At 32.4% G+C, this 72089-nt stretch overlaps 2 long non-coding RNA genes across 2 annotated transcripts; one reads left to right on the forward strand and one right to left on the reverse strand.

Annotated features, from left to right (window-relative positions):
* Positions 1-2661: 2661 nt before the first annotated feature.
* On the reverse strand, positions 2662-7436 carry LOC143069447 (uncharacterized). The gene is made up of 4 exons (XR_012976400.1): positions 6992-7436; positions 5532-6130; positions 3484-3639; positions 2662-2913 (listed from the first exon to the last, which is right to left on the reverse strand). It is a non-coding gene; the product is annotated as an uncharacterized LOC143069447 (long non-coding RNA).
* Positions 7437-22532: 15096 nt separating this feature from the next.
* Positions 22533-25452, forward strand: LOC143066647 (uncharacterized). The gene is made up of 5 exons (XR_012975716.1): positions 22533-22691; positions 23781-23859; positions 24304-24416; positions 24908-25004; positions 25315-25452. It is a non-coding gene; the product is annotated as an uncharacterized LOC143066647 (long non-coding RNA).
* Positions 25453-72089: the final 46637 nt, after the last annotated feature.

The raw sequence follows: 72089 nt of genomic DNA on the forward strand, positions 1-72089 counted from the left end.
ACTCAAACGATTTTGTTCACCTTCGAGTGTTGGTTTCAACAGGTAAATGTTAATTTCATTGTGTTGTATATTTCTCCGCAAGCATGATGTGAAGCCTTTTAAAAGGGTATTTCCCCTAATATCTAAATCAAATAAACAACCTTAACGCATTAAACAACAATTGAAAATGTTTATTTTAGATTGCAGTATAAAGACAATAATAGTGCATTGACTTGAAATATCAACGATATAAGGTTTCGGCCCAAAACGGGGAAATAACTCGGCACAGGCTCGCATTTCCCCGTTTCTAAGTCTTATCCTTATATCGTTGATATGCGAAGCCAAAACACTATTATTAACACGTTAAAAATAAAAAAGGGAAAATAAATAATTCCCATTTTGGCCCGGTTTTGATATTAACTTTTTACATGAAGAATATGTACATTAATTTGTACAAGGACATTAAATACAAAAATAATCATAAATTCGTTAGATTCTTCTCATTTTATTTGGAAGAGAGTTTTGATACTCAAAGATAGTTACTTCAATTTGTATAAAACAGATTTTTTTCCACCTTAAATCGTATGTTTACTTCTATAACAGTCTAATCTAAAGAGTATTGACACTCTTTGTTGTATGGTGTTCTTTTATTTCTTGACTTCAAGAGCACGGCCTAGTACTATAAGTACCATGTATAATACCACAAAGTACTACTACTCTAGTTATAGCTCTTTTTCCTAAAGAGTATCAATACTGCTCACATTTTTAAAAAAATAGCAATACTCGAAAAAGCGTTACCTACCTCCAACGTTAGAAAACTCCTGTGATTATTTTTCTAGAACCATTTTTTAGCATCTAGACTAGAATTTTTTTTTTTTGACAGAGTATCGATACTCTTTGTAACTGTTTTCTAATTTAAGAGATTCGAAATTCTTCAAAACAGGTTTCTACAATGAGCATAATTAGAGTATTGATACTTTTGGAAATAGATTTCTAACTTGAGAGAATCAATATGCTTTTAAAAGATTTTCTACCTTGAGAGTATCGATACTCTTTTAAACAGTTATCCACCTCGAGAGTATCGATACTCTTTGAAATAGGTTTTATACCATGAATATATTGAGAGTATCGTTTTATGCCATGAATATATTGAGAGTATCGATACTCTTTGAAATAGGTTTTATACCATAAGTATATTGAGAGTATCGATACTCTTTGAAAAATGGTATTTACCTCGAGAGTATCGATACTCTTTTAAACAGCTTTCTACTTTGGATATCCATACACTTTTAAAAGGTTTCTACCATGAGCATATTCAGAGTATCGATACTCTTTTAACACATAGTATGATGAGAGTATCGATACTCTTTTTAAACATGTTTCTACCTTGGGTATTATGAGAGTATCGATATTATTTTATCTATTTTACGTTTTAAATAAAAACATGGAAAGATTTTGAAAAAAATAAGGACTAGTATAAGACTATCCGAGATATTTATTGCTGCCTTCGGTCCATAGATACGAATGGAGTACACTAAAAAGTCGCAAAAGTTGAACTTTGAACATTAAATCTTTTAAAGCATGACAGCGTATAGCATCATGATGGATTGAGTAAAGTTCCCGAGAAAAAATGCAACCAAAATGTAACGGCGTGAGACGGACAGCAACACATTCAAATGTATTGCTTCTTTCTATGTGGTAAAAACAAGAATATAAATGAAGTTCATAATTTTTATATACTAAGTAACATGAACCCCATCAAAAACAGGAGGTGTCTCACGTGCTCCGGAAGGATAAGCAGATTTATTCCACATGTGGCACCTGTCGTGTTGCTCCGGTTAAAAGGGTCTCAATGACTATCAAAACAATAGAATATATATTATTATGTAAACATTGACTGGAGAGAGTTCTATTTCGATTCTTTGAACATCATTCAAAAAGAGTCGAGCATTGATGCGTGTAAAAGTACTACCTTATTAATTGAGAATAATACAACTTTAGACAAGATCGCTATTTTAGTGTCTAGGATTTTCAACTTTTTTAATAGAGTCCCCGTTTAGTGATCATCATCTCCAATAAGGAATAATTTAATTTTGGGTGTAAAGCGTCATCTGATTGGCTGACGTTATTTTGTTATGAACTCATAAACATAATTTAGTCATGTGCCCGTGACGTCATCAACGTTTTTTCATGGTTTTCTACGGTTTAAAATGGAAATTATAAGAAATAACGCGCGTTATTCAGTATTCACCACATTTTTTATGTCTCAAATATATTATAACTAGATCAACTATGCCACACGCTCCAATATTTAACCTTTATTCTGTATGATTCCACGTTTTATGCATGCAAAATATTAGGAAAAAAACAAATAAATTCATTGTTGTATATAAGTACATATTTTATTGCTTGATCATTATGAACGCTATTTTGAAATAAAGATTAAATATTATATCTTGTATTTTGTGTGTAAACATTACAATGTATAAACTTTTAATCATGTTTGCTTTGATATTAATAAGTTAATCTGATAGAATTAGTGTGTATAATTTAACGGAGACCTATCAAATAACATGATAAAAACAAAAACAAACCTAACGAAGAGAAGAGAAATAAAATATTATACATCATTATACAATATTGTATCTGTTTGACAACTGCACGCTAGAAATAATTGCCGATAGTAATCGTCGATCTCGGCCGTCAATCCAAGTACGATTGATGCCAGATTTTGATATTCTACTTTTAAGATGTGTTTTCAACAATATTTTCTGCAATGTTTTATGAATAAAAAAAAGTTTCACAACACTTATGTTCGAAGATGGATAATAAAGTTCCTCAAGACTGATTTCCATATCTGGATTAAAAGGTCCACCAATACTGATTCCTTTAGATCGTGTGTACGTGCCCTCACCCTCAATTATTGACATTAATCTGAAAAAATAAATGTTATTTTTTGGACAAAATGTTATCAAAATATTTGCAGATGTTGCGTCCTGCAATGACTTGCATTGTATAATACTGTCTGAGAAACTGAAAACTGCTTCACAGTAAAACTGTCTTACATTGAATCTTTATCTGTATATATCAATTTGAATAAAAAAATAATAGAACGGTGCATAATTACAATGCCTTAAGCATTGTTAAGGAACATGAAATTTAAACCCGATCATATACCCGATATACATGCAACTTTTTTACTATCACAACCACTCTTTCAGAGGTCTGTTGAAAGGTAAACTTTCTGGTCTATCTACTATAGTTTTCTAGAGTTGCTTTAAATTTTTCGAACTATACATGTCGTGCTTACTCATATAGCATATACCTATTGTATATTGTTTAAAGATTTTCTCGCCCTCAGTATGCACGTAATAATTGCCACTGGACATTAAGAATGCCTCACTATACATACAGATTTACGTGTTATTCTGATGGAAACTGTGTCAATTACAATCCACAAATAAACTTAGTGTATGTCAACATCTGTTACAAATTAATATTTACCTTTGAAGCCTCCCACAATAACTTCATCAAGATGTACAACGTCAGATTGGAATCATGTTTATACTGATAAATAACAGTGAAAACAAATTTTTGATGTGTGCCATGGTTAATGGCACCAGTTACGTGTGTTTTCATTGGAATGGTTGAAGCAAGGTCCTGCAAAATAAAAACATGTTTACATGCTTTTCTATCTGACCTAAGACAATTCAAATTCAGCTCAAATATAAAAATACAATACATGATTGTTTTCCTTCAATCATTTTTTACCATGACGAGTTTTAAAAAAATATCTTTGTTGAAAAATCATCTTAAAATAACATACAATTTTGTCTTATTTTGATATCCTGTCCTTTAATGTCGTGATTTTATAATATAAACTACAATAACTATGAGTATATAAGGCAGCAACCATTTGATTTTCTGGGGGGGGGGGGGGGGGGGGCTATGGTTTTTTTTGGAAAAAAAAGTTTGTTTCCAGTTTTTGGAGAAAAAAATAATTTGTTTTTGATTCTGAGAAAAAAAAATTGTTTGTTTCACCCTCAGCTGCCACTATATGTAATGATAAAATTGAAAAGAAAAAATTGTTTTCGACTTGTCGCGAAAAAAATAGATTGTTTTATATATGTTAAATATGTCCAGAAAAAAAACCCCCCCCCCCCCCCCCCCCCCCCCCCGAAAATCAAATGGTTGCTGCCTAAATAACACATTCAGATGATCTTTTGTTTTGTTAAAATTACTACAACTTATAATAATACAAAAAAATTCCAACCCTTGCATTATTACTAGTATAAAAAGTCCATGGTTACAGAACTGACTAGTAATTTACGTCCCCAGACTAATTATAAATAATAATTTTCCTAGGAATTCAAGTTCATCGTATTCCTAGATAAAAACGTCCATGTCCTTTTTTTATCATAAAAATATTTATGAATCAAATCATTTACATATGAACAATGGAACTTCAAATGTTCTATAATTATTTAAGAGATGTGCATTTTGATTTTTAATCAAATTCATATTCCCAGTCTAATTTTCCTAGAAAATCATGTCCATGTCATTAGGAATATAGTCCCTAGTGTAAACAGTGTATAACTTGCATGTTTTATTTGATACACTTTCCCAATGAAGTTCTTGCTATTAAATGCATGAAATATTAAGTAGGGGTATGTTATTACATGTCAAACAAATTTTGGTGCTGAATCTTTATGTTAAGTAGTGAATTGGTCCAGTTCTAAAAGGTCAAATTTTATCACGTCTGAAGCTGTCAAACTGAATTTTACACCCCCTTAACACAGAATTGTCAATATTTTGAGTTAGAGCTGGTAGAAGTTTCTATAATTTTGATATTATTTGTCTCACTGGTAGTACACTACACTGTAAAAATCTTTTTGAGAAAGAGCAGGTGCGATTTTTTTAATTTGAATTTATTGTCTAAAAGAAATGCACTACGAAATAACTGTGGTCTCGGGCCATTATTATTCCTAGGTAAAAATGTCCATGCCCTTTTTTTTAAAAGGGTTTGAAAAGTGTTGTGTTTTATCATTGTTTAAGAGTTTTGCATCAACTTTTATTGCCTCATCCTTGTAAAAAGATTTGTCTGAAATAAATGTGTTTTTTTTTTATATAAAATGCACACTGTTTAAAAATATTACAGAAACAATTAACCACTAAAAACGTTTCTATATTTATATAAACATATATTGTCTCTAAGCTAGAAATGTTTGTACTTTCGTCTTTTGGAAAAATTGTACGGAGACAAACTACACAATTAAAGACTTATTCTCGGAAGACCTTTTGCATATAAAAGCTTATTCCATCGAAAAAAAGAACACATGATTAAAATTATAAGAATTTTGTCAAAAACATGGACAGTTGAGAATAAAGATATATACAACATGTATAAGTACATGATTATTCATAAATTTTGTTCGTGTCATTTATTTCTCAAAAACATACGTGTCCTTATAATGACTGCATGGGCTGCTTTTTAGAATAAAATTATGAAAATGAATTAATCTCAATCAAAATGTATCATAAACAAAACTTACTGATCTGATTTTAACATGACTATAAAACTTCCTCCAAATGGCGTAAAAAGATGTTGTAGACATAAAATTATTGAAATCCATTATCTGTTCGTTTCTATATGCTATATAGATTTCTTTCTTCCGCATTCCAAAAGGCAACCAGACTTCTTGTTGATGAGGTGGCCTTTCTCCACGTTGAGCAATGTATTCTCCCAACCAATGGATATCTGCTTGCTTTTGTTCACTGAAAGACTGGCCCGCTTGCGAGTTTCTTGTTAGGCTACTATTCTGCCATTTTGTCCTGTATCTGTAAAAGCTACTCTATGTTATACCATGCCCTTGTAACCATGCTTGTTGACAAACCACATTTATACGAAAAGTAAACCTTTGATTACATGTACTTTCAGATGGTGGTTGAAAGTCTTCAAATTTTCCAGAAAACCACTGTTCCCTTTCTTCCGTGTCTAGAGTTCAATATAATGTTCTCAATTTCTTTATAACTTTTCTTTCATAGAATTGTTTAGAAGTACATTTTCTTTCGCATCCACACTTTTTCGTAGCTTTCTTTAATGCCAAAGAACCTACTTTTTTCATTATCATAGTCGTTGTGTTGGTTTTATCTGAAATGGTAAAATGAACCTTTGTTTATAGTTTTTTTTTTTTAAAGAACTCATACTAGAAACCATTATTATTTTGAAAATTGATTTGACTTTTGTATAACATTAGTTGCGAATGAAATACTTTTAGTGGTCTATAACCGGCAATAATAAATTGAAATATTACACATGTTTGTTCTTTTTTTATATGATGCTTACATGTGTTTGAAGAATATACAGCCGTTAAATATAAAAAGGAAGAGGTGGTATGATTGTCAATGAGACAACTCTCCACAAGAGACCAAATGACACAGAAATTAACAACTGTAGGACTATACCGTTCGACCTTCAACTATGAGCAAAGCCCATGTTATTCGTTAACAAAAACATTTAAGGGATTGACAGCAAGGGGAAAATGTAGAAATGGTTCATAAAAAAATTGTACTCCATAAACAATTTAAAGATAAAAAGAATTGTTTTTATTAACTAAAACATTCAAAATAAACTATTTTTTCTTTTACATTAATATATATATTGAGTTAATTAATTATTGTCTTCATTTGTTTTTGTTGTTGTTATGCTGTAAAGTTTATATGGCAGTAAAACTTTCAATTTGAATTTGAATTTGAAAATTAATTTTAGATTTATGTCAATTATTTATAAAATACAAGAAGTAATAACGACGTATCAAATAGTTTGTTATTGAAACTGATAGATATACCGGATTGATTCTTTTATAACTTGAATCTAGTTAATCAGTTGTTAAACCAGAAAAAAGTTACTTCTCGTACTATTTAACGATTGAACAAGATAATAAAACAAACTGTATTTGTAATATAACCGTATAACACCAAGAAATTGGTTTTAATCAATAATGCAACGAACCTCTACGTCCCTTTGAAACTGGTTTACTATTTTTGAAATTAGGATGTTCATATTCCAAATAATCAAAAGGTTCCGACTGTGTGGAAGATCCACTTGTTGGCAGTGTTGAGCTAATGATGGACAAAGTATCTGTACTATTAGAATCCGAATTCCGTTCAAAAAGATCTTCTTCGCACAAAACAGGTGCTCTTACGGGTGGCGGTGGTTCATCATCAATAAAATCATAAACTGCTGGAAACCTTGTGGATGTGCCTTCTCTCCACATTATCTTGTATAAGTGATAATTCTTCAGTACTGTTTTCGCAAATACTTGATGTTTCTAAGTCACTCTCCTGAAAATTTCTTCTATGAAATGAACCCACACTGTTTGCCATAGTTTGTTCACTAGATTGCACAAAGACCGATCTTTCTTCAATCGAACACTCGTGTTCAGTAACATCCAAGGTTTCACTACTTTTAGAATTATAAGACACTTCAAAACTTGAAATTTCTGTTATGCTTGAATCGTTTACAGTATTTTCCATGGTAATCTTAATTGCGTAAACCCCTGAGGGTTTACGCAGTATATATTGGACGAGTGATGTAGTCTTTCGGAACACCGGATGTTAGTCGGAACACTTCTGGTCTTTCTATGACCACCTTTCAAATACATGCGCAATAGCTATGACCACCTTTCAAATGCATGCGCAATAGCTTACAAATCTGTTGAATATGCATTAGCATCTTAAGTTGCTATAGAGATATTTTACGTATGATCTGAAATTTATTATGATATAATATTTTCTTGCACAAGATTACAAGCTGCTAATATTAATTAACCTACATGCGTAGTATTTTAATTAGTCAAACGATGTAACCAGCTGTGTTTAGATATGAGATAAGATTTCATGTAAACAATGCGCTTTATATTCTGAACGAGAATACTTAAAAATAAAATCTTTAGAAAGAGTTTTAGTAGCATTTTATTTTAGATTTTACGTTTAGTGAAGATGTACATGTTGTAAAAAGCAAGCTATTTATTTTTTTATACTGAAATTAAAGGGAAGTCTTTCTTGCATATGATTAAATTACAGTTATTTTTTTTGGTTAAATATTGCAACTTTAATAAAAAAAAAATGGTTATTAAAAATAAAATTAAATAGATATTGAATATGAAAAAATTAAATATTTTGAACGAGAACAATTAAAAATAATATCTTTAAAAAAAGTATTAGCACTTTTTGAAATTTTACGTCTAGGATAGACCAAGGACATGGAAATATAATCATTAATACGTGCCTCAAATAGGTGTAAAAACGAGGATTTTAAAAAAAATCGTTTATTGAAAATAACGTTAAAATTAATTATGAAAGTTATGTCCGTATTTATTTTCATTAATATTGCAAATTTAAAGTTATTTTCTTTGTTTAAATATTGCAACATTTTTTACTTTTTTTTAATAACCTCTGAATCCTTTTCGTCATTAAAATGCGACTGATAAGTATAGATATTCAATATGAAGGGGGAAAAAATAACCGTGACTGAAATCTAAATCTAAAATTTATTTTTAAAAAATACACATTTGACCATGTAGATGTAAGAAATGATACTTCAAGCAATGAAACAACGAATTAAATGTGCCACTTTAATTACGACTGATAACCTAAAAATGAATCATGCATGCATTTTTAGCAGACTTAACCAGGTCGGCGATAAGATATCGAATATAAAAAAAAAGATATCGGGTTTGGTGTCAATGAGACAACTATCTGCAAGAAACCAAAATAACACAGAAATACAAACTATGGGTCACCGTACGGCCTTCAACAACAGGCAAAGCACGTACCGCATAGTCGGCTATAAAAGGCCCCGAAATGACAATGTAAAACAATCAGTCAAAAAAGAAAATTAACAAAGTCCGTATCATCGTATGCGTAACTTAGTTGCTCACCAGAGGAACTTTACGCAAGCGTTTAAACACGCGTTCCATAAGTTTGAAGTACGTCGAAATGCAAAGGTATACGCTTGGTGAACGCTTTTACTTCAGGAAAATTTTAATGGAACATAAAAAAATCATTCAGCTCAAGCGTTTGTCAAACGTATATACATGTACCTGTAAACTGCACGCACATAATATACACGCTACACGAGCGTTGAAAACGCTACAGATAAGTTTTAGACACGTTAAGGGCACATTGCATACAAAAATACTCGTCGCCTTAAAGCTTTCATTTAGGAAAAGAAGTCCGATACGGGTGAAACTTCATCAAACCTACAGAAGATATTACACCCTCTCTAACCATGCAACATGGGACTAGACAACATAGAAGTACAGGAACTACTCACATTAGTTTGAGCTGTACAATATCTACAAAAATATCCCGCCTGCCTAAAAGGTGCATATAGGATCGACCATAGTCTAGCACTAATGATACAAATACCAACCAGAGTTACAATGACGTGGTAGTAAGTCTTTAAAGGCCACCGAGCGGCCTCCAAAAATGTAAAAAAAACCTACTATTTAGTCGGCTATTAAATGCCCCGACCATTAAGATTTAAAAACAAAAATCAAACAAAACTAAACAGCCTTATTGATAACAAAATAATTTACGAAAACAACTTGACCGACATGAATTATGAACAACAACCACTGTACTACATGTTTCTGGCTTTAGAATGGACATTGGCACATAAACAATGTGGTGGCCATAAACCCAACCCTCCCAAATGAACCAAACCTTATGGACAACACATCGCAAGAAAAAACTGTAAAATATCAGTTGCAATTCGCGTCCCTAAAATGATGGGTACGGTGCACAATAATCACTTACATAAAAACAATAGACACAAATCACTGAAATAATCGCACTTACCGAAAGCTATTTCAAAGCTAGTGAACATGTAGACGAACCAGTGGACATAGACGGACTGGTAAACATGTAAACAGACGGGCGAATGTGACAGACTTATTGACAAACATTCACATATAGACAGACCTGCAGTTGGGAATGTAGGAAGACCAGGAGAAACGCTAAGGTACGCTTTACGCACACCCAATACACGCTTTAAGCTCGTTGTGCACACGATACAGATATGATTGACAGGTTGAATGCATCAAAATTACTAGCGTTTTGGTAGCGTGCATGATTTTTTTTACCTCGGCCGACGTACGTCGGATCTATACGTTGATGTGTGAAGCCGGTATTACATTATTTAAACCACTAAACAGGCAATGTCAGTTTCTAATTCTTATGCACAACAAAAGTAATATAAGACAATACATCTTTATTAAACAATTATCTAATATATATATAATGCCAAACAAGCATTTGGGTTTACGATTGCATTTCTTTTTTTAAAGAAAGCAACTTGTTTTTTAATTTTAGTTTGAGTAATAAAGAACCACCATTTTGAAAGTATACCTCATTGAGGAAACACAGTACCTTAGTCACATGACCCTTGTATCATCCATGTTCGTGTTACATTAGAAGTCACATTATACTTCACAAAACTGCTTCATAAACTTGTCATAAGATATTCATCAATTTTACGTATAAAGAAAAGATTATGATAAGCAGCAGATTGCCTTTTATCTGATAAAATCACCAACAAACACAGTTGTTTGCACAAGAAGATTATTCAATGGAACATAATACTATTTGCATTCAAAACACTTAATTATATGCATGTATTAACGTCTATGTATTATTCACATGATCTCAAATATTATGCAGAACCAAAAATTCTTGATTCTCGGGGGGGGGGGGGGGGGGGGGGGGAGGGGGTCCACTTACTATGTGATGAGTGGCATGGGTGAGCCACTGGAATAAGTCACTATTTCATGCTCTGTGATACACATGAATATTTTGAATTAAAAAAAATCGTGTCTGAAAATCATTTGACGAACTGATTTGGAACCAAACTTCAAGGGCAAGGAAACAATAAATTCAGAATCTTCTTTTAGAAACATAAATACAATTAAGATTACAAATTTATTAACTCTATTGCTTCCGACATTTATATTGAAAACACCATTTCTAGATCTCGAGATTGTTTTAATTTTTAGTATAGATACTTACTTATTATCCATGCGGTCGTTTTGTGGAACGAGAGCTTTAAATTTAATAGTATCTAGTACCGAGATGTTATATAAATATTTCAATGAAGGATCACAAATACCATGAAATACCGCCTTTTAAAAAATCAACTTGATGAACGTTGCAAAGTCACCACCAACTGTTAATGCTGGTTCAAACAAATTACTTAATAATCCTATTATACTTATTGATAGACACATAATGTACAAATCAGATTTACAGGGTACCGTAGTGTGATAAAGAAATGAAATAGCATAACACGAACTTTAACTAAACACGTAAAATTTAATTAGATGTGTGATTTCAAAATAACGAAAGAAATGTCAACGTAAAACTGGGATGTGTTCATTTCTAATACCAAACAATTCTATATTTATTTTTTTTTATGTTTGATTATCCCAATTTTTTAAATGTTTTGAAATTTGGAAATTTTTTCCAACTTGAAATCATTATAATGTTCAAATTCTAAAATTCTTTTAAAATTAAATAGTTCAGTTATTTGTTTTAGCTTTGATCATTTCGCTTTTTGAGAGCTTGATTTTTTGGGGTAGTTTTTGATAAAAAAATTCATAAAAAGACTAAAAAGATGAATTTTAATCATGATATAAGTAGCTCTTGCTTGATTTATTGCAGGCTATGAATATAAGATAATTTCAACTGAATTTTAATTTTTTTTTACATGTAGGTGTTGTGCTGTTACACCACTGTTCATTATTAAGGCGAGGGTTCATTACCTGCCAACAAGTAAAATTCCGCAACATTCTGTATGTGCCTGTTCAAAGTCAATGATAGCTGCCATACTAAAGTTTTTTTTTAACTTTACCAATTATACATTCTCACTTTATGTATTTTACAGTCACGTTGTTTATTTCTGTATATCATACTTGTATTTCATTCATTGTATCGTACATGAATCAAGGTTGAAAGGTTTTGCCTTTGTCATTTCGAGGCCTTTTGAAGCTGACTATGTGGTATAGGTTTTAGATCATTGTTGAAGGATATACGGTAACCTATATTTTTACCTTTGGTGTCATTAGTTCAGGTTGGCAATAGTAGCACATCTTCGTATTTTCATATTTAAATTCATAACGATCCAAATTGTCTTCATTAGAATATCACGAAGATTATACTAGACATATGATTGAGGTGTCCATTACATAAAATACGCATTTAAAAAAACAGAGGGTTCGTTTCCGATTAACTCCCTTTTAAACATATATTTGACACAAAAGACGTGTCATTTTCGTTTAGGAGAAGTGGATATACATGCTAATGTGATAAAGAGATGTATTGGGAAACAAGTTATTACATTTGGTTAATGAGGTCAGATAATTTTGGTATGTGATAACGAGCCATCCTGTCTCCCGGAATGACAAGTGTAAAACAATTCAAATAATAATGTCCCCCCATAATATCAACGGCCTAAAAATGAAAGTAAAACAAATAATTTATTCACTGAATTGCAGGCTTCTGACTTGGAACAGGCACATACATGCCGAATATGGCGGGGTTAAACATGTTCTCTTGCCGATTATTAATCTGAAATACAGAAATAAAACTGCCAAAATAGCAAAACTCTATATAATATTAATCGCTATTTTGCCGAATTTAGACAAAGAGTTCTTAAAACTTATAAATCAATTCTAGCTGTAGAATTTATAAATCAATTTTAGCCGTAGAATTTATAAATCAATTTTAGCCGTAGAATTTGAAATCAATTCTAACCATAGAACTGTTATTTGGTCAGTTCTAGCTAGAACTGTCTTAAACTGTTCTAGGGTAGAACTGTCAGGATCAGTTCTAGGTAGAACTGTCCAAATCAGTTCTAGGTAGAACTAACCAAATCATTTCTAGGTTATAACTGTTCTAGAAGTATTTGGTCAGTTCTAGCTAGAACTGTCTAAAACTGTTCTATGGTAAAACTGTCCAAATCTGTTCTAGGTAGAACTGACCAAATCAGTTCTAGGTTAGAACTGTGTTAGCTAGAACTGACTAAAAGATGTCAGGCTGACAGTTCTACGTACTGTCCTAGAACAGTTCTCCTGACAGATTCTGACAGATTTAATAAAGGGTTAGAAGTTATCTCCACTGTATATTATGTAGAGAACGGTTGACATAAGTTGTACATATTAAATCAAATTGAAAATTTCAAAATTTGTCAAACGTCTAAGCAAGATCCTTTGAATTGAAACATTTATTAAGACAGCAATCAAATATGTTGTATAGGATGTGTCCAAGCTCAGCCGTTTTCATCCTAATTTGTACCGATTATCCCGTTCTCTATCCGATTCTAATCCTATAGTATGTGTATCGTTTCAATGGTCAACAATTACAAAATCTGTCTCGACAACGTCTCGATTCTGTCGAATACGACCCGATGTGTCTGATATTAAACAGGAGCTATAATCGGCCCTTCATGAACGACACATGATAACCACTCCATAATAGGACCACGATCCTGCTACAACCTCAGAAATTATGAAAATTTGGAAGCCGTAGAACGATTGCGGTGGTTTTGCATATGGTGAGATCGTATTGAGGACGTACCAATTAATTCTTCATGATTGTGGAATCAACGACAAACTTTGAACATGCTCAAAACATTCGAAGTTCAGTTATGACCAACATTAGTTGTAGCATATGTCGTCGCTGGCCTTCCAAAATGTCGTATATGATTTTTTAGGATAAAAATACTTTGTGACACCAATGGTCAGGGCGGGAGGAAATCTTTGGTATTACAAAAAAGCATGAAGTTAGATCAATCAAAACATTTTAAATAAGACATATTACAAAATTACCAATGTCAGTTGTTTGTAAAGTTTGCTTCCAAAATGTTGTATGAAAACTTGAAAATCGTTGTATAATGGCTTTGAGAATGAAATAATTGTACATTTTTTTTATTTCTGTGAACATAATCTAAGTTCTCTGAGAATCCAAAAATGTCAAAGTTTTTTTTTATTTCACTGCTCATGAAAAAAAAAATGTTTAAGTTCAAATACAACAGTGGAATCATGCTATTTGTCAAAAATTTTTAAAGCCTGTTTGTGAGATATTTTTTTCTTGAAAAAATCAATTTACAACATTTTGGAACCCCAGCGACGATATGTAGGACTCTAAACCGCGATGGTGACGCTGAAGTGCGATGGTTTGAATCTGGAGTTCGTTTATGATTACGCTGAAGTGCGATGGTGGCATTGTGACGGCTATAGTGTTGATAGCTACGCGGAAGTGCGATAGTAATAACGCTGCAGTGCGAAGGTCTTCTCAAACTACGTTTTCAAAGCTTTTCATGTCGATGTATATGTCACTTTGTATGTAAGAAGCAATTTCTTGGTTTTAAGTCTGTAAATTTTTTAAATTAAAAATTATAAACGCGAAACTGCGAAGATTGGTGAAAAGGGGAAAGTTAACCTTCCGTAGTGAACTTGTTTTTTTTTCGAAATCTACAAACACTTCATTTTTACGCGTACGATGGGGCGTGACATTTTCGCAATCTGTATACTAAATGATATTTTCGTAATCCAGGAACTTATGTGAGACCCTAGTAAAAATAAAATTTAATGCAGAATTATGTTCACATGCATGCAGAAATGAAACGGACAATCTCTAATATAATCTCGCAGAAAGGACGAAGTAAAGACGTATTAAGATCGGCATTGGCACAGAAGAATCGCATTAGAAACTTTGTGCAATCGGGGGAAAATATTTCTCTACGACCTAATGCCCTAGTCAAACTATAGACCACGATCGCACAATGCGCTCTTCGCGATCTAAGATAAATTCAAATCATAGCGAGGTCGCTGTATGGACGGGAAGAAAATGTTGATTTACGTTATTTTCACTGCTAATACGTCCTCATTACGTTTCTAAAACGATCCTATTAATTACGATTAAACTACGTTTTCACCACGCTTATTCTACGACTTCACTACTATAATCACGTTCTTAGTACACTTATCACGTTCTCAATACTACCACACCACGATTTATCCGATTGCAAAACGATCTCATCCCGCTTTTTCTGCGATAATAGCTAGCACACTTTTACCATGATCATTCTTCGATCTGATCACGTTCATCTCGCGATCTATCTACGCTCTTAGCAATACCATGCAGGTACATAATGTAATGTCAACATCATATTTCATATAAATACTGGTCCATTCCTTGTAATTGTCATAACTAATACGTAGAGTTCTCGAAAACAACACAGGCATACATGCCATTAAAATCTATCACAACTCGTTGACGTAGTGGTAGGGTAAGAGGTACAAAATGTATAGCGAAGTAACCTCTGACAGGAGTCCTGATCCAGTAAAGATGTCGGATCAACAAATCCAACCTTGGTTTTACATAGATGTGTCATGCATGCATGCATAGTTGAGGTGTTGGAAATATGAACACTAGTTCTAAATTGCATATATAGTCAAACACATATGATTTGTCTTTCTATGATGGGATGTTATACTACTGTTTCAGAAAAGGGAGAAGATTTGGTACCATTAAAACGTTTAATCCCGCTGCTGTTGTTTGCACCTTTCCTAGTCAGGAATCTGATGTTCTGTGGTTGTCGTCTTTTATATGTTTCATAACTATTCTCGTTACTCGTTTATCCTATAGATTACACAATTGGGTTTCCCATTTGAATTGTTTTACAATAGTAGTGTTTGAGATCCTTTATAGCCTACTGTTCGATGTGGGCCTAGGCACCGTGAAGACCGTACCTTGACTTATAATTATTTACTTTTATAAATTGTGACTTGAATGGAGAGTTGTCTCATTGGCACTCATGCCACATCTTCCTATATCTTAACACAACATGGAAAGCTTTTATATGTTTATTTGACAATGAAAATGAACATGTCTAGAGCTTGAAATGGTCATGGTATGGTCGTAGTCAGGTCGTAAGACCAGCTTAAAGAAGACGACATGAACGTGCTAGAATCGTGCTATGGTCTTGAACAGCATAGTATGAACTTGGTATAGTCGTAGTAGAAGCAGTGCTGGGTTACATGGATAACGTGATGGTCGTAGTAACGTCGCTGTGAGACCAGAATGCAATCTCTCCGACTAGAATCGAACTTTCACTACCGTCTCTCGCTACGATGGTACAGCAACTTTGTGATACTACCAAGACCCCACTACGCTCTCGGCACGTTCTACTGTACGACCGGAGTTTCGCCACTATACCACACCATGATGTTTTTAACATGTTAAAAGGTCACGCTCACCATGATCATGAAGACCATACCATGACCATACTACGAAGAGGAAGTAGGCTGCTACTATACCGGCGCTTGCCGTCCCAAGTACGACCTCACTACGATTTTACTGTCTTTATTCTGATTTCGTTCAAGAAGAATCTCATATATATGATAATTTATACAGATACATGATGCTTGAAGTATGATTTATATGATCTAATGAGACATAGAATAAGAATAAGAATAGTTGAATTTGTCAATTATGACTCCCATGATTAGCAGAATAAATAAATTGCAAATGATATTATGATATAGGCGATAACATCTATTTTGGTCTATGCAAGGCTTTATAATTTCTCGCTACATTGAAGACCTGTCGGTGACCTTCTGCTGTTGTTTTTTCTATGGTCGGATTGTTGTCTCTTTGACACATTTCCCATTGCCATTCTCAATTTTATTTACATTATATATGGACAAAGTACAGGAATTCCGACTGCCGCTTGAAATGAAGGTATTTTGGATAGGATCAGACAATTCCATCTGTAGAAAGGTTAATGATTTCTTAGCGTGCATATAATGTTGCACTTTACTAACATGCGGCAATATATGTTATGTCCCAATTCAGAAAGAATGAGACTTCAAACATTCACATCCAAACAAATTCCCGTTATTGGCCATACATGTACAAGACCGTTTTTGAAACAGGTTTCTCCAAAATTAATGTGATGTTTAATCAGATTTCAAACAATGCGCTTATAAAAAACATCAGGAAAATTATTGTATAATAAATCTGTCAACAAATTTATATAGATGGTAAATTGCAAGTTTTAATATTCAGTAATTATCATACATAAAACAACGTTTTGTAAAATGTCTAGAACAAATAGCAATTATGTAAATAAAACATTTTACAAAAACTTAGAAAATGCCTTTAACATGCACATGTATATAACATTGAGGGTTCACCAATCCTTAAACGCATTAGTTATAGTTGTTTTTCCCTGTAAATGTGTCAGTATCGATATGATCTCTTTGATAGATAACGGAACCTTTGTAGATTTAGAAGGGATTGGCACTAGCATATTCATTTCAACCACATGTCCCGCGGCTTGGACTAATACTACGCATTAATTGATGTCATACACTTTACCGTTATCTACCCTGCCATAACTCATGACTGAAGCAAAACGTGTACAGAAAAATTAATGATGAATCTGTTACTATAAGGACTGATACTTTGTTACCTGAAAAAAGGGGGGATTAATTTTTTTGGAATAGAAAGGGGGTATTTAAATGCTCGATACTTCATATGGGGAGATTCTATATTTCAAACATGCAAGAATATAACTAAATTGATGAGTACTGTAAATCAGTACATGTCATATGATTATTCAGCAGAAGTGTCTAACACTTGATTCAGATGTCTCATATATAAATCTAAACTGAAAACTACGTTCAAACCTATGATTACGTTGGATAAAAACCGCAACTTTTATACGTGTGCATGTAAAACAAATTTCGTTGTAGAAGGGTCTAAATACAGCACAAACAACATTTTCCAAAAGACCAAAAAAGTGAAAAAGTACATATTTAAACAAAATGCATTTGACTAACAGGTCTAACAACTGATGTTCTTTAACCCTGCTGACTGCCATTGGCGATAGCCAAATAAAAATTGATCACGAGATGTAACAAAAAGGATCTTAATATATTTATAACTAAACAGAAAACAATAAACGTAATTGTGGCCAACATGTTTATATATATTGGCACTCACACCACATCTTCCTATATCTATATATCGTGGTATTACCGAAGAAGGATATCTGTTATCCGAAATATCTAACATTTGTTCATTTTATTGTATTTCATGGTAATGGTGTACCCTTTTTGAATTGTCATATAAAAAATATGTTCCAGACCGTGAAAATGCTGAAAATATTGCGTTACTTGAATTGTGTCACCTTGGGCGTGAGTACCAAAATAGGATTCAGATATACAATTAAACAAATACCTAATTTCAATTGTTCGTTTGTTCATTTAATCTATCTAATTGTAATAAATTATCAATAAAAATTTGTAAAACTAAAAATAAAGAGTGTTCCAATTTAACCCATATGATCAAATAACATGTATGGTAAGATCGTACTGGACCGTATGCGTACGGTCCAAATACTCATATGATCTGGAACATATATATTACCTGCAGCAACTACACTTTAGTACTTATCTACTTGTGTATGCCTCAATCCGCTCGGATGATTTGTTCAGATACAAATTCTAAGTTTCAACATTTTATGTTACGGGAAAATATTCTTATATGTAATTTGATTTACTTCTTTTCAAAGAATAAAAAAACAGTGTGCTGAAATAGAAATAATGTGTGGTTAAAGTCAATGAGGTTAAAACAAACAGTGTCCGAAGTCGTTTGCATATGGTTCATAAGTTTTTCTAGTTTCTCGCGTTTTTTTTTATAGATTAAATTTTTGTTTTCCTGTTTGAACGGGTTTACACTAGTTATTTTGGGGCCCATACTAGCTTCCGAATTGAAGACCGTACTGTGACCTATATTGGTTTACTTTTACAAATTGTGACTTGGATATTGACACTCTTACCACCTCTTCTTATATCTATTATCTTTATCTATATAAAGTTCAATGAAGTCACAAACAACTCCCCTTCTCTAAGCTTTATTTGCACTACTATAGTTCAAATAATAGTATAAACGGAAGTTGGATGAATGTATTTTCTGTTGTGAATGATAAAAATATTGAAAAGTATTGGGGGAAATTTATTATCAAATACTAGACTAAGTAGATCTCCCTTTAGAGTGACTTTCAATAACCATTGATAGATATAACTTTCCCCAAACTTCTCAGAGAAGGCCGTATGGTAAACTATAGTGACGATATGTTAGTGAACAATAGCAGAGATGACACAGATGTGTCAACAGATATAGAAAACTGTGGTATGAGAGCTAATGAGACAACTCTCCATCCAAGTAACAATTTATAAAAGTAAACCATTATAGGCAAAGGTACGACCTTCAACACGGAGCCATGGATCACATCGAACAGCAAGCTATAAATGGCCCAAAATATTGCTAGTGTAAAACCATTCAAACGAGAAGCATGGTTGAGCTGTTAGAGCAAATGGACAAGAATTACATACAGACAAGCAAACCTTAAAGATATATAATATATTTTATATAAAAATGACAATGCGAATGATGTCGTAGTATGAATGTAGTTAGGTCGTAAGAAGAGCGTGGTGAGTACGACAAGGGCGTGCTAGAATCGTACTACGGTCTTGAACAGCGTGGTGTAAACGTGGTATAGTCGTAGTGAAAGCGTAGTTTGGTCGCGGGGTCGTAGTGAGGTCGTAATAAATCGCTGTGAGACCGTAGTGCAGTATCTCCGAGTAGAATCACGCTTTCGTTACGATGTGACTGCGATAGTACAGCGACCTATGCGATCTTACTACAACATTAGAGCGCTCTCACTACGCCTCCATACTATAAAAAAGGAGATGTGGTATGATTGCCAATGAGACAACTATCCACAAGAGACCAAAATGACACAGACATTAACAACTATACTTACCGTACGGCCTTCAACAATGAGCAAAACCCATACCGTATAGTCAGCTACAAAAGGCCTCGATAAGACAATGTAAAACAATTCAAACGAAAAAAAATAAGGGTCTTATTTATGTAAAAAAATTAACGAAAAACAAATATGTAACACATAAACAAACCACTTAAACTACAGGCTCATGACTTGGGACAGGCACATACATAAATAATGTGGCGGGGTTAAACATGTTAGCGGGATCCCAACCCTCCCCTAACCTCCTCGGACAGTGGTATAACAGTACAACATAAGAACGAACTATAAAAATCAGTTGAAAAAAGCTTTATCAGATGGACAAAAATACAGGTGGACTTGGCCGGGTCAAAAGAAACGATACACGACTTTGGAATAAATTTTATCAAAAAGTATTAAATAGAAAACAAAATTGAGATACACTACTAGTATTTTAAAAAGCTTTCATTTGCAATGCATGCACACTTGATAATGAAAATCAAAACTTGTTGGAAAGTATTTAAATTCCGTGTAAACGATCATAGGGTGCAAATTAGTTTTGCGCAAAGTTGAATGATATATAATCGACACATAATTCGTGTATCGTTTTTGTTGTTGTTGACTAGTATACTACGACTTGCTTACGCCACGACCGCACCACAATTGAAAGTTGACCACGCTCATCGCGATCTTGAAGACCTCACCACGTCGTGATACGACCTTACTGCGATCTACACGATCTACACGATCGTACTACGATGATCAAAATTTGCATTTATTTCATAAATCTTAGTGCGATTGTGGCCTCATAGGACTGCATTATTAGGGCCTATATCCCCTGAGACGACCTCTCCGCCGGGAATGTCACAGTATATATATATACCCTGCCTGAGATCTGAATAACATATAATGTACATATAAATGTACATGTATGTAAGCTGGGCTTTATTTTTTTTACTCAAAACTCCTGTCTTTGCTTTTATTTTCAAATTTCATCCTAGCCCTCCTCAGCTCCCTTGTTCTAAAAATCAAACGGAAGCTTCAGAATGTCATAAATGTGAATTTAATACATATATGTATAGAAGTCTTGTAGTGTATCAAGAAAACGTTTAGTTGAACCAGAAGAAAGACAAATCAAATCAAATCAGATGTGATTGTGTCATAAATTTGTTGCTAACGACACTCGAATATGATAATAAAATTGAGAAAGGAAGTGGGGAATGTGTCAAAGCGACAACAACTCGATCCGACAACAGCTCTAACACAAGTAAATCTGTGACAAGGAACATAAGAAGTATAAATCCTTAATCTGAGCTTTGACATATTTTGGTGACTTTATAAAGCATCTTTACAAAAAATGAGGTCCATGTCCATCAAATATTACAGTATCATTTATAACTATATTTTGTACGTTTATATTTGTAGTTTAAGAAATGTTTGTATTTGTGTTTGCTTGACATACATTTTTGTATATGGGTTTAAATTATTACTAAATACTATTACTGGTAGTAAATAATATCACTCCTTAACACAGCCATCTGTTACTGCTCATTATTCTCTAAACGAACAAACTATACCATTCAACCTTTTACTAAAGCAATTTTTACTTTGGAAATTTGACCCCCGGTTAGATTTCAAAAAGTCTATTCACGTGTTTATTTCATCTCATATAATTATGTTCTCGAACTCTGCACTGCATATTGTGTGTTTAAACAGTCACGTAAATTGTATGGTGTGCCATGTTCATGAAAAGTTGTTTGATTCATAGATGTAATACATCGAGTGGTTTAAAAAATAATCTGAGACAGGCGGACTGTTGCTTTTTTCATTTTAAAATGTAAGTTTAGTGTGGCGTCTATTTCGATATTCTAGTATAGATTATTGTACGCATCTGAAGCTCGGCTTCGGGTCCGATATTGTTTTTCCTGTTTGAATGGTTTTACGTTAGTAATTTTTGGGGCCTTTTCTATCTTACTGTTGGGTTTGAGCCTAGGCTCCGTGTTGAAGGTCGTACGTATACCTTGACCTTTAATGGATTTCCTTTTTAAGTTGTTATTCGGATGCAGAGTTGTCTCATTGGCACTCATACCACATCTTCCTATATCTATATAGGTCAACTGGGTATCAGCATGCACCTTTTAAACCTCTATTTAGATTTTGTTGGGGGGAGGGTATCTTTATTGATACATTTTATAATATATTTAACAATGGACAAATGTCAACAACAACTGAACCAAAGAGAAGATAGCCAAAGGCCACCATACAATAAGTCTCCAACATAGCGAGAAAATCCCGTACCAGGAGTACAAATTTAGATCCTAAATAAAAAATAATATTTTGTTTTACTAAATTTCACTTGACTCAACTATGTCTGCTCTTTTTGAAATATTATAATAATTTGCAAGAAAAAATAGAGTAGGTGATCAACACGCAAGATGAAGATGCAGTCCCCAAAATAGATAAACGTAATATTAAGGCCAGCCTACTATGCACTATGGGGATATTTTTCGAAAGCTAATCCGATCCACTTGACATTACGATAGCAGCAGGAACAATTTACGTAATGTAGATTGTTTAATCAGATAACCAATGTCCTGCATCTGGGGTCAGTCAGTTGTATTAATCTTGATGCAAGAGAAGAGATTCAAAGATGATAAGAGTGAAGTACTATGAGATCTGAATGTTTTCGTGAGGTTGTACATAAGTTGTAGTTTTCACATTGACCGCAGTCCCTTCGTTTGACAGGAAGAACGGTTTAACTCTCTTGACAAGAAATGGAATGCCAGACGAAGAAATCATTGGTTTAGAAAAATCGAACAATGTTAACTGTATCAAGGTAAGTTGATTATTTCATAAATGCAAAATATGTTTGCATGTGAAAATATTAATATACTTATTATTGCATAGTTATTGAAATTTCGAAATTACCGCAAATTTTATAAATTCTGTTTTAAAAAATGTATCTTTTAGCTTAGTTCAAATAACAAACTAAAGGAATATATCCCAGAATATACGCAAGCATTTATAAGGCAGTGTCTGCGCGTACCTGCAACCAATTTTCTAATAAGTTATCATATGATAGGGAATGAAATGTGAAAGATACACGAAAATTATCGATTATTTGCTGATTTTGTGAATTCATTGAAGATAATGGCAAATACTATTAATAGTATTTGATTTGTATAAATATTGAATAAATATATGTTAAAAGTTTGTCAGTGGGCTCTTTATTGGCTTTGGCAAAATGAGTAAAAAATAGCGAAATGCTAATTTTGCCTGTTAATTTCAGAAATTTTAATCAGACTATAATTTAAGGATCATTTCTACGAAAGCGTTTTAGTGATGCTGAAAAAAAAAATAATAGGCATTAAACTTTTTTTTCATAGTTTGTCAGACGTCCGTTCTTATCCGTTAGACGTCCGTCTATATCCGTTTCATGTCCGTTTATATATATAGCGTACGATTTATTTGTCGACATCCGTTTTATCAGCATTCGACAGTATTTTCAAAGAAAGGATAATTAATAATAAAAAAAAGTATAAACAAAAGCCAACTTCTAGACTTATAGCTAGACAAATCTCCAAACAGTATTACAGTTCTAGGAACCAATCATAATTGAGATATAATCACTAAACAATAATTGCTGCTTAACCTATCTTTTAACATTTTGCAATAGGCACATGTTGTAGCCAGTCCAGTCTCAAATAAGTTTTTTTTTTATCTTTATGCAGCTGCCTGATTATCATTCAATTAAAGAATATAGTTTCCATTGCACGCATTGAACTCGAACAATGAATGGTTTTTTTAAGCGTGCTCAAATAATGAGAAACAATTTAACTTTAAAGATTTTTCTCTGAAAATACAGTATTTCCTTTTCTCGTAAGACTTGAGTAAACTAATATGTATATTTAATTATCTTTTGTAGAAGAAATTAGGTTAAATCTTCAAAGAAAACAAAGAATTGAAAGAAGACATAAACAAACGGAAGTTGGCATCCGTGACAGGTATGAATTGCATTTTTTTGTACTCTTACGTGACATTTTATTTCCTTAATTATGACGAAAGAAGATTTGGTGTACAAACATGTATATATCAAGTATAATTGAATATTCAATATGTCTATGCATGGTTGAGTAATTCTATCTCTGAAAAAGATATATGTTTCATATGTCATTGCATGCGGTTTATGTCTCTATATCTTTTATCAAATCATACATGTATGTTCAATATGCCTATAATTGTTTAATTATTAAAGTCATGTTATCTCTGAGGAAATTACATGTTCACTATAACTATGGTTTAAGTCGTTCATCTGTGAGGAAATTGTATGTTCAATATGTCTATGGTTTATTAAAGTCATACTTCATGTATCTCTGAGAATTTTTTCAAGAATTTTCTTCCTTTGTAATTCATATTGGAAACAAGTACTATAAATAATTTCTTTTCAGATTTTTGTGCCAGTAATATATCTGTGGATCTTAATCCATCCCCAAGGAAAAAACTCTGTACAGAAAATAAAACAGACAAATATGATGGGAAAAGGAAAGGTCAGATGAATGAGGTATATTTGAAGGTTTTGTGTTGACTCGGTCTTGCTTAATTTACAAACGAATCACTATATACTGGATATCACTTAAAATAATCATCACCTATATAGCTACTATCATGTTTTCTAAGGATTGAATGCATATAATCACAACGTTTATTTCTGTTCTAATCATATGTTAACATGTTGTTATACTCTGTAAAATAAAGATTACAATGAATTACTTATTGTTTAGTCTTTTACACTATATATTTGGTTGATAAAAATCAGTTCTCTCATTATGCCGTTATGCTTTTTTATAATCTCACGCTAACTGTGCAGAATATTGGATATCCACAACTTTTTCTTATAATTAATACGTTTTATGTTGTGAAAAATACTTGGTTTATATATTTTATAGACATTTTGGAGTTTACTTTATGAAAGAAAAACAAACAAGTAATACCTTTTACATAGAAGTCAGCTGCTTGGCAATTAACTATGTTGTTTTTGTGTTGTTTTATTAGGAAAACACGGAGTACAAGGAATGAGAAAAAGTTTTATGCTTTTGGAAACAGGACCAGAAGTGGTATGAAGCTGATATCATAGAGAAAAGGAGTAAAGGTAGGTGATGTCTTCAATACAATCAACTTTTAGCTCTAGACAGCAAACAATACATCACCAACAGTATCAATATACCTTTGATCGATATTTTAAGTAAAAAAAAAATAGAAATTAGAATACAAACGATTTTAGTTTAAGGTTGAAAATTAAAGAAACACTTTTTTTCACCAGCATAGCCGTTAAAGTGCAATATCGTAGATTATAGAATGAAATTCTTCTTTCAATTTTCTTTGATTCAGTAACGTTATCAATTAAAAGAATCTAAATAACTTATATAATAATCATAATTCTAATGTATATTTTTTTACAGGATACTTTGTAAAACTTGTACTCGATGGAGTAGAGAGAGTTCTAAAGCAAAAGGACAGAAAAAAGAAGAAGACTGGAAAAAGATGATACTTTTGCAGTCAAAATCCATATAAAATGTTAATTAAAAAATGTGTATATATTTATAAACTTTTGTTATATATTTGTATTCCCCTGTTCCAAAAGGAGGAGAACATGAGTTTCATTTATTTCAGAAACTTCTCTCAATTAATTTTAAAAATGTGATGTCAAGCCGCATTTCATCAATTTTTACACTGTCATGCACTTAAAAAATTCAATGCTCCTCAACTTTTGTTTCTTCTGGTTAATTCTTTTAATAATAATGTTTCTTTTTTTTGTTTTTTTTTGTTGCATTCTTCCCAGAAATCACACATCAAGGTCTTCGAAATGTTTAATGGTGTTTTAGGTGAGCCTTATATACATCCATCACTTATCAACTCTCTGATAACCAAATACGTAAAACTGCCCTTTTTCATTTTTTTAGCTACCTCAAAGTTCAAGGTTAAGTTTAAGACTCGTAAGTGTGTTCCATTCTCATCTATGGATCGAAAAAAACAATTAATAGCTGAACTTCATTAATGCTCAGATCTATATAAAGAAGATGTCGTATGATTGTCAATGAAACCAATATCGCTACAAAAGACCGATTGACACAGAAATGAACAATTATAGGTCACCTTACGGTGTTCAAGAATGTCAGAACTAGGTCACAAACAATTTCACGGAGTATTAATACTCTCAAGGTAGAAACCTTTTTAAATGAGTATCGATACTCTCAAGGTAGAAACCTTTTTAAATGAGTATCGATACTCTCAAGGTAGAAATCTTTTTAAATGAGTATCGATACTCTCAAGGTAGAAACCTTTTTAAATGAGTATCGATACTCTCAAAGTAGAAACCTGTTTAAATGAGTATCTATACTGTAAGATAGAAACCTGTTTAAATGAGTATCGATACTCTCAAAGTAGAAACCTGTTTAAATGAGTATCTATACTGTCAGATAGAAACCTGTTTAAATGGGTATCGATACTCTCAAAGTAAAAACCTGATTAAATGAGTATCGATACTCTGAAAGTAGAAACCTGCTTAAATGAATATCGATGCTCTGAAAGTAGAAACCTGTTTAAATGAGTATCGATACTCTCAAGATAATTTTTTTTTTAAAAGAGTATCGATACTCTTACGGTAGAAAACTGTTTTAAAGGGTATAAAAACAATAAAGGTAAAAAAAAGCTGTTGATACTCTCAGGTTAGAAAACGTTTTTTAAGAGTGTCGATACTCTCAACATGTTCTCAATGTAACCTGTTTAAAAGAATATTGATTCTCTTGAGGTAGAAAACAGTTACAAAGAGTACCGATACTCCTTCAATTTTTTTTTTATTATTTAAAGTGTAGATGTTAAAAAAAACTACTTCTAAAATACTGCCTCTCCTGGACTATCAAACTTTATTACCGGAATATTCTAAAACTGGAGGTAGACAATGCTTAATTGAGTATCGCTACTCTTGAAAATATATTTGCCAAAAAATTAATACTCTTTAGCAAAAAGAGCTATAACCTAAAAATGGCGATACTCTGTGGTATTATACTTGTGTCGTATAGTACTAGACAATACTCTGAAAGTCAAGACATACAGGAACCGCATATGACAAACAGCGCCAGTATTCTTTAAGAAGACAGTTGTAAAGAGGAGATGTAAATTAAAGTAATCGTATTTGAGTATCACAACTCTCGTACATATAAAAGGATAACTTGATAATTTTGTTTGCATTGATGATAATTTTTATACTTAATTTTCCTTTTGAACCGTGACATCAATACACATTTCTATATGAAAAAAATCTTATACACAATGTTTCAGCACTCATTGAGTTGGAAATATGAAAACTTAACCAAAACGGGAATTATTTATTTTCCCTTTTTTATTTTTAACGTGTTTATTGTCTTTATACAGTTATGTAGAAAAAACATTTGCAATTTTTGTTTATTGTGTCATTGCTACTTATTTGATTTAAAAAATGGAAAAATTCCATTTAAAAATACCTCACATATGGCGGAGAAATATATAACACAACAAAATGTACATTACCTGTTGAACCAAATCGATGGTGAACAAATTTATTTGACGAAAATATCAATAATAAGCATAAAACATAATGATTTATAGGTTTAATCAAGTAATTTTAAAAAGTGAAATATGTTTTTCCATCAATTATAAAAGAAATAAGTTTGAGTCGTTTCACGCTTGAAGCGGGCGTCATGCATATTTAAATATAGTTCATGCTCTACTATCTAAATATTCACGAGGAAAAGTGATATCGGATTAGTGACTGTATATGACATAGAAATTTACAGTTAACGCACGTTGACTGTTCAAATAGGACGAGTGCAGTATAAAGGAATTTATACTGCACTCGTTCTATTTGAGCAGTCAAAATGTGTAGACTGTATATCTCTATGTCATATACAGTCACTGACCCGATATCACTTTTCCTCATGAATATATAAATAGAAATTGTCGAAATAATTGAATTATTCATACAACCTCTTCAACCTGTTCTTGTTTCAAATGCATACAACGATGCGTGGAACGACTCAACATTGTTTCTTTTGCAATTATTGGAAAAACATATTTAATTTGTTAATATATTTTGTTTGCAACCTATAAATCATTATGTTTTATGCTTATGGTTGATAGTTAAGTCCATACTCAAACGATTTTGTTCACCTTCGAGTGTTGGTTTCAACAGGTAAATGTTAATTTCATTGTGTTGTATATTTCTCCGCAAGCATGATGTGAAGCCTTTTAAAAGGGTATTTCCCCTAATATCTAAATCAAATAAACAACCTTAACGCATTAAACAACAATTGAAAATGTTTATTTTAGATTGCAGTATAAAGACAATAATAGTGCATTGACTTGAAATATCAACGATATAAGGTTTCGGCCCAAAACGGGGAAATAACTCGGCACAGCCTCGCATTTCCCCGTTTCTAAGTCTTATCCTTATATCGTTGATATGTCAAGGCAATGCACTATAATTGTCTATGTATTATGTCTAGTTATCTCTTGATAATTTATTATTTATATCCTTTACATATGATCTCTGATGCTATCTCTCTTAATGACGTTTTTATCGCATTCCTTTATTTTGGTATATAATCCCAGTATTTTTTTATTGTACAATTGTATTTTGTGCACTTTTGAAGAAAAAAAATGTTTAAACTAAAGATCCCATAATTGTTTTCAGGGATTCGGAATCTGTTTGACCGTTGAGTACTATCAGAGTCACAAATGATAATGAAAATGTTCCACTCTTTCTTGATCCTATCCTTTCCTTTTGCTCCATTTTGGTAACATCAAGATTATCAATAAAAATGACTTATTTCAAAACTTTCCAATACAGTGAGTAACATGACAAGTGCTATCAGATTACAAAATACTATCTACCCTCTAAGTACACCTCCGTTTCTTCCTTTGCTAAAAGGAGTTCATATTGTTTATACTTTCAATGTTAGATTATTTGCTCATTATTTTTTTCAAACGTTTACCTTGCTCAATTTTTTGATAAAATACATCTAACTATAGTTTAACATATTTTAAATTTTAAGATTAGTAAGAAAAACATGAAATCAACTTTATATGGTGTTTACCTAATTATTGAAAATGACTCAAGAATCCATTCAAATAAGGTCACCCAGACCTCTAAAACAAGACCTGCTGACCCGTCTTCTGCATCTGAAACCATTCCCTGGTTGAAGTTGCTCAACTACTAGATTTTGGGGTAGCTATTTTGTAAAATGTATTTGAACTTTTGATTTTGCCAACGGGACTTTTTCGTTTGAAAATTTCCTTTCAGTTTGATATTTTTTTTTATTGAACTGTTGACTGCTAGAAGTTTTATTGCTGTTTTATTACTATGGTCTTGTCTGGTTTTGTTTTAGTAAATAAAAGTGTTGTGAGTGCCTAAGTATCTTTTATTTATTACCCTAGTATAAACCATAACCTATTGAGTCGGAAGACACCAGTTTATCCATAACGTTTCTGAAGAATTAGACGGGACACATAACATGCATAACTGAACCAGATTTTGCGTCAATTTCAGAATGTCCCGACCCTAAACTTGACGCACTTTCGTGCTTTATTCTGTCTGTGCCTAAAAAAAAAGGTCCAAGATACGGCCTCTAGAGCCATGTTGTTACTGTTGATTTCAGACTGTATATGAGCTGTTTCTTCTGAATCCTGGTATATCCCTGGTATATTTATTGTATGATATCACTTATAATCCTCTTTTAGCGCCATACACATGTCTAAATTGTAATAAATTATATTGTCTTGTCTTGCCCACTTGAAGTGACTGATGGGGCCTCGCTTCGATTCCGTAGAATAAATACCCACATGTAACGACCTTGACCAGGAGTCTACAGACAATGTCGTCAGCACCTCGGTCAGGCTTTAATACAACCAGTCTACTGGTATCTATTCGAAATTTAAGAACCTGTGCTCTGGCAAATATTTTCAGTTATTTCTTCATCTCTTTTGAATACTCCAGTCTGTAATCGGTCGATGACAGTATTTCCAGTTTCAATCCACCATTTTCTACATTGGAAAATACCTGTACCAAGTCAGGAATATGACAGTTGTTGTCAATTCTTTTGATGTGTTTTTGTCATTTGGTTTTGCCATTTGATTAGGGACTTTTCGATTGATTTTTTCTCAGAGTTCAGTATTTTTGTGATTTTACTTTTTTTGAATAGCACAGTCGAATTCTTACAGGGCAGCGTTTTAACGTTGTCATAAAATAAAATGTTCAACTTGCTCCTTATATGGTCAAAAGTGTAATAGTTGAGTTGATCAACGTTATCAAACTTTGAGTCGAAAAGGTCATATGCACTTTAAGCTCGTTGCATTCCTTTATTTTTATTCTTGTGTCATGTGTACTATTGTTTGTCTGTTTGTCTTTTTTAATTTTTAGCCATGGCGTTGTCAGTTTATTTTCGATTTATGAGTTTGACTGTCCCTCAGGTATCTTTCGTCCCTCTTTTATTCGTCTTGTCATATGAAATGGCAATTTTTCAGTTTTGTGAAATCAGGGACTTTCTGTTCTTATGTATCACGTCTCTATTGATTTTTTATTAAATAACTAGACCGCCTGTGTAACGCTTCCAACCAACAATAGTCTTAGTTTCATAGCTAGTAGCTATTTGTGTATTTCAAAGTTGATCTAAAAAGAATGAACGAATGCAACACCGAATTGCATCGTATAGTATAGAATGTGTTTGCTGAAATGCAGTTGAGACAAACTTTTTCATTATCCTTGTCGTTGGGTTTAAAGTCTTTGCAGTAAATATTTTTTGTTAAAAGAAAAGTAAAATCACAAAAATACTGAACTCAGAGGAAAATCAATTCGGAAAGTCCATAATCACATGGCAAAATCAAATAACAAAACGCATCAAAAATGAATGGACAAGAACTGTCATATTCCTGACTTGGTACAGGCATTTTCAAATGTAGAAAATGGTGGATTGAACCTGGTTTTATAGCTAGCTAAACCTCTCACTTGTATGACAGTCGCATCAAATTCCATTATATTGTAACCGATGCGTGAACAAAACAAACAGACACAATAGGTAAAAATGTCAAAAATAGGGGTACAGCAGTCAACATTGTGTTATCATCTTAATCACTATAAAAACAACAAATGTAACGAAGCACAAAAAGGCATACATCAAATTAACATCCTCATTTTGATTATATTATACGATTTTATTTGTCTATGTAAAATATAACCCACAATTTTATTCCAGAGTTAATATAATTTCTTTTACTTTTCAATCGAAAACATAACATTCAGGTGTAATACCACTATTTCGGCACCGGCTTTCAACTCGAAAAATTATGGACAACTGTACAATGCTGGTATATTTTCTAAACTGATTTCGTGTTTAAAGAACTTCTGTTTACAATGATTAATTGAAGTCATCACTCCAAAATTTAAAGAATGCTATCATTCAGTTACACGACTGGAAGAACTAGTGCGGCAGAAACTACTGTCAATTCCGATGCACCTGAGTTAACTTCCAGTTTTTGATGGGGTTTCTGTTCCTCAATTTTTGAATTTTTGTTGACTGTTTTATTTCACTTGTGGGTTTTGATTACCAACTGTAGTGAAGGTCTTAGTCAGTGATTACACCAGATAATAAGCAAACCATGATAATGAAAACGATTATATTTGTTTTCGAATGTGCTGAGACTGTGAGGTCGTTGAAACAAATCAGAATAAAGCACTCGTGTTTCATCTATCTATAAACAACAAAATGTTGTTAAGCACTTGTCTTACCTCCATGATAGGCATTTAACGGTACAGATAAACAAATTACAAAAGAGAAAAAACGGACCAGGTTCAAAGATGTAGAACTGGGTCATCTTTTATATTTCTTTACACCCGAACTAAATAAGAGTCCTAATAAACATTATTACATTGCTTGGTATGCCAAATATTCCCTTAGAACCTGCTCCGATATTCATATCAATATCATCTTTTTTATCTGGTGTCCTTCAGAGATCTCTTAACAAACAAAAACCGGACTTCACCATTACTGTGAAAACTAACTACTCTAGTTAGAGGTGGTGTGGATCAGATCTGGAAACTTAAAAGTTAGAAAAGTTGAAAAGATATGATATAGTATATACTATCAATGTCCTATTCCCTCATGCAATAGTATTAAACATTTGACTTGTCTTCATTTTATACTTGTTTTTTTCTCATTCTAAGCATACAAACCGATTGAAAGAGTTTTGTTTTATGACAGAAAACGAGAAACACAGATACAATATCTTATTTCAAAATGTTAAAAAAGAGACAAATTCTACTTTAATAAACAAAACCTTCATAATAATTGATTTTTGTTTATTGACACCACATTTTATACATTTTGTACAAATGAAAGAGCTGGTTTTTAACAGACAATCAGAATGACTATAGAAAAGAACCTTGATAAGGATTTTTTCTTTTTTATATAATTTAAACAAGCCAGAAATGTATGTATGGCAGATTCCCAATAAAGAATTAGGTAATATTTCATTTGATTGTCACGTTTCCGAAATCGACTTATCATTTGATCCGTAATTGAAGAGTATAACGACGGTTGTCACATGTGGAGCAGGAACCGCATACACCAAAAGTTTACCATTGATTTGTGTTGCTCAATCTTAACATATTATATATTAATTATTTCCCTTATTGCATGCTAATGTTTTAAAACATTAAAAAACAATGTTTTTGGTACGAATCAATATAATGAAAGCTACTTATGACATCAGAAGTGGTATTATTTGTACATCGGATGTGGTCAATTATCTCGCTTATTTTAAAGCAAATTTATATAGAAACCTTATATTTTTCGAAGCAGTTTATTGTGGATTCATTTTCTGCAATGGGTATAATTTTCGTATATTTCTTGGCTATAGGTGAAACACGAATTAGAATAATAAGTTTATACATACTTGTGTGTGTGGAGAGATAACAGAGAATATTGAAATAGATGTTTGTCTTCAATCCTCGTAAATTGGTATCCAAGAAAAAAAGAATATCAATCCTCAGTATTAAAAACTATTCTGTGAGACCACAAATGATGTATTCCATATGAAGTACCCCATTTTTATCAAATATACAAAGTAAGATTTGTATAGTTACTAACATGTTTCAATAAATTCAAACATTACTTCATATGTATTGCTATACAATTATAAATAATTTCTGGACTATAAGATGTCGAAATTGTAATTCAGCATTACACAAAATTATGCTTATTTCAGATATGTACTGATTGATATGTAGTTCTCGTAAATACGATTTATTTCTAAGTTGTAGTTAACTTTCATCTTTGTGTTTAGTAACTGTATGTTTCTTAGCTCGACACTTTGTTTGTCTAATCTTTTATTTGCTTTTGTGTTTAGATGAAGCAAGTTCTTTCACACTGGTTTTTATCGTTTGTTTAGCGGTTTCCTCACTGTCCCTCGACAAGGAAAAGGCTATGCAATCTCACAGATTCAACCCAACACATAGTCTTTTTGTGCCTCTCCCAAGTCGTGAATCTCTAAAACATTAGTGACTGTATTCAATATTTGATTTTGGTTTATTGCTTAAGTATGAATCAATTTTTTTGTTTTCTTCTTTTTTTTTCTTTGCTTGAAGGTCAAACAGACTGATTTGTCCCTATTGACGATACTATACACCTGGAAAAAGTATTAATATTAGATAAAAAGTAAGTTAATACACTGCATTGAATTTGAAACCATAAAGTTAAAAAGGCCAAATAAAGTACGAAGTTGAAGAGCATTGAGGACCAAAATTCCTAAAAGTTTTGCCAAATGCAGCTAAGGTGATCTATGCCTGAGGTAGAAAAGCCTTAGTATTTCAAAAATTCTAAATTTTGTAAACAGTTAATTCATAAATATAAGCACATCAATGATAATTCATGTCAGCACAAACAGTGCTGACTACTGGGCTGGTGGTACCCTCTGGGAAATAAATCTCCACCAGCAGTGGCATCGACCAAGTGGTTGTAAGTAAATTCATCATAGATACCAGGACTAAATTCAGTATATACGCCAGACGGGCGTTTCGTCTACAAAAGACTCATCAGTGAAGCTCGAATCCAAAAAAAGTTAAAAAGGCCAAATAAAGTACGAAGTTAAAGAGCATTGAGGACCAAAATTCCTAAAAGTTTTGCCAAATCCAGCTAAGGTAATCTATGCCTGAGGTAGAAAAACCTTATTATTTCAAAAATTCTAAATTTTGTAAACAGTTTATTCATAAAAGATCCCGAAATGACAATGTAAAACAATTCAAAGAGAAAACTAACGGCCTTATTTATATGAAAAAAAAATAGTGAAAAACAAATATGTAACACATAAATTAACAACAACCACTGCATTATAGGGTTTTTTTTTAATAAGAAAATAATCACACATTTGGGATTTTATAGACGAAAGCTGAATCAAAGGATTCCGTATCCCATTCACCACTTGAATCATAGGGCACCATCATCAGTCCTGATTCTGTGTTTATATCTATTGACCAAGGCCAATGGATTCCGTCATGTTCGGATAGTATCGAACTACATCTTTTACCGTCGGATGATACTACCACGATACTGTTGTTATTAGAAGAAGCTATATAAATGCATCCATTTTTGTCTAATGCTAGTCCACTCGCTTCACCAATCTCATGGTGCGTAAATGTCCAAATATTTTCTCCATTGTTTTTGTAGCAGCTCACTCTGCTTTCATTGTTTTCATCAATAACACCGTAAAGGTTTCCTTTGAATAATGAAATATGGTTTGTTTGAAGGTCGAACAGACTCCTTGTCAGATTGTACAACATATGTTATTCAAATTTATTAGGGTACTCTTCTCATCACTGCTGACCACCATCATGTTATCATCAACTGCTACTCCATCACATTTATGAGAAAGTCTAACTATTTTGATAATTCTGTTATGTTTTACACAAACCAGTGCGATCTTGTTTACTGACCCTAATGCAACCGCTACTGTATTTGTTTTAACAGACATCCAATGTAATATCTCTGAATGTATATATTTTTCTCACAAAGCAGACGTTGTAACTGAACAGTAGTAGCTGCGTATCTTCCAGGATAATAAATGTATCATCAGGTAATACTACACAGGCTATTATGAATAAAGAAAACATACTATCTGGAATTGTCATTGCATACATCCTTAATGGTTTAATTTTTTCAACATCAGGAATATTTGTAGCTAATTGCTGCGCTTCTTCTGTTTTTAATTTGAAGAGTAGAAAGGCTGATACTAATAGCAATATCCCCAAACGAGTTAACATATTGCAAAATATATTGAAGATTAGATGAAATGCTCATATTCAAGTTCTTTTCACTCAAATCATCTCCTTGTTTCAAGTCTTCAATTTAATTTAATATTCGTATTGAAGACTTTTCAATTTCAATCAAACAAATGTATATTTTTAAATCTGTTGCACATTGTATCAAATAAGTTAATTCGCTCTGCATTCGGTCTATCTGATTTACTCGCTGTTCCATTTGTTGTAGTAAGGTGTCATGTTTGATTGCAGCTTTGAATGTTTAGACTCCAAGTCATCCAGTAGTGTCTGCTCTAACTGGTTTAGATAATTATCAATCGACTTCCTCATGTACCTGATTTCCTCAACTGCTTTCGTTTTTTAAATATGATTTGTACTTATCTTGGTTTTAAGATATTTAACGGATTTTATTAAGTTTTCCTTTAGATCACTCAAATCTGTTTCAAAGTTTTAAACTGAGGCAGATGATTTAACTTGTTTCAGAACATCTGACAATGGTTTCATGTCTTGACATTTTAGGTGTTTATCTGTAACACACTGGACACAGCAGGGCCAGGCATGGAATGAACAGTAAAGTTCAAACATCTTCTTGTTATCTTTGCATTGGATACTAATTTCTTTGATGAATGTAGGTAACTTTTGATAATCTACAATTAATATGGTTTTATGGCCTTTTTGTGAGGTTTTTCACAGTTTTCGCCAAACAATACGGCACATTCTGTCTGCTATCTTCGTTAACTCATCATCTTTGCAAATTCTACAAAAGTGTCTGTCAGAGGAAGCCATTTTTATTTCTGTTACTTCTGAAATAAACAAAACATTTTGAAAGTCATAGAATATTCATGCATATGATCCTTGAACTTGAAATGTTCCTCCGTTTATCATTATGTTTTAACAAACATTTTATTTTATCATTACGGAAAAAATAAAGTAGTGATTAGGTACATAGAAACGTCTTCAAATTAGAAATTTTGTCAGTATGACCAAGAAGAATTCAACAGAGCATATCACTGGGACAGATTTAAATGGGTTACGGCAAATTTGTCCAGAAGTGAAAAACTCACGAAAGTCGTTACCACTTCAAAATCAACCGTTCTGTTTATTTTCAGACAGGTTCAAATATTTCTAAACCTGAGAAAATTGTAATGCCTAAAAAAGCTTTAAAAACACCTAAGGTTTGATACAGTTATTTTCTAGTATACTTTCCTTGAACCTAAAATTTTAATCATTCGTTCATATTGTGATTAATGTCACTTTTGACTAGAGAAATAGAGAATCAATTGCATGTCTGTGTTTAATTTAAATTACCAATTGAGTTACTTGTACTCAGAGCAATATGAAAAAGATAAAACAGACATGTAAAAATTTATTAGATTAGCAGAAATAAAAATTGTGACAAATATGTAGTTTTAAGGTGATATGTGCGTCTTTCGCCACCTTGGATTGTAAAAAACAGGGAATCAAAGGTCAAGTTTTTCGATCAAGTTTGCAAAATTTGATGCAAGAATGCAGATAATTAATGTAAATTAGCATTTGAAAGAACAAATTTATAACTTTGTAACTTATAAATATTAATATTGTTACAATTGTTGATTATTTCTGCTTGATTTTTAATATTTTCAAATTAATATTTTTTAAAAGGGAGGTAACTCTGAAATAGTGAATTTTCTGAAGGAATCTACATGGAATTTTGCTATTTTGTATTTTAGCCAGAAAATATTCTCAAATCATTTCCTAAAAGCTATCTTCTCGTATTTTATTTTACAATTCTATCATTCAGTTTAGCGTCTAATCACATACTGGTGCTTTTTCCTGTATAATCCATACAAAATGTGTCATTTTGTGACGACCTGTAGCTTGAGAAAATGCGCGGTGACCTATCATTTTTATGATATTTTGTAACATATATGAATAAATACTACGTTTTGGCAAAGTATAAACAATTTATATCACTTTTAGTTTAGACTCCCACACCACAATAAATAAAAAAAAGTTGGTATATATGTTACAGGAAATTTGTAAAATCAGGGATTTTGTAAAATCACTGGACTAATTAGTGACTTTGTAAAATCACCAACAGTTTCATTGGTTTTGTATAATCCTTGAATTTGTTCGGAATTTTACAAAATCACTGAAAATAGAACTAGTGATTTTGTGAAATTCCTGATTACAAGTTTAACTTGCTATTAGAAATGTGTTTTTCTTAATACAAAAACTGTATTAGACCGACTAAACATACGATTGGCTTGTTTTACCAATGACTCGGAAGCGTTTCTACGTTCTTTTTCAATGACCGTTTCTGTATCACACAGAAAGCAATTTACTTTTGACGGAAAGTCTTTTCCATATAAAACATGTACAGTTTTGTTACAAGAAGAACAAGAAGTTGCATTCAATGCAGTTACTTTACATACAACACACATGTCAGATTTTGCTTTAGTAGGCTGTGGCTCAGAAATCTCCATTGCTTCATCATCAGTTGTACATGTTTTTTTTTCATCAGTATTCATATTGAATTCCATGTTTGGTAAATCTTACAAATGTTCTTTGCTGTCAACTTTTAGCTATAAGTTCATCAGGGAGGGATCATGATGTTTTCCAACTCTTGCGTCTACCCCAAACATAGCTTTGTAGAGACTTCTGTTTATGCCTGAATAATGACTTCTGTTTTACTCAAATTTATAGTATGTCAGTTGTTTAGTCCATGAAAACTGCTCACTTAGTATTAAAATAAAGACTATATTAACGACAAACCTATTGAGTGCTACTGCTGTAGGATTTTTTCACAGAAGTTTTCAAGCAATAAGAATGAATTAAGTTAATTAACAAATTCCCTGAAAACAATCAGTGAATCTGTAAAAAAGATCTTAATCATTTCAGGGATTGTGTTGATTGACACAACATAGAAAACTAAGACTAAGCAACATGAACCCCACCAAAAACTGAGGGTGATCTCAGATGCTCCAGAGGGTAAGCAGATCCTGATCCACATGTGGCACAAGGCAGGTGTCAGTACATGTATATCAATGAATCCAGCTTTAACTCATCCAAAGTTGAAAAAGGTTGTGATTAAATTAACAGAAAATTTCAAAGAATTGCAATGCAGAAGAATTTTATTTTAAAGTCGATCAATAGATAGATTTGAATATTGTTTTTATGTCCTTTTTTTTTTTATCTTTTCACTCTTCACTTGTTTCAGTACTTTTACATCTTTGGTTTTCAAATATTTTGTTTCATGCATTCCTGATGAAGGTAACTCTAGAAAAATAATCTGGATGTAAAAAATTTACAAAATGTTATTTTTGATTTTTATGAGAACTGTTTAAGAAATGACAATATTTTTCGTATTTCTAGGTATCACCAGTTTGGTCAACAGCAGGAATAACCTTTTTTTAAAATTTGTTCATGAGGTACCGTGAAGGATTACAAGATGCTTTGCATGATGTCGAATGTCAGACACATCCATGGGAGAAGATCGGCATTGTGGGAAGGACTGGATCTGGAAAATCCAGTCTATTTTTAGTACTGTGTAGAATTGTAGAAATACAAAAAGGAATTATTACTCTGGATAATACAAATCTTCAACACATAGATCTCAAAGATATTAGGTAGGAAAAAAATATTCATAACTTTGAATTTATCGATAAAACAGACTGTCTGTGTTGACTTATTTTGTGATCTGACCTTGAAGTAACAATCGATTATCGATATCCACCATTTGTTAAAGATATGATGTTTGTAAATTCTCCTACAGTTTAATTGAAATACTCTTGCAAATTTATACATCTTTGACCTGCAATGTTTAAGCTTGGGCCTTTTGAACTCATGAAGGTAAATTCTGAAAAGCACTTGGGATGCACAATATTTTATTTTCTGTGATAATCCAAATATGATGAAATTTTGTGCTAGCCTAAAATTATTCTGGAATAACAACACTTTGAAGTCCTTTTACATGGTTTACAAAAAATGAATTCAATAAAGTGAAAAATGTGCTTCCAACAGGACCCAATTTCAGATCCTTCACCTCTTGCTGATAAGCCATTGAAACTTTTACTGTAAATAAAGAAGAAATTGTTTTCAAGATTTAACTTTGCTTAAATACATTATAAAGTTAAGATAAAATCTTTTGTTTTTCAGGTCAAGGTTAGCCATTATTCCGCAAGACCCATTTTTGTTTAGTGGAACTGTAAGAGAAAATCTTGATCCTACGTCATCCCATATAGATTCAGATCTGAATAATGTATTAGAAAGATGTCATCTAAAGGTACCTGTAGATAGACTGGGTGGCCTAGAGGCTGATGTAGGAGATCTAGAACGTGGCAGAAATTTCTCTCTAGGACAAAGGCAACTTGTGTGTCTAGCTAGAGCATTTTTAACTCGGGAAAAGGTATTTGAGAATTCTTTTTATGACATTCTGTGTATGACAAATATACCCTGCCTACTAAGATTAAGCAAGTTTGGATTTTTGTATTTAGTCAAAGATAGGGAAATCATGCGATGCCTATTTAGCTACGACATAGTAAACAATCAAGTGAAAGTATTTATATTGTTTTACGGAAAATGTTCCTCTTTGTTGGCATACGATTTTAATGAAATATACTTTCCAGACTTACTTTTTCAAGATGAATTTTGGTCTATCCCCGTTTCAAGTAAAAATAGGAATTTTCATATTTCAACACTTGGTTGAAAAAAAGCACATCTTTTAAACCAATAGAGATACTTTCACTTGTTTTTTGGTAAAATGTTCCTTAGCTTATTATGCTTTTAAAGGAGTTTTCAAGATAAAGGTGAAATACGACAATATATGAAATGTGTAATTTTGGATGACATAAAGCTGTCTGCAGCTTTGTTTTCCAATATAAATATAAATCTCGAAATAAAGATATGTTGTTTCCTGTGACTAAATGAAGGTCAAGTTCGATTTTCACAATTTTAGCTTTTATCTTTGCTGAGTATTAGTCCAATAATTAAGAAAAAATTACACACTTAGAGCGCTGTCTATGCAATAACTTTAAAAGGCTTTAAAGAAATCTATTCAAATTTAGATATTTTGTTTCCTGCGACTTGATCAAGATGAAGATCAAGTTTGATTTTAAAGACTTTAGATTTTATCATTGTTGAGTTGTAGATCTTTCAAATTTGTAGTAGGGAAAAGTGATGCTAAGAATGTTTTCCATGCAATAGCTTGAAAACAATTTGACTAAATCTTTTCAAATTGAGACATGTTGTTTCTTGTGACTAAATGAACGTTTAGATTGATTTTAGATTTCATATTTTTTGAGTTATAGACTTTTTAGTAGCGAAAAGGGATACTTAGGTTGATTTTGGCCTTTACATTTCTGAACCCTACAATTTTTTATACTTCTTTCCTGATCCTTTTTGGCTGTTAAGATTAACAAATAATATTTTAAAGCAGAACAATTCAGTTTGCCATCACTCTGACATCCTGTTGTCTATGCCATTAATTTATGATTTAAAAATTTAATCTTGATATCTAATGATTTTCCAATATTGTTGAAGAAAAATTAATTATCAAGCTAATTTTTATTTGAATGAGTGTGCTTATAGTGCTGAGAGAAAATATGATAGCAAAAAACTTTAACAGAAACAATGCTATTAATAGAATTGTTTTTATTTCAGGTTTTGTGTATAGATGAAGCCACTGCCAGTATTGACTTTGAAACTGATCAGCTAATACGTAAGATTCAGATTATCCGTTCCGTATTTGAGGTTACCGTTAGTCTCGCCCTAGTGATAACGTTTACTGCGAGATTTTGCGTTATTATGGGCATGTTTTGTGTCAAAACACATGTATAAAATGTACGTCATGTAAAATTATTATGATAGTTTTTGAGCGGTAAAGCTTCGAAAAGAAGCATGGTGAATTTTCACTGCATAGCGGAGGGTTTCTCCAACGATTCACGAAAGAAACATAATGCTGTAAAGTATCCTGATATGATTTTAAATGGATGTATCGTCGACTTTCATGTACTTCCTTCAGTCATAAAGAATCCTAAACTAAGGAAGCTCTGGTTGTCTCAGATAAGAAGGGAAGGGTTTAATCCCTACCCAAATTGTCACTGGCATGCACTTTGCTCCCGTCATTTTATTGAAGGAAGACCTACGAAGGAAAATGCAGTCCCAACCCTATTTGCCTACAACAACTACAAAACTGGAACACCAAGAGACACCAAGAACAGTACCTTACGTCCCATTGAACAATTGATATTGACAACACAGTAAGTAACAAATAGTTGAAATTAGTGTCCTCTTCCTTTTTCATTCTTCAATATATTTTTGTCTTGTTTGCCTATTATGTTATGATGAAACAGTAAAAGAAAATTGTGTGTCTGTGTGTTGGGGGGGGGGGGGGGTAGAAAACAGATGTTTGTCCCTTTTATCTGTTTATAAGAGGCGGAAATTACCCCTCTTATGTCTACGAGGCTCCAAGATAATAAGCTTTGACAACTTAAAAAAAAGTTTTCATGTTTACGAACAGTGTTTTTTAAATATTGGACTGTATGCACATGAAGATATATATTTATTTTTTTAATATATTTTACAGACCAGCAAACATTGTTACAGTTTCACAACTGCCAAAAGTACCAAGACAAAAGAAATACATACCAGATATATAGTCCAGGTAATTTTAAGTAAAACTAATAAAAAATGATGTCATGACTAAATAGTCAGTGTGCCACCATGGTATTGTTAAATCAGAGGGAGCTACATGTACATGTAACTGAACCAAGGAACATAGGGGTCAGTCTATTGTATGACTGCATGTTCTGATAGGCATATATATATATATTTATAGTTAAAATGCATGGATGGTTTTCATAATTTAATTTAACAATAACAATTGTGATTAATCAGTCAATGACCACATAAAATCAATTAGTAAACAATGCTTAATAACAATTATAATATAATTCTAATTAAAATACAAATATACAAGTCATATATTAAATTTTAAACAATTTATCTTCACAATTTCAAGATAAAATAATTGCCAATATTATTTTATCACAAAAAAAACTAAACCAGGGGCGGATGCAGGAATTTTCGAAAGGGGGGGTGCTAACCCAGGGCACCCAGGGCAAAGGGGGTGCAAAACATATGTCCCGATACAAATGCATTGATCGGCAAAAATAAAGGGGGGTGCGCACCCCCGGAACCCCCCCCCCCCTGGATCCGCCACTGTAAACTTCAAAAACAAAATTTAAAAAGTATTTTGCAAAGATAAATATGAGTCTCAGATTAATTTTGTCTGCACACTACATGTACACCATCAACTGGTATACTGGTGGACAGTCTTAAAGGTCCAGTAGAAAAGATATGTGTTCTGAGAGTTATGGCTCTTAAACATATGGTTCTAGTTCCCATTTATAAAATGATTACCTACATTTTTGTACTTCAACTTTCTAAATTACATGCACATTTCGTACGTTTAATTCTTTTAAATCAAACAGTCTATGATCCTGACTGATGTACATTGTAGTCAAATAATTCTAATTTAAATAGTACATATTTACTTACTTTCAGTAATTTCCTACATTGAAAAGCCAAGTTTGGACCACACTTATTGCACTAGCACTGAAGTTAGTGAAGATGTCTCCATTGAGGAAAAATGTGTAATGTTAATTGAAAATAGCAACACCTTAGAGGTACGAAATTAATTGGGATTTTATTTGATATTGAAAATTCCTCCATTGGATATAAGAGTCAAAAGCCATGTAAAAGATATTTTTTAATCTTATGAACTATAGAAATAATATGTATTTCAATCAAAAATTGATTCGTTTTAATTTATTAGATGGCAGTTCATACATCAAAAATTATATAATGTAAGAAGCAAGGTGCTTTTATATTCAAATTAATACATCAATATTAAATATGATCTATTCAAACATTTTACTAAATATATATTTACTTTCAAAATTTTTAATCCAACTTGAACATGTTGAAATATAGTATTACATGTAAATGGTTTTTTTTAGTCATTATACCATATAACTGTATTTCATTCTGAACATACATGAAATATTTGCCACTGAATGTTAAGCAACCAAAAATCAATCAATCATACAACTGTATTGTTTTATTGTTACCAACTTGACTTAAGTAAACAAAAAATACAAAAACAATTTCATAAATTGTTTGCATTGATTTATGTATTTATAATTATTACTTTTTTTCACAGCAAAAATGTCAAAGATATGAGACAGATAATAACCAGCTACGGAAGCAAGTTAAATTGCTACAAGTTGAACTACATGCTACCAAAGAGGAAAATAAAGTTTTAAATGAGAAGTTTAATAATACAGATGAACTGCTAAAGGACAAACTCGTTGAAAAGTTGACTAAATCAAATAGTAATGTTAAATGTTTTCTTGGACTGCCAAGTATTTCAATGCTTTTTGGAATTTTTAAATTATTAGAAGGACATGCTTCAAAAATGAAATACTGGATGGGTCCCGACTCAAGTGACGGTAAAAGATGGCAAGTAAATAATAAGAAAAAACCTGGTGCTTCAAGGAAGTTGACTTTTTTTGAAGAATTTGTTATAACTCTTTTGAGGTTGAGGCTAGGACTAAACACATATGTGTTGTCTCTTTTGTTTGGTGTTTCACAGTCAACAATTAGCAGGGTTTTCACGACTTGGATATCTTTAATGGCACAATGTTTAGGACCACTTATTAAATGGCCATCTAAGGAAAAGATTAAAAAACATATGCCTCTATCATTTCGTAGAAAATATCCTAACACTCGTGTAATCATCGATGCTACTGAATTTTATGTGCAGAGACCAAGAAACCCAACAGCACAGTCAAAAACGTGGTCAAATTACAAGTCAAAGAACACTTTTAAAACGCTTGTAGGTATAACACCAAATGGAGCTTTTTCGTTTATATCTGACTTATGGACTGGTAACATTTCTGATAGGAGCATTACTGAAAGAAGTTGATTCATTGATCTGATTGAAAAGGGGGATCATGTAATGGCTGACAGAGGTTTTTTAATCAAAGACTTATTATTATCAAAAGGTGCCACTTTAAATATGCCACCATTTACCAGACCATGTAAACATGGAAAAGGACGATGTCTTACGGCAAAGGAGATTAAGGAATCAAAATCCATAGCCTCTATGAGAATACATGTAGAAAGATCAATCCAGAGACTGAAATCTTATAAATTCTTAAGTGGTGTTATGCCAATAAATTCACTTTCTGTTGCTAATCAGGCTCTTAAGGTTGCAGGATTTTTTTGTAACCTGATGAAACCATTAGTTTAAAAGTTATAAAACTTGTTTTGTTTAATAAATCATTTGAAATTTATTTGACATATATATTAATTAAAGGAGCAATGATTGGCAATTTTTTTATCCAGTGTTTTTTTCTTTTATGATTCATGTTAATACTAAAAATTATATTCCTTGATTAAAAAAAAATCAACAGCTTAATAAGAGAATTATTCTGTTCTAAAATTTTCTTTCAAAAACCGATAAGTAGTGGAAATATGGCTTTATCATGTATTCAAAATTACAAAACTAACAGATGTACACGTCTATGCACAATAGTAGGTTATCTCCCATTTGAAAGAGTTGTCTTTTCTAAATTTAGAAGAATAGAGACTATTTACATTATCAGCTGATAATGTTTTAAATAATGAAAGCGACATATATCATAAGTTGTCTTAACATAAAAGATGGTATTTATTATGTTTAATATTGTTTATTTTAGTTATGTTTAATCAAATTAAATTATATAACCAAACTTTATCACTGTTTTATATTGTGAATTGTAATGAACTTCAAACAAAGTATTCAACTGGTACATGTGTAATTCTGACTCTATACTAGCAGAATTTTTGGTAGAACATATGAACTGTAGAATGATGAAAGTTTTGGAAAAATATTTAGACCAAAATTGTTCATCAAATGGTATTCTCTCATGATGTACACCTTTAAAAGTTAATAATACAAAATCACACCATTTTCGTTTAGTAACTGCAAGCTGACATTGAATTTGACAGTAATACGGAGATGTGTCATTTCTCTTCATAAGTGGAGTATCATTTTCTATGTGAAAGTTTGTTTTGTCTAAACAAGCAGCATTGATTGGTGTTTCTTCTGAAAATTTATATGGACATTTTATTTCCAAACAACCTTGTCCACAGCATTTACACTCTAATAACCCATCAGGAGAGCAACCTAAGTAAGGACTGTTGTTGTCAATTACAAACCCAGATAATTTACATTCTAAATTATCATGCAAATTTTTTTTTGTCATGAAGATAAGACTCTCTAGCAACATGTTCAAATTTTTTTCCATGTCTTAAAGCAGGCAAGTCTGAATTAACACTGTTTGTAAGACCTAAAATGAGTTTGACTAGATGGCCATCAGGGTTTCTTCCTGTAAAATGAAGACAACTATATAAAATGGAAGCTGTTATTCTGCCATGTCTCTGATAAAACCACAAATCACTATCACTCTGACTGATAGTCTTTTCGAATATATCAGTGAAATAATTATCAGGGATATTTCTATGTATGTGCTCAATAAAAGATTCAAGTGAATCATCTGGCGAATCATCATTATTAAATTGTGTTGCTAGATCTAGTATGTTGACAGGCAAACACTCAAAATCATACTCTGAACCAGAGCTATCTGACAGAACATATGCTGCGCATGCTGGTAAGTTTTCTGATTTTATTAACCGAAGCATTTCTTTTTCTACAGCATGTGGTGTCATGTTATGACAAGAAGGCCTATAATGGTCACTTGTTGGTTTGATTGGTGGTTGTCCTGTAGGCTCACTCCTCAGGTCTAAAGAGGTTATTTTTACTGGAGCTGATGTTCTGACTGGGTTAATCCATTTAGCAGCCTTGTCAGTAACAGAAATAACCGATCTATCGGACAAATCCTGACAAAATCTTTGCATCCCGAACAGGAGTGCTGCCACGTGCTTACATGTTCCATCACCACTGTAAAATAATTATATACACTGAAGTATTCATTTTTTAGAAGTGCTCGAGGGATTAAACATTTTAAAAAAACAATGTTTCCCTATATTTAAAAAATAAAAACAAAAAGTTGCTTGAAAAAAAAAATCTTTTGTCTCTGAAAATCAACATTGACTATCCCCGCTTGTTTGCATCTCTTTTTTGAAGGTGATAATTCTGAGAGAGAAAAAAATGGAAATTAATTTTATGTGCCCTTTACAGTAATTTGGAGTGAACTGATAATATGGTATTCCATGTAGGTTAAAAATCAAAAACAGATGACATAATAAAAATACACATTTTTTTGGCAATTCTTGATGGAATTATTCATCTTTTTTAATCTTTATTTTATTTTTCTCGCTCATTACTTTCATTTTTGTCTTAAACAGATATGGCTAATCAGAATTCTACAATTACATGTACTTGATAACTGTATTCTTGATATTATTATTCTTTTCTGTTTTCAACATACTTTTAAACCAATCTATTCATTATTTTCTTGCGTTATTCTTTATATTTTAACACCCCATTATTCTCTATTCTGTAAACCCCATCGGCACCCACACCCTCGGACTCGGATTATTCATGTAAGAACTTACGCCACACATGTACATTCTGCTGAATGTATTGACCCATCAAATAGGACCACTATCCAAACTTCGTACGGGTCAGCAGACTGTCTCTCTTCTGGTAAACATGCTGCTTTTACATAGTGTATATCGCTGTGAAATTTTGACTGCCTAACATCACGGATATGTCCATTAGAATGAAGACGGTAACTGTTGTCATTTTTATAGCCTTTCAAACGTTCATTTGTCCAGTTACAAATGTTTTTTAAATAATGATTAACATCAAACGCTTCAATTATTGGAATTGTATTTAAATCATCAGACCAATCAATAACAGTCTTGGGATGCGGCAACTCGACACCATCTACAGTTCGCCGTATTTTATTTGCGAATATGTAATTATCGGGTTCAAAGGCGGGAATCTTTTGTTATTCCGCTTCTTCAGCTAGTTCAACTAATTTACTCTTTTTATAACTCGTTGTTTTAACACCTCTGTTTTTCAAGAACTGTTTGATTTCCGGGACGTTTTTATTCTTAAAATCAGAGTCCATTGTCGTCAATGTAAACACATAGTTGCCCCGACGTCACACGACTTACGTACCTTCATGTACAAAAGAGTTCTTGACGGTCGGTAATCTGAATCTTACGTATTCAAGAAACAATAAAACAAGAATTCCATGACAGTACGGTACTGACTATAGCACATAGAATCGACACTATACTGAACAGTGATCGTGTGTTAGTGATGAGTGAAGGCAGTGTGGCTGAGTTTGATCAGCCAAATATTTTTTTACAAAAAACTGAATTTCTTTTCTTCAAGCTAGTCCATAAATAAATTATGTCTCTATCTATTTAGTTATTATGTTTTTATGAATGCCATTTATTCAGGAAGACCTTGATTTACTCTCCGTTGTTTCAGGTCATAACAAATAGTTAATCAGAGACTGGTTAAAGCTTTGTTTCAGACCGGTAAACTGAGAAATAAAGATTCATAAATGAAGAAAATTTGCTACTGAATATCTATTTTGCAAAAATAAAAACCAAACATTTTAGAATTTGATAACATTTTTTTTACAATGCAGAATTTCTTGAATTGCAATTATCAATCTCATATTTTTGAGTGTACTGATGAGTCTTTGTTGATGAATGAATAAAGGCAACAGTAGTATACCGCTGTTCAAAAGTCATAAATCGATTGAGAGAAAACAAATCCAGGTTACAAACTAAAGCCGAGGGAAACACATCAACTATAAGAGGAAAACAACGAAACAACAGAAACACTGAAGTGCAACAAAAAACAAAATGACAATAAAACACACAGAGAAACGAACTATAAGATAACAACTGCCATTTTCCTGACTTAAAGGACATTTTAAGAAAAAATGGTGGGTTGAACCTGGTTTTGTGAAACGTGTGTTTAGAATTTAAAGATTTAAGCCTTTTATCTATGATGAATTTGAATACTGATTCATTGTATCAAATTTGTGGTAATACTTATGTTGCCTTGTTTTAATGAAGTTGTTGAGAGTGTTTATGGCAGTTGCATCATCAGCTCTAACAATTTGTTAGAGTTTGTTTTCAACTGTATAGTTAAAAGGGAACCACTAATGACCAGTCAATGATATTTGTTATGAAATTGTATCAGCATTTGCATATCTATATTCCATGGAGATTATTTGGCAATGTCCCCTCAGTTTTGTATAAAACATTTGCTAAGTTTAAGTACTGGAAATTCAGCAATTATTGCGATTCTGACATTACCATCCGAATTGGAGATTAATTAATGTAATTTCAGGAAATAGGATATAGATTATTACATCAGATATCAGAATGCAAGTTGCCATTCTCACACAATGGCATTAAAAAACCCCAACTCACAAAGATTTCTGAATATACAGTATTACAGTTTATGATATGGTCAGTTTAAAGGAAATTGTTTTGGCACCGTCTTCTTATTCATTATCTAATTACTTTTTAATTTTTGCCACGAGCTTCAATTTAGTAATGTTATATTCTTTATGATGTATGCTTCCACCATTTTGGCCGCTGGATTCCTATTATGTCATGTTAATTAATTAAGTCTATGGGTTGGTAACACTATATTTGTCAATATAATCTAACAATAGTCAACTGCCATTCAAGTGGTAGATTTAGCTAACTGTAAAAACATGTTTAACACACCATTTTCTTCGAAAATACCTCTACCAGGTCAGAATATATTGCTTTTCAGTTGTTTCGTTGGTTGATGTAGTTAAGTATTTTGTTTGGTCAGTTTTGATGTTCATCTGGAGCTCTGTTAAAAAAGATCTTAAGACAGAAATTGATCCCAACTTATTCTGAAATGTTCATGAATTGAGAGTATTTTTGTTTTATGTTTTTTATTTGTATATAATCAATTTGCTTTAGTCAAGAATTTTAGTATATTGAAGGACTTTTTGTCTTATTTTAAAATATGCTTTAAATTGTAAAAATATTCGAATTAGCTCTCGCCGCGATATAGCCGTTTTGTGCTAATGCGGCGTAAAGCAACCAACAATCAATCAATCATGTTTTATGTTTTTGTAAAAATGAAAGCCGTATCTGTACGCTAAACAGCTGGTTTACACCCAAAAAATTACTTTGGATGTAGTCAAACCTTTGCATCTGAAAATGTTAGGATGGCATAACCTAAATATATAGTTATCATAGTTACCAGGATTATAAATATAATATATAAAATTCAAATGGACTTCCCTTATATAAAATTCTGATTTTACTTTTTGATTTCCAGTTTTCATATATAGCATTAGGTTTGATTTGTCTGAAGCCGTAGTTTTCTTAATATACCACTAGAGAATTTCTGAAAGATCCGACTTAAACCAATGCTTGATTGTAGATGACAGAAAACCTTTGATTGGTTGAATCAGTTTTTGTGAAACAAAATGAATCCGTATGTTTTCTGGAACTTGATAAAGTTGAGTTAAAAGTAAAATCACAAAATACTGAGCTCCGAGGAAATTCGAAAAGAAAAGTCCCTAATCAAATGGCAAAATCATGTGATCAATCACATCAGACGAAGTGAAAACAACTGTCATATTCCTGACTTGGTACAGGTATTTTCAAATGTATGGAATGGTGGATTGAATCTGGTTTTTCTATGAAACGAGATTTCAGATCATTTTGAGGTCCACAAGACAATCCCGGATGCCAAACAATTTACCTTGCATAACTAATCATCTTTGATTTCATAGACCATCCTGTACATAAAGATATCTTGACATTATTATATTCAACACAATGAGCAGGTTGCTGAGGAAGATGTGGCGGCCTTTTTAACTCAAACTCGGTTTCAATGGGACTTTGATCAAGCATGAAAAACTTCCATTATTATCCATGTTAAAAATATTTATGATAACAACACAATTTCATGATCAAGTTGTTTCGTTGTTACTCTGCTTTCTTTGCAACAACAACAACAATAATAATAATAATAATAATAACAATACTGATATTAAATTAAAGAAGGACCAAAAGGAAACAATAAACAATGGCAGTACAATTAGTTAAAGAGAACAGCAAGACCGTTTTAAAACAAAATAATATTACGACAAACAATTGTTATCAAATAATAAAAAAAAGGTGAAAGGGGACACATGTCTGATTTAAAAAGAACTATTTTACCAAATTCATCCTTTACCAACTGTTAAATTTTTTTTTCTCCAGTATACAAAATGACAGAATCTTTTGTGAAATCTTAATAAACAAAATAAAGAAAAATGTTATACACTACAGTTTAATTCTCCAAACAAAAACTGTTTTATATAATCTGTAATCACTCACAACTTTATAATAACGTACATATGTATTTCATAAGACACACTTTAGATTTTATAAACAAAAGCTGAATCACGAGCTCTTAAACCATTCCTTATTTTCTTTGACGCTATCATTATTCTTGTTTTTCTATGGATGTCTATTGCCCAAGGCTCATTGATTCCATTTTCTGATGATAGTATTGTCTTACACACCTTACCATCTGGTGAGACTACCACAATACTGTCGTTTCCAGAAGATGGTTTATAAACAAAGCCATTCTTGTCTAATGAAATTCCTTGTGGTTTTCTATGTCATCGTGCTTAAATGTCCAGAGAAGTTCTCCTGTACTTTTGTAGCAACTGACCTTGCTTTCTTGCCAAATGGTTCCATATATATGTCCTTGGAAAAATGATATATGACTTGCTTTTAGTCAATTTAAGATTGTATGTGACATATCATTCAGATTCACGTTGGTACTTCTATCAGCACAGCTGGTGACCAATACTTTACCATCACTTGCTACTCCAGTAGAGTAATGAGAAATTTGGATTTCTTGTATAAGTTCATTCTTTCCACCAGAGTTGTCCGGTTTGCTGCTCCTAATGCGACAGCCACTGTATAGTTTCTGACAAAACAAGCATCTAATGGCCCGACCTTAAGGGCATACGATACAGTTACAGCGGAGGTAATGACGTTGCTAACGTAAAATGTTATTTTCGCGACGTCAAACTATGACATATCGGGAAAAGATGCATTTTTCGACTATTTTTTATCATTCAAACTGATTTAATTTGAAAACAAGTGCATGGACCCCTATATTTTAAAAGGACATTTTGTTTCATTTTGCAGGGAGATTATGTGGACCAAATGTTATAAAACTGTAAATAGAGGAATTTTTTTAATTTTGATAAATATACAGCAAAAAAATACGATTTTTTTCTTAATTCATGACCATTTGATAAATATGAGTTATTTCTGAATAAAAAATGCATATTTTTTAAGGATATATATAAAATACAAAATTTAAAAATTATCTAACAAAAAACAATTTGTGTTTATCTTTTAAAACAAAAAAGTTATGGCTTTCTTTCGAAAGAGAAATACGGCCACAAATCCGAATTTTGAGCAAATATACAAAATTTTGACCTCATTTAACTCAAAAAGTAGCACATGAAGGTATATTTTTTATTACATTTTTGATTTAAGCAGGCAAAAACTAGCCTATATGGAAATTTTCATCAAACTGTAAATACAGGACCAAAACTGTATCGTATGCTCTTAACGAAATTACTTTTCTTATAAAAGTGCCATCATTACCGAACAGTAGTGGTTGATAATTGTTGGGAATAAGTATCATAACTTTACCATCAGGTAATGCTACACACGCCCTTATCTCTACAGAACTCATATCATTTGGAGATATCAGTGTTCTCAACAATGATGGCTTAATTTGTTCAATTTCGGGAATGTTTTTAACCAAGTGCTGGGCTTGATCTTTTCTTCCGGTCTTTAGTTGGAGAGTAGAAGGGCTGGTATTGATTTGAATATCTCCAAACGAATTGACATCTTGTAAAATTGATTGAAGTTCAGAAGAAATTCTAACTTGTATGTTCTTTTCATAAAAGTGGTCGTCTCTTTCCAAATCGTCTATATATTTTGCTGCTTGCGATGTCGCTTTTTCGATTTCTTTCATGCCAAAGTACATTTGAAGGTCCGTTGGATATTGCGTGAGTTTTGTATACTCGCTCTGCATTTGGTTTATCTTACTGGCTTGCTGTTCCATTTGTTGAACGAGATTGACTATCTCTGAGTTCAGCTCTGAATGTTTACACTCCAAGTCATTATGTAAGTTTTGTTCTACGTTGGTTAATAAATCATCTATTGACTTTCTCATATGTCGGATTTCCTCAACGGCTTTTGCTTTCTGAATGTTATTTGTACTGATCCTTGTTTTCAAATATGTAATTGTCTTATCTAAGTTTTCTTTTACATTTTTCAAATCTTTTTCGAGAAACTGTACGTATACCGAGGCAGATGATTTAACTTGTTGCAGAACACCTGATAGTGTTTTCATTTCTTGATATTTCTTGTGTTTATCAGTGACACACTGGACACAACAGGGACAGACATGGTAAGAATAGTAAAGTTCAAACTTCTTCTTGTGGTCTCTACATTGACTACTTATTTCTTGTATGAATGTAGGTAACTTTTGGTAATCTTCAGCCGACATGGTTTTATGGTTCCACGACAGTCTTAACTTGCTATGAGGTTTTTTGCAATCTCCACAAAAGAAAACCTCACATTCTGTGCACCACGAGACAGCTAAGTTTGATACTCCATCATCATTGCAAATTGTACAAATATGCTGTTCCGATGATGCCATTTTAATGTATTGAACTTTTCAAACGAGACAATTGCTGTAGCTCTGTCTCCACTAAACTTGAATACTCCCTCCCTAAAATATATTTCAATTTAAGAACGATAAAATATTTGGTCTGTAAGTATTTTATGAAACGTTTCATGTCGATCGAGATACGTAACCTAAGAATATTCATGCAAATTGACTATGATACTTACTGATTTGCTTTGCACGTTTGAATATGTTCAGCGACAAATTGAAAATCTCAAATTCCCTTTGAAATTCATTGAATTCGCAATTGATTTAGATTTTAAATACAGATTAATACTGGGCCTGAACAATTTTGGACTTAAACTGAATAGTTAACAATAAGTTTAACCTTTTTTTTATTTATAACATAGTTGTCTTGATATAAAAAAAATAATTAAAAATTAAACGCTCATTTCAACAGAATTCTTCAACTGGAAATTATAGTAATTAAACTCCGATGATGTCATTGAAATATGATGAACCTTTTGCCAATGTCTGTATCTTTGTCATGACAAAATTGAAATACTCCTTCTCTAAAATATTGCAACTTTCAGAACGATAAAATAATTTATCCTTTTGAATGTTAGTTTCATGTGAAGATATTTCAAACTCCTTTTTTATATATTGACGAATATGCCATTCATTGAACTATACCATACCAGATCAATATTTGACTAAGTAAACATCAGGTTTACTTTAATAATATTTGTATGAAATGTCAATAACAGCAGAACTATATAACCAAGATACCATGGTCCTTAAATTGTATTTTAAAGTTAATTTATTAGCATTTGATTTGATATCTCAACATTTCAAATATACTAGTCAACAAAAGAAACGATACAAGGCAATGTATTATCCATGTATTATTAAAATTTGAAACACTGTTCGTACCAGGGCACATAATTGCCCAAATTATATTATTTTATTTAGAGTGTTATTTTCTTATCAAAACCATTGATTAAAGGCAAAAACAAGATTTAAAAAAAAAAAATCATATTTTTACCCAAATTGTTTTAAATTGATATTAGAAATTTAAATTTAAAACTTAAACACAAGTGCTTAAATTTTGAAAGCCTCATTAGATTAAGATATATGAATATTTAGTTCAAACTGGAATATCGTTTCTTTTGTTGACTAGTATACTTATCTGGCAGTAACCCACGGTAAACAGTGGTAAGGTAAAACCACAAAATAAAAACCGGTACAGGATAAAACTTTGTTATAGAATAAAGATATGAAAGATAACGTAACATTATATAAATACAAAAATAACAAAGAATTTGACACCGAAACAATGCACACAAATGCTCAAAGATTTTGATGTCGACATCTTCTATTTAAAATATCTAAATATTTAACATATGTTTTATCACATACACCAAAAGAGCTTTTAAAATTATTGTTTAATTTGTATAGATATCATATATCGAAGGCATCCAGGGCATTTTATTTTGAGACAATTTAATGAATGTATATAGAAATCTGCTATTTTCTATCAAAATGTTTGGAATGGACTCTTTTGTATTGTTTGATGATTAATTGTGCTGTCTTTATTTATTTTATATGTATTTAGTCTAATGTGATTATGATTATACAAAGACATTTACACATTTTTCTATATATATCATAGTACTTGAGGAAATAGTAATAATAAAGGTAACTGTAACCCGTGTTCCAAAGTTATAGATCGAATGAGAGAAAATAAGTCCGGGTCACAAACCGAAACCGGGAAAACACATCAACTATAAGAGGGAAACAAAGGAACAACAGGAGCACTGCAGTGCAACAAAGACAAACGCCTCCATACAAAGGAAGATCTATTTTATAACAAATGTCATATTCATGCCTTGGTACAAGACATTATAAGAAACATGGTGGGTTGAAGTTTGTTCTATGGCTAGCCAAACCTCCCGCTTTTATGAAAATGTAACTACGTGACAAATACAGCACAAACAGACGTAAGAACACCCACCACTGAGAAATGCACAATCACATAATTTATTAGTCGACACAAGACAATTACAATCAAAACCAAGGAGTAAACAAAGACTTACAAAACGAAAGGACATTTACATCAACAGTTATAAATAATAGCATGCAAACCGCAGAACAAAAACGAACACCTCCCATCAACGACAGACGGCACGGGAAATCAAAAACAGTGACGCACTTATGTTACGAATATGAAATCTTGAATTAATACAATTATTTTCACAATACCATTCCCAACACTAAGCATGACAATAACGGTATTGAAATGCTATTTTATAATTATTTGGACTACAAACGATAACAACATAACACATTACCCAACCGAAACCAAACAGAAACTTAAAGAATGAATACATAAATGTTGGATGTATAAAATACCGATACACTTCGTATAGCAACTCAAATTTACACTCGCTAAAACAGTCATATTCGGGAATATGTCTCGTTCGGTACTTAGCAGACAGACGTCATAGATGTTTAAAAACACAAAACAAGGTAATATATAAAGTTGAAATTATTTTTGTGGAGTCTGTGACATTATGACATAGCGATCCAATATTCCGTCGATGGCGTCGACGTCGGCGGCATCAACATTTAGGCTCAGTCTGAGGTAATAGTTTTTTAGACATCGATAACTTTGTCAGACCTTCATGGAAGTTAAGACATTTAGACAGGAGGTTGTTTATGAAAAAAACAGTATTCAAGGTAAAACGATTTTTGGTACTCTTATATCAAACATAGGTATAACACATAAAACGAAAAAAAGCAATACACGCCCAAGAGCCGATATTTTCAACCACTATGAACCTAACTGTGTTTTACTTTCTTTTTTCAAAATTCAAGATTTTTATTCTATGCATATTATGCCTGTAATCATAACATAAAGCAATTTGAATTTTACATAATAAATCCATCAATAATTAATGGAACATCGTTATTACTTTCTTTCTTACCTTGACCATTGTGACAGGAAGAAAGTTGCACAGGTACATTACCCAGGGCGGATTAAGGCGGGAGCGTGGCGGGCATGCGCCCCTTAAAATTTGCAAAGCATGGGTTGTCCTGAGCTTAATAAAGTATCAGTCTTGCAACTAAGCCCGAGAAATCACATCAAAATGATGTTGGGCTTATCATCTGCACCACTTAAAAAAACACAATAATTTTAGATAAAACTGTCACTCCAATTAAAATTTGTTAGATGACAGGAAGCACATGTTATTTTATCCTGATCCACAAGTGGTAATTGTTGCATAAATGGATTAATAGTAAATACACAGCACTGCCTCCTCCTTTTTTGAGAGGATTTATATAAAAATGACCCTCCTTTTTATAACATACTATAAATAAATAAAAATGCATTTACGTTTGATTTATATGGATTTGGGGTATGTATGATCTTCATTTCATATAAGAATATGCTATTCAGAATCTTAAATTATAAATAGACAATGTTATTATACTAAATTAAACTAATATATGAATTAATATTAAAGTTCACCTTCAAAATAAGTCCCAAATGCCCCCCCCCCCTCATTTTTTCATGGGAAAAATTTGGTTGATTATTTAGGGAATCACTGATGACTAGAGCGGCCCCCTATTAGGTCCGTCAGCCCCCCCTTTACAAAAAGTTCTGGATCTGCTTCTGACTATAGGTGCTGAACGTTATGTTACATGTATGTTAAAATTAGTACATTTTTTAGGCCAGAATGGCACACCCCTACCATAAAAATGTTGAGGTATCAATTAGTATCAATGGAATCTATCCCCTAGATGAGAAAACACCAAACTGTTCTTCTTATATTCTTTTTTTTCTTTTCTTCTTAACATCTTTTGACAATCTACCAATACATGAAATAAGAGGGTGTGGTTGAGCTCTCATAGTATTTTAGTAACAACAAATTAATGTATATGTAAGGAACTTAATTAAGCTGTTGACATTTACCGAAATTTACCATATTAAAGATTCAAAGCTTAAATATAACATATAAAACTATGAAAAATAATACACGTACTTCTTCTTTTTGATATCTGATGAGGTAATGTGTAGATGTAAAACTAACTCAGAATATTTACTTTTTACTTTAATTTGTAATTTCTTTACTTGAGGGTTTATCAAAAATTTACACTCAGTTTTTGTTTTAAACATCTGTTTTATGTAATATCATCTGTCCCCTAATCATTAGTGGATGACATATTTATATCTCTACTTAACCATTTTATAATTGAGAGAAGATATGAAATTTTCACTCTAAAGGGCTTAGTTGGAAGACTGGTATCAGTGTAGACTACAAATAATAATGTCGTCGCATTCCATCCATTTCAACATTCCAAGTATATTTATAATAAGTTATCAAAGGTACCAGAATTATAATTTAATACGCCAGGAGCGCGTTTGGTCTACATAAGACTCATCAGTGACGCTCATATCAAAATATTTATAAAGCCAAACAAGAACATAGTTGAAGAGCATTGAGGATCCAAAATTCCAAAAAGTTGTGCCAAATACCAATACCAAAATACCAAAATGTGCCAATATAAAACAGTTTAACCGAAACGTGATAACTTATCAACTGATCCCCGGTTTATTTTAGTTTTATAAATATACTACAAAAGAAGGTGTCAAACGCTGCATTTGATTACAAATATTTAAGGCTGTTTAAAGGGGCACTAGCTGTCAAGTTCATATTCACCGATTCTAATCAAATTCTCATATTTTATTCATAACAATGCAAAACATTTATCGAAACTATTAAAAGTCTAAGTAAAACAATGAACAAGGCACAGGCATGGAAATAGGTAGCTTCGTTTCGTGTGTATTTGAGTCTAGACGACATCTAATTATTTATCGAGTTGACCACTATAGTCATCCGATGACCATATAATCGATGTAAACATAAATATAGATATAAATAGATTAAGCAAACAAGTGCTGTTGAATTATTCTAGGTCTATTTAATTTCATATTACAGATAAAAAATAAATGTTTATCATCGATTTACCTGTATTAGAATGTTTATTTGTGGGTCGAATCAGACAATCAAATGATTTTGATTCACTTCTAATGTTGACATTCTCTCCCATTAAATAATATTACACATACAATTCATGTGTTATTCCTCTCAAGCTAAGGGGTTAAATTAAAGTTTACATGAATACGGATCCAATGAGGTCGAATTATACATTTGTAAGTGAATAATTCATAATCAATGTTGTTTTGCTTATTTTGACAAAATTGAACCTTATTGGCTACTAAAAAGGAATTAATATTTCACTATTTGTATTTCATTACTGATTGAGCCAAACAAAATGATATATTAGGTTTTTCATATATCTCGTAGCTAGTGCCCCTTTAAGTAAAGGCAATTGTTGCATTGCGGTTTTATAAACAATTTCTTTGATAATCGAATCCCCTTTCCTTTCCTGAATGTGACCTACCGAATTAGACTGTTTACCGGATTTGTTATCACATAAGCAACACGACGGGTGCCGCATGTGGAGCAGGATCTGCTTACCCTTCCGGAGCACCTGAGATCACCCCTAGTTTTTTGTTGGGGTTCGTGTTGTTTATTCTTTAGTTTTCTATGTTGTGTCGTGTGTGCTGTTGTTTGTTTGTCTTTTTCATTTTTAGCCATGGCGTTGTCAGTTTGTTTTAGATTTATGAGTCTGACTGTCCCTTTGGTATCTTTCGTCCCTCTTTTCAAAAACATTCTTAATTCACTTTCTCACGAAGTACATGAAAGTGCCCTACCCGCGGTTGGGTTGGTTATTTCATCATGGCACGACCAAGAAAACAGTCCATGTTAGATTCCTTCAAAATAAAAGATAGAAATATTGTTTCAAGTTAAAGGTTGGTTTATTAATTTGTATCATTATTTAATATTTCCGTGTCTATATATTTTTTTCTTGAAACCGCAAATTTTTTCCGAAGTATGCATAAACGTTCAAGCCCCCCCCCCCCTTCCCCCCCACCGACACGTAATTCCGTGACTCTAATTTTAGAGATATTCGGCGAAAACAGTATTTTCATTCTCTGAAAATCATAAAATTAAAAACATACGAAAAGACAATTATAAATTGCTGGTAGAGATAAAAAATCATGTTCGTTTGCAAAATCTAATATTGGTCAGGTGAGCTATTGTCATATGTCTCGTCTCACTTTGCGTCCGTCGGTCCGCCCTTCGATTTGTCAACTCTTCAGATTTCCCTCGTCAAAACTAATATATACTTTGTAGTACATGCATGAGGTGTATGCACTAGATTGTATATTGAAAATGTTGATTATTATGGTGATTTTAGATTGTTGTCAGGGGTTAAGCAGTTTTAGCTTGAAACTTTAATTTCTCGGTAATTATACAACAAAATATTTCTCGCAACGTTTGGCTTTGGCGAGATATCTTCATTGCACCCACTCTAGAAGAATATTTCGATAATTTTACCTCAAAATTATTTTCGCCTCGCTCCGCTCGACGATCATTTAAATTAACGACCCCTAACCTAAAATCCGGGATCTGCCACTGTTACATGCCAACTATCTGGAATCTGAGGTTAATATTAAGATAAAGCTTTGAGTAAAAAAAAAATACACCGAACACAGCAGTCAAACATTCCTTAAATTTTATGATACTTTATGATTTTTTTCTATAAGTTATAATATCTGAAGTATAAGTAATAAAACAATTTTTTAAAGTATTTCATTGATTGATAAATGACTCGGCATTTTTCAGTAAAATTTGACAAAAAATTTTGTGTTAAACTGAAAAAACAATTTTCCTGAGTCTTTCTGATCAACGCATTCGGTTCTTGACAGTCATCATTAGACTCTTATATTGAAGGAGCAGCAGAAGCAAACGAGACACGATGGTAACTTTTACTATTGTTTTAATTTTTAAGTGTCATTTAGTTATTTTGTTTAGGTTTTCTGGTTTTAAATTAACAATTTACGAGTTGCTTGATTATGTTAAGGATATTTTGCCAAATGAAACACATATCTGTATATTTTGATTAAAAAAAAAGGTCATTATTGCAACAGATATGTGGAAATAGCTACAAGATAATTTAAAGAAAAAAATAAAATATGACTTTTTATTGTTCAGTCATTTATGAAAGTGATAAAGTGGAATGAAAATTTGCTTTTAGCACGTAGTTTGGTCAGTTTTGGCAACAAAAGCAAAGAAACATCGCTTATGACCTATTCACTTGCGAGTGAGCAATTCGATTTCATTAAGTCCGTATTCAGGTGAACTTTAATTAAACCCCTTATATAGAGATGTGATGTGTTACATTTGAACTAGGCGTGTTTATTGAAAGAAATATGAAAACCAGTAAACAAATCTGACTATAGAACAGATATTGATTAGAAGATTCAAATCTTCTGGCGGTCTAATCAGGGGAAGAGTAATGGGTAAATCCCAACAAGCACAATGGAAAATATATATTTCAGCTTGTGCAGGATCAACAGTGCCGGCGGGCAAGCTCTTACTGGTGTTGGCTACTGTATAAATGATCAGAACAAGGAAGCAACCCGTGCCAGAGAGGAACGAGACAGTGTAGACACTCTTGTGATTCTCGATTACCTTAGTGTAAGTAATCCTTTTACTAATGATGTTTCACTTATGAATATTGAAACCGGTTTTGAAGCAGAACCTGGTGCTAACGTAGATAAAGCAGAAAGTATTGGAAATAAAACTTTAGAATTGATGGAAGGCGAAAACGTTTGGAGTTATACCTTCAAGAAGTCAAACCAATCAATAACATTGGCAGCAAAACCTAAGTCCAGGTCAGATTCAGAATTTTAAAATACGGATATAGATTCTCAATTGATGTTCAAACGCTTGACCACAGCGGCAAATTGTCTCTTTGAAAAATACTTCCAAGGTAATTTAGAAGAATTTTCCAGCGTTCCTTCTATGTTTGATTGTAATCGACTACCTCGAGTTGCATGCAAATCAAATTTAGCTGATGCGATATGGGTATTAGGAAGTGATCGATACATGCAATAGATGGTGAGGCTTTTTTGGTATGTCCTTGATGGTGGATGACTATTTCAACGACTTCCTTGAACACATGGAGATTCATTTGGATATATTACACAACTGTATGTTCATCATATTATTAGAAAATACAAAGACCCTGTTGTTGTTTTTGACAGTCTTTGCAGAACTTCATTCAATTAAAAATATAACACATTTGTGTAAAACAAAATGTATCATTTGACCAAACATTAATTTCACCTCTTCTCTGCCTTGCAAAATTAAAAAGGAACTTTTCATGTTAAACAGTCATAACAGAAAAGCTCTCATCAAGATGCTTTGTGACTAGCTTAACGATAATGACATTAGGTGTAAGAATTCAACTGATGATGCAGATCTTCTTTTTACGCAAACAGCTGTCAATTGTGCTTTGCATTCAAAAGTCGTAGTAATTGGTGAAGATACGAATCTATTGGTGTTTCTTATTCATCATGTTAATCAGAAGTGCAAACGGATTCTTTTTAGATCAACAAAAATAAAAATATGGCACAAACAACAGACTAAAGGATTTCTTTGGGAGGATATTTGTAATTTGTTGCCCTTCTTGCATTCCATAACAGGCTTCGACTTGCATTAAAAAGACGTAATCAATATTATCTGAAAATGCAAAGTAAAGTTTCACGAATAACAATTTAATTAAATTAGGAATCATCAAAGCATGAGAAACAGCGCTCATATGTTTATCAAAAATCTTTTGTTTTCACCTAAAATATCATGTTTATAAACGTTTTTTTTAAATAGATTTTTAAAGTAGAAAAAAACCTAAGACGACATGTTAATGTCAGCATTCAGGTAAAAGTGAAAGACAACTGTCCAAACGTATGTCTATTTCAAAATATTGAAATTTCAAAATATGCAAAAGAAAAATAGCTGAAGTGAAATGACACAAAAGAAAGAAACTGTAAATCACTTTAATAAAAGAATACAGGTACTCCATTTGAGCTCCTTGGTACTTGTTACAGGAAGCTAGAAAGAACAACAAAAACAACACCTTACTGTACTAGGAGTATTGATTTCTAAACTTGAACTTCTTTAAGATGATGTTGAAAAAGCATCTGGAGATAACAGCAGTGTGACTATATTTTAATTTCGTTTAGAAAGAATATCAATCCCTACGTCTGTGTGAATACGTAAATCATATGAAAATCAAGATAACTTTAATGGTACGACCAAACATTATTACATGATGAAAATAGCACTGTATTAACTTCGTGCATCTTACGTGATTTTCTCAATCTATCTCCACCAGGAGCGATCAATCCTAAATATTTGCAAACAAGGGATGTTTTAGGTCTATTCACATACGTTTCATTTGATTTCGACAATTTTAAGATTTGTCATAATGATTCCAAAGTTACATTACTTTATCGTTAAATATTAGATACATTGGAACTAGTCTTATAACATTGTATAATGTACATTTGCTTTACTTTATCTTGACCGAATTGTAACACATTTTTCAAGGGTAGTTTTATCCTTTGAAAACTTACGTTTATCAGATTTGTAATGTTATGATGTAAAATATTTGATAACACCCACTCCTCGTGATATCTTATGTTTGTTTAAGATGATATATACATAATTCATAGATAATGTTTGTGTTTTGTTAAGGCAGACAAAGTATTGAGTTTGAATCGTTTCAGATCGTCGTGATAGAGGTATGGGACGTTTATTGATGACAATTTGACAATCACTTGCCTGTCTTTTGATAACTCAAGTTTTCTGTAAAGGATTTTGAAGAATTGCTTCACTGTATTAAGGTGAATGAATTCAAGTTCTGTTTCATGACGAATTTATTTACAACCACTGGGTCAATGCCACCATTGTGTAGGTTCCTCCCATAGAGTATCACCAGCCCAGAAGTAAGTCAGCAGTTCTGTGTCGACATGAATTATCATTGATTGTTCATAATTATAAATTTACTGTTTACGAAACTTGAATTGTTCGAAATACTATTTTCTTCACCAGGAATAGATTAGCTCACACACATGTTTAACCCCGCCGAATTTTTGCGCCTGTCCCAAGTCAGGAGCCTCTGGCCTTCGTTAGTCTTGTATTATTTTTAATTTTAGTTTTTTGTGTACAATTTGGAAATTAGTATGGCGTTCATTATCACTGAACTAGCATATATTTGTTTAGGGGCCAGCTGAAGGACGCCTCCGGGTGCGGGAATTTCTCGCTACATTGAAGACCTGTTGGTGACCTTCTGCTGTTGTTTTTTTTTTCTATGGTCGGGTTGTTGTCTCTTTGGCATATTCATTATTTCCATTCTCAATTTTAGCTGTGTTTGACAAAACCTTTCAGAATTTAGGTCCTCATTGCTCTTTAACTTATATTTTATTTGGCCCTTTTACCCTTTTTTTATCAGATCGTCGCTGATGAATCTTTTGCAGACAAAACGCACGTCTGCCGTATAAAATTTAAATCCTGGTATCTATGAATTTATTCAGTTGTATTGTTGTCTAAACTGTACTAACATATCTTCATTCTTCAAAGTTTTGGCAATGCATTAAAAAATCGAAATAGTAATAAAACTACCTCTCTACCAATTTTAAGCTTTGACCATGAAGCACCTCTGGGGTGTGGGATTTTCTCACTGTGTTAAAAACCCATTGGTGACCTTGGGCTGTTTTCTGCTCTTTGGTCGGGTTGTGGTCTCTTTGACACATTTTCCAATTCTATTCTCAATTTAAAACATATTCTATGGGGAATCAAATGGTAAAGATAAAGTAAGGCGACAATAGTTTACCGCTGTTAAAATCTCGCAAATCGTACAGGAAAACACAAATCAAAGCATCAAAAAGAAAGTGAGGGAATCGCATAAACTTCATGAGAAGCGATATCGTGTGTGTCTACCCGGTAAATGTCTCATGTTATGTATGTATCACCCAAATTCCTAAACAGTAAAAATGTCACAATCGGGATAGGATACATGCGTTAATATTACAGTTCAGTCGGCTATACTGGAATCTTTAGACCTAAGACGGCGACAAAATGTCGCTAGTGAGTTGAGACACCAACACATCGTACTGGTCAATCGAGATGTGAAGGTGACCGTAAAACATATGTAGTGTGGATTTCAGTTAATCTTTCTTATGATTCCTCGTGCAAGTAGCAGTTAATGAAGTGCGAATAGTGTGAACATGCACGGGCGTAGAATATCTGAGATAAGTTTACACCAAAAGATGGGGCAGAGTGTATATTACTGCTAGGAAATGGAAAGTTGACAACTAAACAAGTTGAAGTCAACACGTTTGTTATATACTCTAGTTCGAAGTTGTCCATTTGGCCAATATCGAAGAAAAAATTAAGATATGACTCAGACCTTCTACTTTCGGTAGTTTAAGGTTCACTGGGACATAAATATTTCACGTATCTATCCCATCGAACTTGAAATAAAGAATACAACATTTTAATAACATTAACGGTACCAATTTTTCTGCACCAGATGTGCATGTCGACAAATAATGTCTCTTCAGTGATGCTCGTGGCCAAAATATGTAAAATCCAAAGCTTATATAAAAGATGTAGAGCTATAATCCAAAAGTTCCAAAAAAGTATAGCCAAATCCGTGAAAGGAATCAGAGCTTTGCATGAGGGGGATACATTCCTTAATTTATAATATTTTTTAACATTTTGTAACAGCAAATTTAATAACACAAAAAATCCGTATTTTCATGCCAGTAACGGAGTACTGGCTACTGGGCTGGTGATACCCTCGGGGACTAACAGTCCACCAGCAGAGGCATCGACCCAGTGGTAGTAATAACATTAATGGTACCAATTATTCTGCACCAGATGCGCATTTCGACAAATAATGTCTCTTCAGTGATGCTCGTGGCCAAAATATGTAAAATCCAAAGCTTATATAAAAGATGTAGAGCTACAATCCAAAAGTTCCAAAAAAGTATATCCAAATCCGTGAAAGGAATCAGAGCTTTGCATGAGGGAGATACATTCCTTAATTTATAATATTTTTTAACATTTTGTAACAGCAAATTTAATAACACAAAAAATCCGTATTTTCATGCCAGTACCGGAGTACTGGCTACTGGGCTGGCGATACCCTCGGGGACTAACAGTCCACCAGCAGAGGCATCGACCCAGTGGTAGTAATAACATTAACGGTACCAATGTTTCTGCACCAGATGCGCATTTCAACAAAAAATGTCTCTTCAGTGATGCTCGTGGCCAAAATATTAGTCTGCCTCATATCTTGAATTGTATCTAGAATTTGACTATGAAGGACGGTTAAGAACAAAACTTTACGATATAAGAAATGATTTCAGCTTCCCAATTGTGAACATTCTATTTTTATGTAGGAACATTTCAGCAGCACATGCATATGGAGTATATATTTCTCCAAATTGTTCTGAAACCAAAGAATTTATTATTCAAAGATGAGGAATGAAAATCAACAAAACAGATCTACAGACGAACAGATATATATTCAACAGCGATTTCTTCAGAAGGAATGTTTAAGATAAAGCTACCATGACCTAGTGTTACCAGTTTTTTAAGGGCAAGCATTTACTTCTCCACAATAAAGACCTGCAATAGGTTTTCTAAGCCAGTAACAGGCTTTTAAACATTTCACGAATATGATAATCAGATATGTACTTTGACCTTGATGGCACACTTTCAAAATATTATCACATAATCGTTATCATTACACTTGTGTGTCTCCTTTTTATCATACATTTGAGCATTTGAATAAAAGCAAATTTTTCTAATTACGTCGTTATTCCAAAATGCCACTGGATTTTTCTCTACACAAACATTATATTCGTTTCTATCCGAAAATAAGCAACTCAGTTATTCTCAAAGATGCGGATGGTGAATATGTAAGAAGGCTCACAAACATAGAGATTCTTTAACATTTCAAACCTTTGAAATAACGTGTACTATTTATTTTCTTTACCAAAAAACATTGAATCTTAAAAGTAAACTTTCGCACAAACTGATATTAAAGCGGAAAATGTTAGACAACCACACACACCACACAACACCAAACGACATCTCATCTTATCCGATTAATTCAGCTGATTATTTGTTTAAACTTTAACCAGTGGGTAAATATTTGAAATAACGACTCTTTTGATCAAATAAAATTTCCATATTTTCATATCACTGTCTAGATTACTGACCTTTGATTTGTTATGTAAGTAAGTACATGTTTTCTTGTGTAAATTGAAATATTATTAATAACTTTTATTTCGTAAAGAAAATAAACTACTGCGTCTTTTGATGAAAGGATTTTTCTCATTAAACACTTTTTGCACGGAGAAACCTTTATTTATATAATGTAACAAAAAATCACACATTTTAAAATGTATAGACCAAAGCTGAATCACTATTTTTCATTCTTTCAATTGACACTATCATCACTCCTGTTTCTCTGTTGATGTCTATGGCATAAGGATTTTTTATTCCATCAGCCTCTGATAGTATTGTTTTGCTGGTTTTACCATCTGGTGACACTACCACGATACTGTTGTTTCCACGAGAAGCTATATAAACGAATCCATTTGTATCTAATGTCAGTCCTTGTGGCAGGTTAATGCCATGGTGTTGAAATGTCCACAGAGGTTCTCCAGTACTCGTGTAGCAGAAGACTTTGTTTTCATAGTAAATTGTACCATAGATATTTTCTTTGAAAATCGCAATGCGACTTGCCCTCACACCTTCTAAGATTGTATGAGACATATCATTCAGATTCACTTTGGTACTTTTCACCATGCCGCTGATGACCAACGTTTGACCATCACTTGCAACAGCATCACAGTCATGCAAAAGTTTAACTGTTTGTGTGATTTTATTCTGCTCTATATCCACTAGTGCTGTCTGGTTTGATGAACCCAATGATACAGCCGCTGTATCATTTCTAACTAGACAAGCATCCAATGGAATTTCTGTGAATGAAACCACTTCTCTCACACAGAGACCATCAATACTGAACAATAGTAGTATATTTTGGTTGTAATCCAACATTATGAATTTGCCATTCGGTAATACAAAACAAGCCCATATATTCAAAGACTTTATGTTGTCTGTAATTGTCAATCTTTTCATCAACGATGGCTTTATTTGTTCAATTCCTGGTGATTTAACTTCCTTTAGAATGTCTGACAGTGGTTTCATTTGTTGACATTTCTTATGATTATCAGTAATGCACTGGGCACAGCAGGGATATGCATGGGTAGGACAATAGAGTTCAAACTTCTTGTTGTGGTCTCTGCACTGGCTACCTCCTTCTTGCATGAATGAAGGTAACTCTTGATAACCTTGAGAGGATATGGTTTTATGGCTTTTAAACAGTCTTGACATTCTATGAGGTTTTTCACAATCTCCACAAAAGAAAACCTCACATTCTATACACCACGTTATTGCCTCCTTTGAGACACCACCATCATGGCAAATAGTACATAATTGCGTGACTGATGAGGTCATTCTGTTTTCTTTCGAGATTTATGAAAAACTTGTTGTCCCTACAATACAGCAATTTAAAAAGAAAAGTGAAAAGTGCTTGCTTACAGTATAATGATCATGACTATGAATTGATGCTTTAAGTCGATATTGATAATATGGGAAGTACCAAATGCATATTCAGAGCCATTTCCATACTTTGTTCTCAAGTTTATATTGTCTAAGATATTTTAACATCTATTTGAAAGATTTGAACACGAGAATTAATTCAAATCAAAGATTATCTTTTAGAATTTTTGGCGTTGAATTCTTGTTTTATTATGAGCACCCTCATCCTATTTTTGTTTTGAAAGATCCTTATTGCTGTCCTGAATGTTTGTAGTTTAAAGAAAATAATAGTGTGGTAAATGTCAATGGAAAAAATCCCATTTATTTGACCCTCCAAAAATTAATAAATTGAATTGTTTAACCTCAACATATTTTCTTGTTTAGATTAGTTGATTTGATGGTTTTACAAAAAAGTATACCTCAAAGTGAGATATGATTTTATTTAGCTTTTTCTTTAACTGTCTACCGGTAAGATATATTTATAAGGATAATTCCAATACTTCAAAATATCATATCACCTTTTTATATTGATTAAAAAGTTCGATTTATGATCACTTTCGGTATAGATTTATATTTAAAAAACAAAGCCATTTTCAAAGGAATTTGAATCTCAATTTGAACTAGCTTTCAAATGATATGTAACTGATATAGTTTTGAATAATGTACGTTGTGAACCGTACCTCAAAATAGACGGAAGATTTGGAGAGGAATGATTAGTCGTTACACTTTTCATAAGAAAAATGTTTCTTGTATTCATAGAATTAAAAACTTTATTTAAATTTGTATTAACTGCAATCAGCAGTACAAGTTAAAATGAAAAAATAAAACAAAAAATAAAAACAAACAAACAAACATAAAACAAAATCTAAAACATTTCATTTAAAGTAAAATTCATTTGCACCAAATGTATTATTTGTATTTTTATCAAATTGTTTATAAAGCATTCGATATTTTAATTTTTGTAAAAATAAAAAATTCAACCATGGAAATATTTAAACAGTCTTACCATGAACAATATGTCAGAAAGAACTTGATACAGGGGAGTAAAATGTTAAATATCTGGGATAGTTATCTTAAATTTAATGATTATCTCAGGTGGTGCAACCTGTAAAATGACGTTGGCGAAGGTCATCTTTTATGTCATCTTTAATATGTTATGACAACTGTCAGGCACAGACTTGCAGTTTCTCAGTATGTAAAGTAAATAATTAGCGGTGAAAACTTTCCTTTGTTTCAAAGAATTGCGAAAGGATTCACATTCCAATTGAACACAGAACTGTAGAATCATTTGGTAACCATGCAGTCATTTTTGGGGTTTTCTGTAAAATGGGTGAAAATTATTTGCATAAATTATTTTGTTCATTTATGCCTACAATCAATGTTAAGTTCAGACAGTCGTTTACGTCATTAACATTAATGAGTGTCTTTCATCGAGACGTCAGAGTTAAAATTCCCAGTTTTTTTCTATCCCGAATCATAAATTGCCCTAGCAAAATTAAGTGTAACTTATATTTTGTTTGTTTTTAGTGCTTTTCAATCCAGTATTTAATTTTGTCTTCCAACTGTTTTGGGTCAAATTATAATGATGAGTATGATATATGATGTTGTACCAAATTATAAGTCTGTTTGTTAACTATTAGGAGTTTTCTCCTCACTGAGGTATGCCAATGCTGTTAGCCATTTTGATGTCGACGAAGGTATCACCATCCCAGTAGTCAGCAAATTGTGTTGATAAGAAATATCATTGATATGTTCATTACTAGTAGAGTTTTTATTCCCCGAGGGTATCACCAGCCCAGTAATCAGCACTTCTGTGTTGACATGCATTGTCATTGATATGGTCATAATTATAAATTAACTGTTTAAAAAACGTTGAATATTTGAAATAGTAAGGTTTTTCTACTTCAGGAATAGATTACCTTAGCTGTATTTGGCAATTTTTTTAGAAACTTTTGGTCCACAATGCTCTTCAATTTGTACTTTATTTGGCCTTTTTTTCAATTCGAGCGTCACTGATTAGTCTTTACTAAACAAAACGCGCCGTCTGACGAAAATACAACATGTCAATCTAGATATCTACCATGAGTTTATTTACAACCACTGGGTCTATGCCACTGTTGGTGGAGTTTAATTTCCCGAGGTTCTCACCAGCCCAGTAGTCAGCACTTCTGTGTTGACATGAATTATCATTGATATGGTCATAATTATAAATTAACTGTTTACAAATAGTTGAATTTTAGAAATACTAAGGCTTTCTCACCTCAGGAATAGATTACCTTGTCTGTATTTTGCGAAACTTTCAGGAATTTTCTGTTCTCAATGCTCTTCAACTTCGTATTTAATTTAGACTTTATAACTTTTGTTGAATCGAGCGTCACTGATGAGTCTTTTGTAGACAAACGCGCGTCTGGCGCAAATACAAATTTTCAATCCTGGTATCTATGACGAGTTTTTTTTTTTTACAAAATGTTGAATGATTCGAAGTAAATACATTGTTCCGATCGTATTTTTGCAACTTTATTTTTCGAAATGTATAGTCAGCCATAAAAAGCACTGATAAGTCTGAAATTATAAGATATGATAAGTTTGTAAAAATGAAAAAAATACTTACATATGAAAAATTGCCTGCAGTCATTAATTGAACGCAATCTGAGATAACATATGCTTGTTGGCTCATCATTGGCTTTGTGTTGTCATCTTTGTTGGACAAATGATGATAGCTCTAACTTGGACAACATCTGTTTGCTTATTTGGTCGACGTCACTGCTAATATGTTGATTACATGTTGGCCTTCAACTTTTACAAAACATGTCTCGAGATTGCATGATAAGATATGCAAAGGATACCAAAGTGACATTTAAAACAAGTTAGGATGAAAATCATTGGATTTAGATATTAAATATTTTATACATCAAATGTATATTCCACAGATGATTGAGTTTAAATATATTAAGAGTATGTGTTGACAAAACAATTAGTATGGATTTATTTGAAATTAAGTTTTTTTTGTTAATTTCAGACTACTTGTCGGTGAACATATTAGGTAATCAAAAGATGGTTGGAGAAAACATACTAAGTAACATTTATCCTCTTTAATTAATATCAACACATCAATAATGGCATTGTTTTTGATTCAATTTAATAACGACAATGATGGGTGTTGGCACTCTTTAATTTAGCTTACAATGACAAAAACGCCCCAAAAACAAACAGAAGGTGGTAAATTCTTATCCCATCAAGGGCTCAACAGTCTCAATATAACATGTGGTAGGGATATGTTTTCCCAACATGACCCAACAAATTGATGCTATCTGTGATAATTTTTGATGTGAAAAGCTCCAAGCAAGTGTAAGCTTTCCATATTTCTATGAGCTTGCAATTCGAATCAATGTCTCACAGCTGAAACGACATTCCAGACGTATGTTTTATATCAGGATTTCATGATTAAAGGAGAGTCGCTGCTTACAATGAACAAGGGGAAGAATTGCAAAGCCAGTCTTTCGAACACTATCATGATGGAACAATATTTGAAATGACACGATTGCCACCATTTAGGAAGCAAGATATCATTTCTCTTATAAATTTTTATTTTCCATTTGGTATATTCTCCTTTATTGTTAAATAAAGGAGGTCTTCTAATGTACAAAATGGAAAACAACACGTTTACTAATTTCATGTCTTCGAAGCACTTTTCTGGATTTTTCTTCATCAGGAACACTCAAAGCCAAACATTTGAAATCCGAAGATGCATAAGTACCGAACCCGTTGAAGAGCTATATGACAAAAAATACCTAAAATAAACAGCCAAATTCATCTAAAGCAACTTCGCCTGAGGGAGTTGAAACCTTAGTTTCTTAATAATTTCAAAATTTATTAACGGATAATTTTAGAAAAGTTTGTTAAATCATGTCAGTACCGAAGTTCTGACTACTGAGCTGAAGATACACTCGGGGACTGATAGTCCACTAGCAGAGGTATCGACCCAATGATGTAAAAAATAGAAAACAACACGTTTATTAATAATTTCATGCGACCAAAGTGTTCTTAAATATTTTACACACATAAGACTAATGATGACATATATGTATCATTAACCAACAAAATAAATTGCTATTTTGTTGGCTGCTTACACATTTAACATAATAGGTAAACCATAATAAAATTGAGAATGGAATGGGGAATGTGTCAAAGAGACAAAAATCCGACCAAAGAGCAGAAAACAGTCGGATATGCACTTTATAACGCGAGTAGCGGGTTATTTAACAGTGTGCACCAATAGACAGAAAAAGATTACAGTAATTTCTTCTAATTTAATTCTAAATTCCATTTTAAACCGTAAAAAAACGGTTTAAAAAAGTTGATGACGTCAAGCTCACATGTCAAAATTATGTCTATGGGCTGATAACAAAAAAACGTCAGCCGATCAGAAGACGCGTTACATCCAACATTAAATTATTTGGCTTTCATTAACGTATTTCTCATCGGATGTTTTGAATAAAAAGTACTCAACAGACAATTTTACACTTTTACTCCATACTTTATTTCCCTGGATACTCGCCTTTTAAAAAAAAAAAT

This window comes from Mytilus galloprovincialis, chromosome 3, assembly GCF_965363235.1.
Source record: "Mytilus galloprovincialis chromosome 3, xbMytGall1.hap1.1, whole genome shotgun sequence".
NCBI lineage: Eukaryota > Metazoa > Mollusca > Bivalvia > Mytilida > Mytilidae > Mytilus > Mytilus galloprovincialis.